Source organism: Salvia splendens, chromosome 3 (assembly GCF_004379255.2).
Source record: "Salvia splendens isolate huo1 chromosome 3, SspV2, whole genome shotgun sequence".
Classification (NCBI taxonomy): Eukaryota; Viridiplantae; Streptophyta; class Magnoliopsida; order Lamiales; family Lamiaceae; genus Salvia; species Salvia splendens.
In genome coordinates, this window is record NC_056034.1 from 31,148,029 (window position 1) to 31,219,421 (window position 71,393).

At 41.1% G+C, this 71,393-nt stretch overlaps 5 protein-coding genes and 1 long non-coding RNA gene across 7 annotated transcripts; 2 read left to right on the top strand and 4 right to left on the bottom strand.

Annotated features, from left to right (window-relative positions):
* Positions 1-2,263: 2,263 nt before the first annotated feature.
* On the top strand, positions 2,264-5,342 carry LOC121795658 (receptor-like protein kinase FERONIA). Its single transcript, XM_042194207.1, has 2 exons — positions 2,264-5,259; positions 5,290-5,342. The coding sequence occupies exon 1, from the start codon at positions 2,558-2,560 to the stop codon at positions 5,159-5,161; it is 2,604 nt and encodes an 867-aa protein (XP_042050141.1). The 5' UTR covers positions 2,264-2,557; the 3' UTR covers positions 5,162-5,259; positions 5,290-5,342.
* Positions 5,343-6,807: 1,465 nt separating this feature from the next.
* On the bottom strand, positions 6,808-8,650 carry LOC121797336 (thioredoxin H9-like). Of its 2 annotated transcripts, none has more exons than XM_042196093.1 (5): positions 8,431-8,650; positions 8,305-8,341; positions 8,108-8,230; positions 7,212-7,334; positions 6,808-7,129 (listed from the first exon to the last, which is right to left on the bottom strand). In XM_042196093.1, exons 2-5 carry the CDS (start codon positions 8,323-8,325, stop codon positions 6,974-6,976), a joined length of 423 nt encoding a protein of 140 aa, XP_042052027.1. In that variant the 5' UTR covers positions 8,326-8,341; positions 8,431-8,650; the 3' UTR covers positions 6,808-6,973. The 2 variants fall into 2 exon arrangements, with proteins under 2 accessions (XP_042052027.1, XP_042052026.1); XM_042196092.1 differs by having other exon boundaries at positions 8,305-8,362.
* An 11,214-nt stretch (positions 8,651-19,864) lies between these two features.
* LOC121793750 lies at positions 19,865-21,251 on the top strand. The gene is made up of 2 exons (XR_006049159.1): positions 19,865-20,784; positions 21,015-21,251. It is a non-coding gene; the product is annotated as an uncharacterized LOC121793750 (long non-coding RNA).
* A 6,446-nt stretch (positions 21,252-27,697) lies between these two features.
* On the bottom strand, positions 27,698-30,059 carry LOC121793379 (probable inactive receptor kinase At5g58300). Its single transcript, XM_042191379.1, has 2 exons — positions 28,437-30,059; positions 27,698-28,367 (listed from the first exon to the last, which is right to left on the bottom strand). The coding sequence occupies exons 1-2, from the start codon at positions 29,788-29,790 to the stop codon at positions 27,769-27,771; spliced, it is 1,953 nt and encodes a 650-aa protein (XP_042047313.1). The 5' UTR covers positions 29,791-30,059; the 3' UTR covers positions 27,698-27,768.
* Positions 30,060-31,840: 1,781 nt separating this feature from the next.
* Positions 31,841-34,613, bottom strand: LOC121797337 (proteoglycan 4-like). Its single transcript, XM_042196094.1, has 5 exons — positions 34,262-34,613; positions 34,060-34,165; positions 33,556-33,679; positions 32,447-33,340; positions 31,841-32,373 (listed from the first exon to the last, which is right to left on the bottom strand). The coding sequence occupies exons 1-5, from the start codon at positions 34,566-34,568 to the stop codon at positions 32,026-32,028; spliced, it is 1,779 nt and encodes a 592-aa protein (XP_042052028.1). The 5' UTR covers positions 34,569-34,613; the 3' UTR covers positions 31,841-32,025.
* Positions 34,614-37,598: 2,985 nt separating this feature from the next.
* LOC121797338 (26S proteasome regulatory subunit 6B homolog) lies at positions 37,599-42,255 on the bottom strand. The gene is made up of 6 exons (XM_042196095.1): positions 41,680-42,255; positions 39,320-39,550; positions 39,046-39,204; positions 38,467-38,619; positions 38,235-38,318; positions 37,599-37,934 (listed from the first exon to the last, which is right to left on the bottom strand). The coding sequence occupies exons 1-6, from the start codon at positions 42,163-42,165 to the stop codon at positions 37,800-37,802; spliced, it is 1,248 nt and encodes a 415-aa protein (XP_042052029.1). The 5' UTR covers positions 42,166-42,255; the 3' UTR covers positions 37,599-37,799.
* Between the last annotated feature and the right edge of the window lie 29,138 nt (positions 42,256-71,393).

A 71,393-nucleotide genomic window follows, 5' to 3' on the forward strand; every position in this document is an offset into this window, starting at 1 on the left:
AACCCTAACAAGATGCGCCACCGAAAATGGTCTCCGGATTGGTTCGTGCCAATCTACGGATCATCGGAGATAGACAAAAACGCTTTGAATAATTGATTCATCTCCCCCGGAGTGTACGGGGTGCGGACACCACGAGTAGGAGTAGGAGGAGTTTGAGAGCCGCCGCTCCCTCCCGCTCTAGGTACGGGTGGTTCGGGAGCCCACCCGTATTGCTCCTCGGGGGCATCTTGGTCGTCCACCGGGTAAGGCCGATAGCCACCCGGAGCTTGCGAACTTTGGGTTTGAGGAGGGGCAGAATATTCCGTTTCCGGACTAGGAAATGGTTGCGAGCCGAACCATTCGTGGTTCCAACTGCGGGAGTCGGAGGGGTGATCGCCGGAGCCGAACCATTCGAGCAACTTTCGGTGCCTCATATTTCGACCAACAATTCGAATAGCATATATTGAAAAATTAATGACGCTTTACATTTGCATTTCAAATTTTAATTTTTTTAAAAATTTTACAACGCAAGTAATTGCGTCTTTAATTTTGTGTCTTCAAAAATATATTTCTTGTAGTGTAATTAATTGTCAATTATAATGTTATTTTTATCAATTTTCCGAGCACGGTATATGTGCTCGGCAAATTTCGACCACCACAAATGTGCTCGCCATATAGTGCTTGGCAAATTCCGACCACCTCTAGCGTGCTCGCATTTAAAAAAACTTTTGTACTTAGTAATATTTTCAATCATGACTAGCATTATATATTTTAATAATTAATTGTGTAAAATTGAGAATTTATAAAATTTTACGTTAGCTTTATTTGGACCATATAAAATAGTGCTAGTAACTGACTAATGAATTGCAAATTATAATGTCATTTTTCTCAATTGTCCAAGAACATATAAAATTTTACGTTAGCTTTATTCCGAGGACTAGTATGGTGCTCGCCTGTATTGGTGAAAAATATTCACAAGGCCGAGCACTTTCGTTGCACCATAGGTCCCTAAGTTAATTGCCAAGCCGAGCACGTTGACCGTGCTCGTAATTGCTCGCAGCTAAGCCACTAGTTTTTGACATTGTCGAGCACCATTTGATGTGCTCGGTATTTTGGCGAGCACAAGTGAAGGTGCTCGATATTTCCCGAGCACATTTTTCTGTGCTCGGTCTTTTTGGTCGGGAAACAGTGATTTTTTTGTACTGAGTAGCTCTCGGACTAGCGACTAGTCCGCGAGCTAGCCGCAACTTATTGTGGATGCTCTTATTAACATCATTTATTGTGGATACTCTTATTAACATCATTTATTGATACGATCGGAAATAGGAAGTCTAACCAAGCGCAATACATGTTTGCTTAAATTAGTTCAAGAGTGGTGGGACCCGCACAACAAACCTATGTGGGCCCCTTTGCACAGCTCACTCTTACCTGAATTCTTACCTGAATTCCATACTAAACCAAAATAGATTTCATTTATTATACATTTATATCTTTTACATTTGGTCTACTTTTTTTTATTAAAAGACAAAAAAATGGTGTCACAAGTCGAAAACCGCGTATGCATTATATTATCGACGCGTTCGTATCTGTTCAATTTATATTTACTATTTTTAAATAGTTTTTCTTGAATTCAATTCACTTGAACATGATTATAAAATGTACTCAGCGAACTACTGTACAAAATTAAAATTTGACAATAAAATTCCATCAATTTTAGGATGCTTTCCAGTAATAACACGACTCCAAAACAATAAATACTACTCCCTCCGTTCCGCGATAGTTGAGTCATTTCATTTTCAACACTCGTTTTAAAAAAAATGATAATAAATATTTAAAGTAGAGATATAGTAAAGTAAGTGATAGAATAAGGTAGCTAAGAGTCTTATCTACGTTATTCTATCTATTATTTTACTTTTTCTCCGCTTTAACTATTTATTATAATTTTTCTAAAATGAGTATACAAAATGAAATGACTCAACTATCGCGGAACGGAGGGAGTACCACATCTATTCACGAAAAATATGGCACATTTACTATTTTTAGTTGTCCATGAAATATAAGGCACATTCAAAAAATGAAAGTTTTCAACAACTTTTTTTTTTAATTTTTTTCTCTGACTTATTTTTCGTGGACGGATTGAATATCAATTTGAGTAGATAAATATTTAAAATCAAATAAAATACATACACGTTATATTTAATGAGAATCCAGATACTAAACTCGCAGCTAGATCGATAGAGACGGGTAGCACACACATAAATTTAAATGTTTAGATTACCAAATCTATAATACAGAATTACATAAATTTCCTGTGAAGCATTCAATTTTCAAAATAAAGATTATTGTCTAAACATTGTCTTAATCTAATCCCAATATAAATCATTCTTCTTCCTTTCTCTCCAGCTTTTTGTGATCATATTTTCGTCTCCACATTCAACTGCACCACCTGCAATCTGATTTACTTTTTGAGCTGTTTATAGAGGTGCTGTTGTGATTGAAATAGAAATTAGGGATATTGATGTAGCTCAATTTGATTGTTCCAGAAAATTTGGTGGCTAGGGTTTTCCATCTATCATCTATGAAGAACAGCAATAAGCTTGTGCTGTTGTGGGCTCTGTGTTTCGTAATTGATGTAGTTTCCGCAGCTGATTACTCAGCGACGGATAAGATCTTCTTGAACTGCGGAGGGCCTCCTGATTCCTCTGACACCGATGGCCGGAAATGGACGTCGGATATTGGGTCGAAGTTTGCCCTTTCGAGCACCAAGTCTTCGACTGCACCCGCATCTGTGCAGAAACCGTCAGTACCGGAGGTTCCTTACATGACTGCTCGGATTTTTCAATCCGAGTTCACCTACAGTTTCCCGGTGGAGTCCGGTCGCAAGTTCCTGCGCTTGCATTTCTATCCTGCGTCGTATAATGGTCTAAATGCTTCAGATGCTGTCTTCTCGGTAACTTCTGGAGAATTTACCTTGATAAGGAACTTTAGTGCTGCTCTGACCACGGAGGCGCTGAACTATGACTATTTGATGAAGGAGTTCTCCGTGAATGTCCCGGATCAAGTGTTGAATGTTACATTCACCCCATCCCCGAATGCATCCAACTCGTATGCATTCATCAATGGGATTGAGGTCGTTTCACATCCGGATATTTACACCACGGATGGGACTGAACCTGTCGTTGGTCAGTCCACTGGCTTCATTATCGACCACAGCACAGCGCTGGAGAATGTATATCGGCTGAATGTAGGCGGAAATGACATTTCCTCATCTGGTGATACTGGTCTGTTCAGATCATGGCGTGATGATTCAGTTTATATATTTGGTGCTGCGAATGGGGTTACAGAGGTTCCTGATAACACGACGATTGCATACCCTCCCGGGAGCCCAACCTACATTGCCCCTCTTGATGTATACAGCACCCTGAGATCAATGGGTCCAAATGCAACCATCAACCAGAATTACAACCTAACTTGGCTCTTTGATATCGATTCCGGCTTCTCTTACCTAGTTAGGCTCCATTTCTGCGAAGTTACAGATGTCATAACAAAGCCAAATCAAAGAATGTTCAGTATCTACCTCAATAATCAGACTGCAGAGGAGCAGGCAGATGTGATTGTTTGGGCAGGTGGTAAAGGAATCCCTGTACACAAGGACTATATTGTCTTTGTCCCTAATGGGCCTCCCCGCCAGGATCTTCGGCTTGCATTGCATCCTTACACTCCACTGAAGCCTCAGTACTACGATGCCATCTTGAATGGAGTTGAAATATTTAAGGTAAATGATTCAACTGGTAATCTTGCTGGTGTCAATCCACTACCTCTTCCACAGATACCAGATGAGTTATTGGATAACAATTCCTCTGGAGGTAAAGATAACAAAGGTATTATTGGAGGAGTGGTTGGTGGAGGAATTGCCGCACTTCTTGTTCTTGGCCTGATTTTATGTGTGGTTGTCCAACGCCAGAGGCAGAAGAAGGATTCTAGCACTAGTGATGGCTGGCTTCCATTGTCCTTGTATGGGAATTATGCCAAGACAAACACCACAGGCAGTTATGCCTCCTCCCTGCCATCGAATCTTTGCCGCCACTTTTCAGTTGCTGAGATCAAGTCTGCTACTAACAACTTTGACGAGGCTCTTCTTCTTGGAGTAGGAGGGTTTGGAAAGGTTTATCGTGGGGAGATTGATAGTGGCACGAAGGTGGCAATTAAGCGTGGGAACCCGCTCTCCGAACAAGGTATTCATGAATTCCAAACTGAGATCGAAATGCTCTCAAAGCTTCGCCACCGTCACCTGGTTTCACTCATTGGGTATTGTGAAGAGAACTGTGAAATGATCCTTGTATATGATTACATGGCACATGGAACTCTCCGTGAGCATCTATACAAGACTCAGAAGCCCCCCTTGCCGTGGAAACAGAGGCTTGAGATTTGCATAGGTGCTGCTCGTGGCTTGCACTATTTGCACACTGGCGCCAAGCATACAATCATTCACCGTGATGTCAAGACAACTAACATCCTCTTGGATGAGAAATGGGTGGCTAAGGTGTCTGACTTCGGTCTGTCAAAAACTGGCCTATCGCTGAACCATACTCATGTCAGTACCGTGGTTAAGGGAAGCTTCGGCTATCTGGATCCTGAGTACTTCAGGCGCCAACAACTGACCGAAAAATCTGATGTTTACTCTTATGGAGTCGTTCTGTTTGAGATCATATGCGCTCGGCCAGCTCTAAACCCTGCACTCCCGAAAGAACAAGTCAGCTTGGCCGAGTGGGCTCAGCATTGCTACAAGAAAGGCATCATCGACCAGATAATGGATCCCTACCTAAAGGGAAAGATAGCTCCAGAATGCTTCAAGAAATTTGGTGAGACAGCAGTCAAGTGTGTGTCGGACGTTGGAACAGACCGGCCATCCATGGGGGATGTCCTGTGGAACCTTGAATTAGCGCTGCAGCTGCAGGTGAGTGCAGAGGAAAGCGGGAAGGGTCTTGGTGAGATAGATGTTGAGTCATACGACGTGAAGAAGGACCCTGATTCATCCTCGGGTTCTGATGGAAACATCACCGATTCAAAGAGCAGTGGATTGTCAGTGAGCATTGGTGGCCGAAGCCTTGCTAGTGAAGACTCGGATGGCCTAACTCCGAGTGCTGTATTTTCTCAGATAATGAATCCGAAAGGGAGGTGATGATATGAGCAATGAATTGTTTACTCCTATCAACTTCGGGAAGAGGTTTTCTTCATTTGTAATTTTTTTGGCTTGTATTATTATTTTCTTTTACAAAAAAAACATTACTACTCTTGTTTAAGCTCTAATCATTTTACTGCCGTATCCATACTGAAAGTAAACCGTGACTTGTTCCTTTGTATATTTGGCTAAGATAAAGATTGAAATTTTGGGATCTTGGGACTCACTATCCCCGTCTTTTTCACAATAACCGTGCTCTTAGCTAAGAGTACGGTTGTGGGCCCGTCCTATTTTTATTCATTTTTTATTTCGTGTTCTTAGCTAAGGCACAACACCTTTAATCGTGCTCTTAGTAAGGCATGTTTTTTCGCTATTCATGGGTCTCACTATTCTATTATTCAATTTAAATACTTCAATTACTAAAAACATTTTCGTAATATTTTAATACATTAAAAATACCTAAAATACTATTACAAATTCCTAAAAAATAAAAATAAAGTAAATAATAAAAATCCTACAAATTTAAAAGGGATATTGACATCTAATATCATGAAATTTTCAAAAAGTTGGGTTTTTCCCATGAACTTTAAAATTGACAAATAATATCACGAACTTTACCCCGGGTTTATTTTTTCCCATGAATGAAAAAATTCATGTTATTTTAATAGACCGAAGAACAATTTTGGAGGGTGTGCTTCAAGAAAAACTATCTTCAAAGATTGAAAAACTTGAAGCTCTCGAAATTGTTGTCGAGAAATTACAAAAAAAATCCGTATCATAATATTATTTGTAGGAATTATTTCACTGTTGGAAAAAAACAAACCTGGGGTAAAGTTCGTGACATTATTTGCCAATTTTAAAGTTCATGGGAAAAGCCCAACTTTTTGAAAGTTTCATGATATTGGATGCTAATATCCCAATTTAAAATTGTATAATTAAAATCCTAAAATTAAAAAAACTTACTACTCGTGGCTGAATTTTGCCCAAAGGTGTATGACTAGATCTTGTTGTAGTTGGATCTGGGCTTTGGTGTGTAGCGCATTATTATTCTTTGTCTATCCTCTCGCGCGGTTTGCAGTATTGTTGATAATAAGATTGTTCTTCTTGCTCCGCTTCCGCAATTCAATAGGTCTAGATCATTTGGATCCATTTGGTGAATTGTATGAAGAAATATGAGAGAAGTGGAGATAGTTTGATGTAAAAAATGGGTGATGAATGAGGCTATTTATAGATGATTTGGATGAATTGGGGATAAAAAAAAGTGGAATTTTTTTCAGATTTTTTACGAATTAAAAAAAATATTTTAACAAATTAAAATAACATCCAAACACGCTCTGGGCAATCGGGCGTCACAACCCACACATAGCGCGCCATGTGTCTTGCGTGTGTCCCGCCCACCCAACGAGCGGAGCTCTTGGCAGAGAGCACGTCTGTGCCGACAGCACTAGCAAAACCGTGAGCAGGCACGCTGCCTGCCGATGGCATGAACGTGCCTTTCTACAAGGCACCCGTTGGGAATGCTCTTAGACCTATTACACCGAGACGCGACCAAATTGTTTAAACCAATTACAAATGGGGGCATTTACAATTGTAGCCAAAGCATAAAAGCATACATCTAGACTATTTAGATCGAATAAATATTAGACTTTTTAGGAAAAAATACACTCTTATATCTTTTAATAACGTATCACACACATACATGCACAAAACATTGCCACTCTTGGATTTACAAATTTATACGTCCTTAATCAGAAGGAAAAGAGAAGATCTGCCGATTTCTTGAGCTTGATGGAATGATCCGAGCCAAAGAAACTATGTTTGACATGGTGGGGCGACTGAATCTAGTACGGCAATCAACTTCTTCTCTAGTTCTGGCTTATTTGCGCCCACAAGTTTGTCGATTTGTTGACCGTCTTTAAGGAAGAAGAAGGTCGGAGTTGCCTTTATATCCCATGATGTGCTAAATTCCTGAAGCAAACAACAACAAAACTCATGGATCAGAGCTATTGTATAACTTGTCATTTTTGGTCATGTAAGAGCATAAACTTACCGTAAGTTCATCTACATCGACTGTGAGGCACATAACCGAGGGGTGTTTCTTAGACAGCTCAACATAGAAAGGTGCAATTACTCTACAAGGGCCACACCATACAGCACTAAAATTGGCTACTACCTGTCGTATGATTAAACCTTGTTACGAATGCAAAACACTGAAAATGCTCCAACCTTTCCATCACAGCACATTGATTGAACTTGAAGTCAATAATGGTTAAACCACAGATACTAAAACTAATCACATTTACATGCCTCTGTTTTCCCACATTAGAAAGCAGAGGTTGAAGGGAAGGACATTACAGTCATCCCCATGTACAAATCTTTAGCCACACAGGAGTTACACAAGGGATTAAAAAACATGACAAAGAAAGTACTCCCTCCGTCAAGATGTCCACTTTCTATATTTGGAAATAAATCTCTCCCTCCTTCCTCCTCGTTAAAATATTCAACTATCTTTTTATCCCAACTTACTCCACCTAACAACTCCTAAAATCCCGTGCTATTTCACTGATAACTCCCTTACACAACACCATTAGCTAACTGTATCCTTATCCTCCTTTCTCTAACCCAAACATGCCGCTATGAGGAAGATAAGATAGAAGTTGAATACAACAAAAAGTGTACTATAGCAATCAATGATAAGATCAAGCCAAAAAAAAGAAAAAAAGAAAAATTAAGGGATGAAGTTGTTTAGAGAATAAAAGTTCAATGTATGGAGTGAAGCCTTTTACTTCAAAACAATTGAAAGATAAAGTACTAAATCTTCCAATAATGAAATGTATGTAGATATAAATCGATTATGTTAATTGAGACTTGAAAGATTCACAAAGGGCAGTCTAATTTAGGAAAAAATAATGAAAACAGATTGGGAAGCAAGAAGCAGTTACTGACAAGCTTTCCATCTCTCTTTGCTTCATCAAGCTTTTGTTCCCAAGTTTCCTTGGTTGTGATGAGATGCACATTTCCACCAGTAAAATCAACTTTGTGATCAGACTCATCCATATCATTATGCGCCTACATGATTTGTTGAACTTATGATCAAGATTACATTTTTAAATATATGAAAAATTAGCAAGAATAGTGCATACCTTAGTAAAGCAATTCCCCATAATTGGAAGTTGTAATCTAACAAAGAAATTGGTGTAACTAAAACAAAGAGGTTGTTGGTTAAGAATCAGCGCAATTGAAAAGTGAGGAGATGAAGAATCGTAAACCTTGACTGGGTAGAGAGGGAAGAAAAAGAAGATTCCAGTTCCGACGGCGCCACCGATGTGGAATTAGACAGAGATTGAGAGACAAATCACCCTAATCCCTAATCCCCAATCGCTGTCTAATTCCTGTTCCTCTTTTCTGATTAGCACCTTTTTGCTAGGCTGGACCCAAATGTATAAGGAATTATTGAATGGCGTAGTACTCACACCTGAAATGACACGAGAATTAATGGGCAAGGGCAAGGATAAGGAGAGTTATAGTTAAAATAATAGTATGTGGAATCACATTATCTTTTTGTTTATTGAATTATAATGATGAGCTAGTATAATTTGTAAATAAATTAATGAATATGAGTAATGAGTTGATGACAACTTTTTATAAATGGAAATATTCATATTTTTATAGGATAAATAAAAATAGAAAGTATACATATTTTATGAGACCGGGGAGTATTAGATTTAGATGCGCCTTCACCAATTACATGGAATATTTACCATTAGATTATGAATTATTTACCATTGGATTAAGATTGGGCTTTCCAATTACATGAACTATTTACCATTGAGACTTCACTGATTACATCAATTATTTACCCTTGAAATTAACTCCACACTACAACCCTTTCTTTCTGTTTTTTACTATCTTTTTCCTCCCCAACTCTTAACACTAGTGGAATCGACGACAATTTCTCCCCCTTTACAGCTCATTATTCTACGTGTAGCAATAAAATCCCCCAAATTCATTTCTGATACTCCCTCAGTCCTATAAAAAATATGTACTATTTCTTTTTTAGTCTGTCTCACAAGAATATATTTTCTAATTTTAAAAAGTCGTTTCCCTCTAATAAGGTGAGACTCATTCTCCACTAATAATACTTTAATTACTTTTTCTATTTACCTCTATCTTACTTTACTAATTTTATATTAAACCCTGTGCCGAACCGAAAGTGCATATTCTTTGGGGACAGAGGAAGTATAAAGAAACGTTGCGTTAATGACTAACATTTACATTTATTATATGTGTTCTACTAAATCGGAAACATTTACTTTTTTAGTATAAGAATTTATATTATTTTATGAATTAAATAAATACAGGATAAAGTAAATGTAAGAAAAATATAGAGATGGTGTTTTTTCATTTTAGAAAATATGTCATTATTAATAGGACAATCCAAATAAGAATACATGTCACTTTTAATGGGACGAAGGAAGTAGTACTATATTCATCCATGAAAAATAGTCTTATTTTAATTTTTTGGACCGACCCACCAAAAATTGTTCTTCTCTAATTATAATACTCCTTCCGCCCTAATAATTCGTCACCGTTTGACCTGACACAAGTTTTAAGAAATATAATAGAAAGTGGGTTGAAAAAGTTAGTGGCATGTGAGTCCTACTTTTATATATTGGTTTTATAATAAAATGTGAGTGTGAATGAGTTAGTGGAATGTGAGGTCCACTGCCAAAAATGATAAAAGTGAAAGGTGATAAATTTTTAGGGACGGACCAAAATGGAAATAAGTGACAAATTTTTAGGAACGAAGCGGGTAAGTTTTTCTCTTTAATGTGGTAGTCTAAGTTTTCACTAACTATACTTAGAACAATTTTTTTTCTCATCTCTTAATTTATCAATTTTTATATATTTATTAAATATGTGTCGTTCACTGTATAGACTATTCTTTTTGGACGGATGTAATATATTTGTATTTGATATAGATGGATGCTTGTGTTAATATTTTTGGTGATGTTGTATACTTTAAAACGAGCAACAAATAGGTTCAATATTGATATATCGACCAACATAATTTATATTTTCTTTGTTTACGTTGACACAAAAGTATTTAACAAAAGTACTGGAGTAATGTATAAAGTATTGACAAAACGTTCAAGTTATATTGATATAGTTAAGATACATTGATAGTATTATATTTGCACGCTTTTGAAGTCTTCATCTATAAAACACTCAAGGACTTTTTCTAGTAATATGGGGTATAATACAAAAACAATTTCAATATCAATATCAATGCACATCATAGTATTTATTGATATGACATGTAGCATCAACACAATTACAACATCAATATCCACAAAAAAAAATATCTATATGTCATATGAATAATATTGATACATTTAAAAAATAACATCAACACAATTCAAGAACAATATAAATAGAACATACATATATAATGTCTGCAATCCAATTAGGATGAATTGCGCTGATTTCAGTTTCAGGCATTATATTTGTATATTATCAAAATCATATATTGATTTGAATGTATGCAATAATCATAGACCGATGTTGTCACCCAAACATCCAAAATAGCATACATGTCACGATTAATATCAATATAGTATTCCACTAATATTAACACATTTACGTAAACCATATCATCACGATTAATATCAATATAGTATTCCACTAATATTAACACATTTACGTAAACCATATCAATACAATTCAAGTTGGTAAACCAACGACACACCATTTCATAATCAAATACCAATATTTCGACTTATTCTAGCAATTAAATGAACATACAATTTCTAAACCAATTTCATCTTGAAAACTCAGAACAAAACAAACAAAAATCGAGTAAAATAAAAAAAATCGCAACATGTTTTTTACTTATACTGCATTCGCACAAACAACATGTTGGCAATTGAAACTAAAAGAATATAATACTAACTATCTCACATCGGTGTACAAAGAAAATTGAAATCACTATATATATATAAGTTTGATGGACCTCTCTTCCTATCACTAACTGGCTTTAGGATGGAATCCATTGATTTCTTTCAAAGTATCAAAGCGGGTCGCTGACTGTTGGTCAAATTTAACTGATCCAACAGTATATTTGGGCTAAAACCGAAAAAAATGACTACCCAACAGTATATCTGGACTTAAAAATTTGGGCCAGTGGCCAATTGATTGGAAAAAAATTGGGCTAGTAGTCTAGTCTGTAACGCCCCACTTTCGGAACCCTAATTTGCGAAGCATAAAATTTTTGCATTTAATGCTTTTAATGCCGTGAAGTATGTGAATTAAATGATGAGTGAATTAATTGCACGTTTTCTGTGTGACCTAATTGCATTTTGGAATTTAGATTTGATTTGATTAGTCAAATCCGTTGAGCATATGACGTGGCTGTTGAATAGTCAAAGATGTGGAACATATGACGTGGCCATTGAAAGGTCAAAGTGTTGAGAATATGTGGTGGAAGTGAAAATGGTTGAAATTGTGACGTGGCTGTGTGAATAATCTATGCGGGGTGAAATATATTGTGGCGAATTATTTCTTAAGGGATGAGTGAGATTAAATAGGAGCATCAATATTCATTTGGCATTTTCGACCCCTATGCTTGTTCTAAGGGAGATTTCAAAAATCTACTATTTATGGGAGAAGGAAATTATTTTATTATATTATTTGATCCCTTATTTATTCCCTTCCATGAATAAATACAAATATCCTAGCAATCTTATCATATCTAAGGAGATCTTGCCATATCCTATTTAAACTAGGATTTGAATTTAATTCCTTGTGGGAGAGGAATAAAAATCGTCTACTTCCCTATTTTAATGGTGGAAATTATTATTTTATTCTGCTCCATATTATTTTATTCTACTCCGTGAAATACCAAATTAAATCATAGGCTAATTAAATAGCCTTGATTTTGAATTCCTCCTTATTCTTCTCCCATAATTCACGCCATTCTCCCTCTCTTTCTCTAACTCCACATTATTCATTTAATTAATTATGGAGAATCAAATCTTGGAAATTATCTCTATAAATAAGGGAGGAAAACCCTAACCCTAGCCACTAACTACACGCCACTCTCCACTCTCCCACTCCCTCTCAATTTTTCTTCTATCTTTCTCCAAGAATTCTTCATCTTTTTGAGAAGAATTTAAGTTGAAGCCTCGAGAATTGTTGAAGAATCAAGATTTTACTTTGTTTCTACCGATCGTTTCGATCAAGAAAGGTATAATTGAATTTCTTTTCCTCATCCTCTCCATTGAAACCTTGATTTTGATTCCTTCATGCATATAATGAGTGTAGAGATCGTAGATCTAAGATTTAATCGGGTGGGATTGATGGTTGCATGAGAAAAAGATATGTATATGCGTTTATGGTTGCTTATGAATGAACTTATGGATGATTTGTGGTGAATGCTATGTGAATATACGAGAACATGATGGTGAGATCTTTTTGAAGCATGATTATGTGTTGGAAGCATGAATATATGTGTTTGGATGAATATTTGATAAACCCTAACTCGAAATTTGGAAGCATGACAACTGTGGTGTTCGGACAGTAGATTCCGACGTGTGTTTGACTGACCAAACGATCTTATTTTGGTGCAAAATTTTAACTGAGTATACTTCAAGGTGTCTTCTGTGTTGTGTGTAAATTTCAGTCTTTTTGGACGAAAGATGAAGTTTTAATGAATTTTTGAAGTCGACTGTGCAGTTCTACCAGTATTTGTATTCTCGTCCAGTGAGTTTCGTTTTTGATTTGACTGACCTAAAGATTTGATTTTGATGTGAAATTTTAAATGGATTATCTTTGATGTGTCTACTGTATTGTGGTAAAGTTTCAGCCCCAACAGAGGTCGGATGAATTTGTAATGATTTTTATAAAATCACTGCGCTATTCTGCCAGATTTCTATCATACAAAAATAATCTATGTTGTTAAGTTTTGAATGATATACATGATGCATATGTGTTAAGGAACCCATTCTATGATGAAGTGATGTGTTGTTCGTTGATGTAAGCTATGGTGTGTTTCCTTATGTTGATGAACGTTTGGGATGGGTAAATTAAAGAGACGATGGAAGGAACGTTAGGGCATGCATGATAATTTTTATGATGAAAGGCTGATTTTATGTGGTGTTGACAAGGGTTGTCGTGAGTACGTGAGCACAGGAACGAGGGTTGCTTTGAGTTGTGTATTGTGTTATCTAAACAAGCGAGGTGGGCTTTCTTTTAAATAAGGACGATGTCCTAAATGTTTTATCGATGGGAATAAAACTGTGTTTATCATGCCTTGTTTGATTTTAACGTGTCTATCCTATATGGCTTTATGCCATTATTATTTAAATCGAATTTGGGTCCTCGTAGGGCCGCAAACCCTACTTGGACTAGTGTACACCTATGGTAGATCGTGTGCTAGCGTACGGGCTGGCCGGTCTAGTGACTTGGTTTGTGGCCACATTCCAAGTCATGTATTGGCAGATATGGTAAACATCTATGGAAAAATGACTGATCAGTCGACTTTTGAACGATGAAATATTTTGGAGTACGTTGAACCCGTATTATTTTGGAGTTTAATGTTGACACTATTTTGAGTTCCGTTTTAGAATCTAAATACATGATACGTTTTGGAGTACGTTGAACCCGTATTATTTTGAATACCAATGATAATAATTATTTTCTCCTTTTGGTCTATCTGTCATAGCGTCACCCTTTTCTCTTGATTTATTGTTTATTTATTTCCTTGGTCAAACCCCTTTTTATAAAACCCTAGCCCCTTTTATTTGATTGCATTTAAGTCCTATTAGGTCACGATCGCCGCATTTAATTACCCTAGAAGGGCGGTCGTGACAGTTTGGTATCAGAGCCTCAGTTCTTTCCGCTCTAGACCCAAGAGCCTTGTTGAGTCAAAGTTTATTCATGTGTAAATTTACTAATTGATAACCGTCGAAGGCTCAACACCTCGACTCGTCTCCGCCCAACCACGAAGAATGAGGTAACAAGCGATTCGATAAGTTTGATCTGAACCTGTGAAATGGTGGAAAGTGTGATGGGGATATTCCTCTGGTGGAAATTGAAATTATTTCGATCGGAATCGAAGATAATATGACGTCTTTGAAAATGTTGTTTGGAAGTGTGGGATGATGAAAATACATGGATATAAAATTGCTTAATACGACTATGCCAAAAATGATGAATACTGTTGTGCACACCCCGATAAGGAAAATCGGCGAATATGTGATTGGGCTTCTATGAGTTTGGATAGATGAAATTCTAAATGATTGAAAATTACATGAATTGTGAAACGTGAAGTATGAGAGTGATTACTTGATTATACTATGAAACAACACATGTGAGAAATAAGTAAATACTATGGCTTTTGGAAAATGTTGTGAAGATATGAACCGGGAGACACTATGAGATTATACAATTGCTTTTGTTTAACAGTGAGGCATGATGGAGTTGAATGTGCTGGATATTGAAGTATGATTGTCAACTTGTATTGGTTGATGTTGAGATTTGCTATTACGTCCACGAAACTGTAAAATTTACTTGAAGAAAATACATGTTGCTTCCAGGAACGATAAAATTTTATGCCTAGGCGTTTCATGACTATGAAACTGTGAAATGCAAAGAATGATACGCGTGTAGTTGCGAGTTGTGATTGTGATACAGATGAGCATGAACTGCATGATTTTTGAAATGCGATTCCATAGATGATTGATTGACTGAGTGTTGCTATTCACATATATTAATGTACGATGTTTGTTATGCCATGGAACACCAAATGATTTATACGAATAAATGTGTTGATTGTGCAATATATGGATGACGTTTATGTGGTGAAAATTTATGACCGATGAAGTATGAGGTATTGTGGAGAACCACTATTAAAGTGAAATGTGGAACTTTTGAACTTCGTTGCGAACGTAGGAGCCATATGAAGCTTGAGTTAAGTAATGATCAAATATACGTTGAAGTACGAGACTTCAAGCTATACTTGAAATTATATAGTGCCTATGAGGTAGGCCAGACTGAACGTGCTAGAACTTAGTTATAAGTTGACAACTGCAATATCACTTTCCTGAGTGATAAAACCAACGAAAGTATATATTTCGAACTTGGTGTATCCTCACAATGGCGAGATCATACCTAAGATCTAATAAAACTATGCAGTCTTGCATACCATGCCAAAGTGGCGATGCGACACAAGTACAACGACGTTTACGATACTTTAAAACCACGTGTGCAATGGCAATGCATTTCGAAAACTACGTGGCATGGCAAGAAGACTTTGAAGATGCGACCATCAAAATTAGTTATTAATTTCGACGATACGATGAATCTCAACTTGGAATCCACGATTTCATAGAACGATGTTACCATGTTCAGGCTCGCGAAAATGTGCGAGGGAGTGCGACCCTCGTAGCTAGAATGAACGTTTTACTTTTAACAGTACTTACTTGGATTCTAAGTTTCTTTCGGGACGTTTTGAATAAACGTGAGCCCTTGTTTATTTAAACACCTTGGTTGACTCCCAAATTACAAGTAATGTCCATTATTTTTTTTCCCTATATCGAGTCATGACTCACTTGTCTCGAAAGTTTGTGTTTGCCTTTGTAACGTTGGATTGCTTGATTGAGTAGTCTCCTTTGATTCATCATTCATAAGGACAATATTTTGACCTTATGAACTTCCGTCATTGAACTTCATTCCTAAGGTTGTTTGCAGTTATGACCTTCAGTATAATCACACCTCCAGACATGTTTTCTTCAAAGGATGGAATATTATTCTTAGAACTAATGGTTCACCTCTTTATTTTGTAACCATGTATGTGACAAGTTCTTTCTTTCAGAAGTGAAATTCTTTTTAGCTCGGTTTCACTACATATATTGTTTCATACTCAATGATTTTTCTTTCTGCAACACCAAGTTAAGGTTATCCTGTTCTCTTCTTCCTTAACGAGTTGATCGTGTTAAATTTCTGAAAAGTTCCATTCACTTTGAGTTATCTTTAACAAACCCGCGAACCCATTGATATGATTTCATCTTTTCCAATAACCTGATGTTGTTGAACCATCATTTGTACTACTTCATGACATTTGTCCATGTTTCTAAATCCTTTCGCGACTGATTATTTTAGGCCTTGACGTGTTTGAACGATATCCTTCATTGCTGTCCGGAATTTTACAAAGTGTGATCTAGCAGTCGGCTATGGAATTTGAGAATTTTTGCAGTTTCATCCTGTTTCCATGACCTATCTCATGTTCTTCCAAGCTCTCATCAGAAGTAAATTCTCAAAGCTCTATGGGTTTTATTTGATACCTCTAAACCATTTAATTATCAGAATGGATGGGTTGAGTCCAATGAAACTCAATCATTGCATTGTTGTTCTTGTTTCCTTGATTAATTTTGGAGCCTTCCCGACTAAAGACATCCTTAGCAATGTTGCAACAATTTGAAATCTGTTCATATCCAAGTAAGACTGTTGGGTCAAATTTCGAATCCTTGATACTAGACGGTAGGGAAATGCAGTAGTCGACTCGGATATACACAAGGAATAAGTCTCTATAGTCAGACATGCTCAAAAATGACACACCAGTCCAGGGAGAAAAGGAAGTGGGATGATTCTCGGACTCCATACGACGGAAAACGGTACCAGTCGAGTCAGCATCGATCTCAACACGGAGGAGGACAGCATACTTCTAGTCAGAGATGAGACTACCGATCCAGGGCACCACAGTGCAACGTGTGCTCTAAGTATCACTTCGGAGAATGTCGGCATCAAAACGTTACCAAGTGTTACAAATGCAGAGGGAATGGTCACTTCTCTAGGGAGTGTCCGAGCAAGAAGGGAGGATCGGGATCGAGGCAGAACAATCAAGGATCCCGTCAGCAATCAAGGGCACCGCAAAGTGAATCGAGGGGAAATCGCGACCAGCTGTCACGACAACAACAACCCACTCAAGACTTCCGTCTCCAGCTAGAACGTACGCGTTGGAACAAAAACAACCGAAGATGGAGCAAGGCGATCGAGAAAAAGGAAACCTGACAGGTATGGGCGAAATTTTCGACACTCCTGTCGTTGTGTTGTTTGATACGGGCGCATCGCATTCATTCGTATCTGATTTGGGTGTGAATACATTGAGCTTGCCTGTTAGCAAATCTGAACATAAGATGGTAGTGTCTTCACCAGTGGGTGGGACAATAGAAATCGTTATGGGAAACCTTAAGTTAGTCGCTCACGATCCGCAAGTTATGGCTAGATATCGACGTAATTTTAGGGATGGATTGGTTGACCGTGAATTTTGCGACGATTCGTTGTAAGGAGAGACAAATATCTCTACAAGCTCTGGGGAAAGAAACCCATCGTGTACGATGGAATCTCGATGAACCGGCGAACCGCTATAATCTCTGCACTTCAAGCTACCGCAATGATGAAGAAAGGGCGTCTTGCATATCTCGTTTATCTCCACGGAGAGGAGATGGAGGAAAGGAAAGTGGAAGACGTCACTGTTGTGTGAGAATTTCCAGACATTTTTTTCCCAAAGCGTTACCTGGACCGCCGCCAGATCAACAAGTGGAGTTTACAATCGACCTCGAACCAGGAGCCGCACCTGTGTCTAAGGCACCGTATCGAATGACGCCTAAAGAGCTGGAGAAACTCAAGATACAACTTCAAGAGCTCATGGACCTAGGATTCGTTAAGCCTAGTGTCTCACAGTGGGGCACACCAGTGCTTTTCGTCAAGAAAAAGGACGGGTCGATGAGAATATGTATCGACTGTAGAGAGTTGAACAAATTGACTCTCAAGAATGAGTATCCACTGCCGAGGATAGATGACCGGTTTGACCAACTCCGAGGAGCCGGCGTGTTTTCAAAGATGGACTTAAGGTCCGGATATCACCAACTGAGAGTTCGAAGGGAGGACATATCGAAGACCGCATTTGGTACAAGATATGGTCACTATGAGTTCGTTGTGACGTCGTTCGGTCTAACGAATGCACCTGCGGTATTCATGGACTTGATGAACCGGGTATTCCATCCGTACTTGGATAAATTCGTTTTGGTCTTCATAGATGTTGTCCTGGTCTAGTCGAAGAACGGGAAGGAGCACGAGGAGCATCTATGAATCGCTTTGGAGACATTGAGGACCGAGAAGCTATACGCCAAATTTAGCAAGTGTGAATTTTGGCTGAAAGAAGTAAACTTTCTTGGACACATTGTATCGGCATAAGGAACCCAAGTGGATCCTGCCAAAGTTGAGGCAAGTTTTCAACTCTTGAAGGAGAAATTGACCACCGCGCCTGTCACGACCTCACTTCCTAAGGATAGAAAGCACGGTGGATCGCGACTAACGGGGGAATTAAGAAGCGAGGAAGAAGGGGGAAAACAATCAAGGGGGTACGATATGTAGATCAAAAGACGAAACTTCATTATCAAATCATAGTCTCAGATCACGAAGCAACATAGTTTGAATAAAAATAATCCAACGGAATAAAGAAAACATCAGAGTTCTAAAACTTGACGTAGCGGAAGCATTTGAGAGTTAACTACTACTCCCTCTGTTCCATAGTAGTGGAGTCATTTTGCCATTTTGGTACATTCCATAGTAGTAGAGCCATTTCCCTTTTTAGTAAAAGTTAACACATTTCTTCTCTCTTACTTTACTCTCTCTTACTTTATTCTCTCTTCATCTCTCTACTTTCTTAATCTCCGTGCCGAAAAGAAATGCCCCCACTACTATGGAATGGAGGGAGTACTATGTATGAAGACACAATAGCAACCGGAACATTTATTGAATACTGTCTTTGTCCAAATGCTCAACATCCTCCGTCTCCCGTCCACGCTCAACCTGCACATAGGGAAAATATATGCAGGGGCTGAGTACTTGATGCACTCAGTGAACTCATGCCCAAAATACATTTTTAACAATTAAGTAATGTCACGCCATCGTTGAGTGAAACTCGGGTTTTACTTTAAAAAAATATCGAGAAACACTAAAATCATTTTCATCGAAAACATAGCTGATCAGCCCATTATCATCATCATCCCCCATCATGTACTATATCTGAACCATCATGTGAAACGAGAATGTGGCCACAAACTCGATCACTGGACCGGCCGACCCAAGGGACTGCTCACGATCCCCATCAGTGCACTAGTCTGAGTAGGGACTCACTCCCTAGTCAGAACCGAATTCGTTAACCATCAAAGTCTAGTAGGACATTATCCTAGTAGACAATCAGATAAGCGATTCAAAACAAAAAATACGACATGACATAGCATTTAAACCACCCTTATCTCACCATATACATATCATTGCAAATAAAAGAGTTTAAGTAATAGAGCCTACCTCAAAAGCTTAGATTTTCCTTAAATAGCTTCTCGTTCCGACTTTAGCTTGCGTGCGAACCTCCTTTTTGGAAAATACATAAGTTCACATCAAATCTTGGTAACGAAGATATTTAGAATGCATGCACTCTAATTAACGTCTTTTATTTCGTTTTCTCGGTTTTCGTGCATTTTCAATTATTCGGCGGCCGCCCAAGGCGTCGCGTGCGACGCCGGTCGGCCGCTTACGCCCATTCTTTCCTCCGTTGGCTCCTCACATTTTTCTCCAAAATTTTGAAATAAATTTCTTAAAATTTATTTAATCGCATAATTAAATTATCGCAACTATTTCTCTTCGAAATTATTTTATTTCAGACTTGGGATAAATCGTTCATCCTTCTAATTATTCCGGAAATTAATGAAATAATTTCCCACAATTAAATTATCGTCCCAAGGATTTATTAAAAGGCCCAAACCTTAATTATTTCCCCACTTTAAACTCCTAAGCCCTAAAGCAATATAGATGGAGCCCAAAGCTTATATTTTATCCCACTTAATATTCTGGCCCAACAAAAAAAACTGGCCCAAATCCAACACAAAACAACAATTTCCCTTACTCCCTCCATCTCGGTCAACTCCCTCTCTCTCTCTCAAAATTCTAATTCCTTTCTTCTTTTCTTCGTTTCCCCCAATTCGCTCCACGCCTCGCCGACGGTCGCTGCTGTGCAGTCGCCGTCGTTCGGCGCCGGGAGATGCTGCTGCTCCGTCGGTGGTCGTCACTCACTGCAGTCGCCGCTGCACTCGCCTCTGTCCAGCTGCTACTGTTCGGCCCGTCGCTGCCACCGACATAGCAGCTGCTCGTTGGGCAACTCAGTAGCTTCAGTTGCTACGCCGTCGTCGAGTCACAGAAATTCTTCGTCATCAGTCGTTGGATCGCGGTCGAGAGTAACCCGCTGCGCAGCCCCCTACTGTCGTCACTTGGCGCCGCAGCAGCTGCTGCGTCGCCGCTCGGCAGCCCCAAATTTTCCACGAAGTTAAGTTCTTTTCAAGATTCGAAGCTTAAATTCGAGTTGTAAATTATGGTTTTGATTTTCGGCAGTTTGGGTTGGTGTCGTGAATTGCATATTGTGCTACATATGCAAATGATAGGAGTTGAACGAAGGATGGGATGGAGTTTACCTTTGGTTGTTAAACGGTGAAATCGATGGAATTGAATGAGACGGGTGGAGAACTTCCTTCCTTACTGTCACAAAAACTCCTTGAGTTTGATAGGTATAAAATGGTAAAATGAGAAATAGATGGATCGATATTTATCTTGAATTGGTTGTGATTGAAACAAAAGGTAGCAATTTCTTCTACTTCTCACTCTCACTCTCACTCTCACTCTCACTCTCACTCTCTCGGCTCTCTCGGTTCTCTCTGGATTTGTTGAAGTGAATAGGGAAGGAGAGTAGATAATTTAACAAGGTTATTCTATTAATTGGGTGACCTTTGATTTGCAGGTTTGAATGTAGAAGATGGAGGGTGGAAGGTCACTTGAAAATGGAGAGTCTCCATGGAGTGGAGAAGTTGGCGTAGGGGAAGAGAGAAAAGGGTTTTGGGCTTGTACAAAATTTTCTAAGAATAAATTGGGCCAACATATTATTTGTGGAGTTTGGCTCAAGTTGGGAAAATATAAGAGAAAATTTGGATGGCCCAACACTCTTAAACATTAATAAGAACATTTGGACTTTGATTTATTTTTACTTGGGTCGGCCCAAGTTCTTATATTTAATTTTGTTCGTTTTCTTTCATTTAGACAAACTATTATTTGTCTCGTAGTAACTTGGTGTTATTCCAAGTACTATAAAAAGTACGGGCGTTACATCGCCAGTGTTAGCTGTGCCGGAGCCTGGAGTGAACTATGTAGTCTGCACCGACGATTCGAAGGTGGGACCAGGATGCGTGTTGATGCAGAACAACAAAGTGATCGCCAGCGTAACGACAATTGAGACCGCACGAGTTAACTACCCAACCCACAACTTGGAGCTAGCAGCAGTAGTGCATGCCCTAAAGATTCGGAGGCACCATCTCTACGGAGTTCGATGTGAAATCTCTACGGAGCCTGAAATATTTCTTCGAGTAGAAAGATTTGAACATGCGACAACGAAGATGGCTCGAATTAGTAAAGGACTACGATTGCGGCATCAACTACCACCCTGGCAAAGCAAATGTAGTGACAGATGTTTTGATCCGAAGGAACCATTCGCAACTAGCTGCTTTTCTGACGGAAGAGGAAAGTCTAATACGAGAGTTTAGTAAAATACAATTGGAAGTGGTAAGGGCACCTGAAACAGTGGAAGGCCGAATTGCCACCTTAGTGGTTGAACCTAATCTAAGAACGAGAATCGTTGCAACACAACAGATGGATACGAAACTTGAAGAAATTCGAATTGAAGTGAGAACTGGAAAATCTGGAAGTTTTAGTGAGGAGTCCGACAATGCCCTCACTTTTGAAGGGAGACTGTGCGTACCAAACAACGTGGAACTCAAGAACGAGATCATGAGTGAAGCTCATGAGACTCCATACACCGCTCACCCGGGAAGCACGAAGATGTATCAAGACTTGAAAAAAACCTTTTGGTGGAATGGCATGAAGAGAGACATAGCGGCATTTGTGGACCGTTGCTTACTCTACATCAACGACCGTACGGAAAGTTGCAACCACTAGAAATTCCCGAATGGAAATGGGAGCACATCGCCATGGATTTTGTGACGGCATTGCCAAAGACGCAAAAAGGGAATACTGCCATATGGGTAATTATAGACCGACTCACCAAGTGTGCGCATTTCATACCGATTCCCGTAACGCATGGATCGAGCAAGCTAGCTCAGATCTACATAAAGGAAATAGTGCGACTGCATGGAGTCCCAGTGACGATCACGTCTGACCGTGACCCGAAGTTCACTTCAAGATTTTGGACTAGCCTACAACATGAACTAGGAACTCGATTGAATTTCAACACAGCGTTTCACCCGCAGACAGATGGGCAGTCCAAAAGAACGATCCAAACTCTCGAGGATATGTTGAGAGTTGTGGTGCTCGACCGAGGAGGAAGTTGGGAGTCCGCACAACCACTGATTGAGTTCGCCTACAACAACAGTTTCCAGGTAACAATAAACATGGCGACGTATGAAGCCTTGTATGGGAAAAAGTGTAGATCCCCGCTCTACTGGGACAAAGTCGGGGAGAAAAGGATACTTGGACCCGATGCAGTTGAAGAGATGGTTGGAATTGTCCGGTAAATTTGTGAAAGGATAAAAAAAGCTCAAGACAGACAGAAGTCATACGCGAATGCCCGACGAACCGACTTACAATTTCAAACCGACGACAAAGTATCCCCGTCGAAAGGGATAACGCATTTTGGTGTCAAGGAAAAATTAAAACCGCGATTTATTGGGCCTTATGAAATCCTTGAAGGAGTGGGTCCTGTTGCATACCGTTTGGCGCTACCCCCAAGCCTCAGAAATGTGCACAACGTCTTTCATGTGTCGCAGTTACGGAAATACGTGTTCGACCCAAAGCACGTGATCCGCTACGAAGAAGTTGGTTGAATTCCGACTTGAGCTACGAGGAGAGACCCCAAATGGTCCTGGACATAAAGGTTCAGAATTTGAGAAATAAATCGATAGCTAGCGTAAAAGTGTTGTGGAGAAACCACGGGTACGAAGAAGCCACGTGGGAACTTGAGGACAAGATGATGGAATTGTACCCGGAACACTTCTCATGAAGGTACCGAATTTCGGGACGAAATTTCTTTTAAGAGTCGTAGGATGTAACGCCCCACTTTCGGAACCCTAATTTGCGAAGCATAAAATTTTTGCATTTAATGCTTTTAATGCCGTGAAGTGTGTGAATTAAATGATGAGTGAATTAATTGCATGTTTTCTGTGTGACCTAATTGCGTTTTGGAATTTAGATTTGATCTAATTAGTCAAATCCGTTGAGCATATGACGTGGCTGTTGAATAGTCAAAGATGTAGAACATATGACGTGGCCATTGAAAGGTCAATCTGTTGAGAATATGTGGAGGAAGTGAAAATGGTTGAAATTGTGATGTGGCTGTGCGAATAATCTATGCGGGGTGAAATATATTGTGGCGAATTATTTCTTAAGGGATGAGTGAGATTAAATAGGAGCATCAGTATTCATTTGACATTTTGGACCCCTATGCTTGTTCCAAGGGAGATTTCAAAAATCTCCTTTTTATGGGAGAAAGAAATTATTTTATTATATTATTTAATCCCTTATTTATTCCCTTCCATTAATAAATACAAATATCCTAGCAATCTTACCATATCTAAGGAGATCTTGTCATATCCTATTTAAATTAAGATTTGAATTTAATTCCTTGTGGGAGAGGAATAAAAATCGCCTACTTCCCTATTTTAATGGTGGAAATTATTATTTTATTCTGCTCCGTATTATTTTATTCTACTCCGTGAAATACCAAATTAAATCATAGGCTAATTAAATAGCCTTGATTGTGAATTCCTCCTTATTCTTCTCCCATAATTCATGCAATTCTCCCTCTATTTCTCTAACTCCACATTATTCATTTAATTAATTATGGAGAATCAAATCTTGGAAATTATCTCTATAAATAAGGGAGGAAAACCCTAACCCTAGCCACTAACTACACGCCACTCTCCACTCTCCCACTCCCTCTCAATTTTTCTTCTATCTTTCTCCAAGAATTCTTCATCTTTTTGAGAAGAATTTAAGTTGAAGCCTCGAGAATTGTTGAAGAATCAAGATTTTACTTTGTTTCTACCCATCGTTTCATCTAGAAAGGTATAATTGAATTTCTTTTCCTCGTCCTCTCCATTGAAACCTTGATTTTGATTCCTTCATGCATATAATGAGTGTAGAGATCGTAGATCTAAGATTTAATCGGGTGGGATTGATGGTTGCATGAGAAAAAGATATGTATATGCGTTTATGGTTGTTTATGAATGAACTTATGGATGATTTGTGGTGAATGCTATGTGAATATACGAGAACATGATGGTGAGATCTTTTTGAAGCATGATTATGTGTTGGAAGCATGAATATATGTGTTTGGATGAATATTTGATAAACCCTAACTCGAAATTTGGAAGCATGACAACTGTGGTGTTCGGACAGTAGATTCCGACGTGTGTTTGACTGACCAAACTATCTTATTTTGGTGCAAAGTTTTAACTGAGTAAACTTCAAGGTGTCTTCTGTGTTGTGTGTAAATTTCAGTGTTTTTGGACGAAAGATGAAGTTTTAATGAATTTTTGAAGTCCACTGCGCAGTTCTGCCAGTATTTGTATTCTCGTCCAGTGAGTTTCGTTTTTGATTTGACCGACCTAAAGATGTGATTTTGATGTGAAATTTTAACTGGATTATCTTTGATGTGTATACTGTATTGTGGTAAAGTTTCAGCCCCAATGGAGGTTGGATGAATTTGTAATGATTTTTATAAAATGACTGCGCTATTCTGCCAGATTTCTATCATACAAAAATAATCTATGTTGTTAAGTTTTGAATGATATACATGATACATATGTATTAAGGAACCCATTCTATGATGAAGTGATGTGTTGTTCGTTGATGTAAGCTATGGTGTGTTTCCTTGTGTTGATGAACGTTTGGGATGGGTAAATTAAAGAGACGATGGAAGGAACGTTAGGGCATGCATGATAATTTTTATGATGAAAGGCTGATTGTATTGTGGTGTTGACAAGGGTTGTCGTACGTACGTGAGCACAGGAACGAGGGTTGCTTTGAGTTGTGTATTGTGTTATCTAAACAAGCGAGGTGAGCTTTCTTTTAAATAAGGACGATGTCCTAAATGTTTTATTGATGGGAATGAAATTGTGTTTATCATGCCTTGTTTGATTTTAACGTGCCTATCTGATATGGGTTTATGCCATTATTATTTAAATCGAATTCGGGTCCTCGTAGGGCCGCAAACCCTACTTGGACTAGTGTACACCTATGGTAGATCGTGTGCTAGCGTACGAGCTGGCCGGTCTAGTGACTTGGTTTGTGGCCACATTCCAAGTCATGTATTGGTAGATTTGGTAAACGTCTATGGGAAAATGACTGATCAGTCGACTTTTGAACGATGAAATATTTTGGTACCTCGGGCCTTTCTAAAAATAAAAACCCCGATGGATACTTGAAAAAGGCATGATAAATAATATTTTGATAAACTGTTTTCGGCATGAGTCCACTGAGTATTTTATAGTACTCAGCCCTGCATATATTTTCCCTATGTGCAGGTTGAGCGGCGACGAGAGTATGGTGGTGTTGAGCAAGTTAATTGAAGAATGAATTGTTTATCTTTGATCTGTGAGTGTCGTTGTGTCTTCATACATAACTTCACTCTTCTCTTGGATGCTTCCGCTGAAACCTGTTTTACTTATTGTTTAATGTTGACACTATTTTGAGTTCCGTTCCGTTTTGGAGTACGTTGAACCCGTATTATTTTGAATACCAATGATAATAATTGTTTTCTCCTTTTGGTCTATCTGTCAAAGCGTCACCCTTTTCTCTTGATTTATTGTTCATTTATTTCCTTGGTCAAACCCCTTTTTATAAAACCCTAGCCCCTTTTATTTGATTGCATTTAAGTCCTGTTATGTCACGATCGTCGCATTTAATTACCCTAGAAGGGCGGTCGTGACATAGTCGATCAGAAAAAAGTCAAATCACTCCAAGGTTCACCTTGAAGGGTTTGAGGGAGGGTGTTGGCAATTGAAACTAAAAGAATATAATACAACTATCCCACATCGGTGTACAAAACCTTGAACATAAAGAGCAAAATTAAACGACTGGTGGGATTTCTAAAATTCTCACAGGTGAATACTCAACAAATAATTCAATACAACGAGTAGAATTTTGGGCCTCGTTGAACATAAACATCACACTTTCATCAGTGTAAATCTCGCATAAACATTATTCATCGGTGTAAATCTCAGTACATATATAACTCATAACGGAAGCAAAGACTTGATATTGTCTCTATGATATTTCAATAGCATGTTGATTCATATCTATTCTGATCGTAACACATATCATTGCAACTAATTCAGAATATGAAATGAACGAATTCAATACGATGGAACCTCTAGCACGAGGGGGATCATAACTAATACCCAATTGAGGAAGTTGAATTATTCTACCACTCCAATACAAACTCACACAAATGCTTGCATGATTTTTGCATCAAAAAATAAAGGGACAATTGAGGACAATTTTTTTCTATAAACCCTAATTTAGTAAATTAGGGACAATTTTATTATAAACCCTAATATTATGAAGTAAACATGAATAAGAGATGAATGTTGCAAGATTGAAGAAAACTTACCGGAACCGAAATCGCCTTGGAATCGCCGGGGAATCGCAAGCTGATTCTTCCTTCTTTTCACGCAAAAATGGGCAATTTGCTTCTGGACTACGAGTTTTGTTTAAGATAGAGATGTATGGGCTCATGTGTCGTTACAGAAACGCATGAGGCTCATGCGCCGTCGGCTAAAATGCATGACCCTCATGCATTTCATTAAAAGACGATGCATGAGGGACATGTGTCGCTCACAAACTGGGAATCTAAAAAAATGCAACACTTATGGAATTCCATTGCCATCCTAGAACAAAAATAGAAAAAATCCCATCTTTGCATAACAAGGTAATTGAGTTTTTTCACTGAAATTAGATTTCTTTAATACTGTAGATGCATTCCGTTTCAAAAACTTCTTTTATTTAGACAATCAATCAACTACGAAGCGTAGTAGTATTAGTATGTGTTCGTGTTTGCTTATAGTTATACAAGCTAGATTAAAGCAGTTAAGCAGAGACTGGTGAAAGTTGGAAAAGGAAAAAAGATGCATTGATCCAGAAAGAGGTAATCTTGTACCATTATGCAATCTAGGGATTTTGGTAATTTCTTTAATTTTATTGTTTTCTCCATCTCTGTCATCATGTGTTATTTTTATAGTTCTATACTTTTTACAGTGCAGTTGTGAACAGAAAATTCAACAATTACAAAGGGAAATGAATTGTCAATTGCAGAAAGATGTAAATGTTGCATTGTTAGAGTTTTAAAATTTACTACTAATGCCATCTTCTTTTCTACTTGTAGATTAACAATATAGATTGATATAGAAACCAAAATGTGAAAGGATGGCTGTTGTGTTGTTGCATTAATTGAATGACTACATGAGTGAGCAAATAAGCAAGAATGGTTACAACATGGGACTATTGCTGGACGACGGCTGGTTCCCGGAATCCGATAGCTCCTCGATCATCCTGACCACTTCATGCATAGCAGGTCTCATCTCCGGCACCTTTGCTACACAGGCCATTGCAATCTCAAGCATCTGCATCATTTCCTCTTCAACACTCTGATATCTGACCAGTTCACTGTCGAAAACCTCAGCCGTCCATTCCTCTCTCACGACGGATTGGACCCACCGTGGCAGATCCGTGACATCCTCTTGCCCTGGTGTCAGAATGGGTGACTTGCCTGTGAGCAATTCAAGAAGCAGGACACCGAAGCTGTAGACATCGCATTTCTGAGTATATCTCGTTGTCTCGATGAGCTCTGGCGCTCGGTAACCAGCACCTCTGGATGGAGTGGCAGGGACTCCCATCAGAGGAGTGAGCCCAAAATCTGCAACACAAGCATTTGTGTCTAGGCTGAGAAGGATATTGGAAGACTTGATGTTTCCATGAGTGAGTCTGTTTCCACTAGCTGAATGAATATGTGCTATCCCTTTGGATGCTCCTAAGCAAATCTTGACTCTACTTTCCCAATCAAGAATCCTTCCATTTTCTCTGTTGCCTGCAAAGATAACACCATTGTGTCAAATTGAGCTTATATTAAGTGTTTGTTGCAACATTATGCACGTACCATGGAGTCGTGTGTAGAGGCTGCCAGCGGGTACATGGTCGTATACTAGGAGCTTCTCGTCTTTGGAATGGTAGTAAGCACGGAGGGGAACAACGTTGGGGTGAGGGTGCAGCTTGCCAATGGCCTTCATCTGTTGCTCGAACTCTCTCTTCCCGGAGATCACTTCTCTGAGGCGCTTGACCACCACCGTTGTTCCTTCTTCCAAGACTGCGGTGTAGGTTGTGCCGTATATTCCTTTTCCCAGCACCTCGGCTGAGGCTCGCAGCAAGTCCTCAAGATTGAAGCTGTAGGAGCTGCCTTGAAAGAATATCAATTGGTTCTTCTCTGCCTCTTGCACTCCACTCCCAAACTCTTCCTTAGGCGTCTCGCCTCTCCTCCCTACAACCGCGTTTCCTTTGCCTCCTCCTGCTGCTGCTCGTCTCCGCTTCAAACAGAAAACTAACAATGCCGAGGCTACAACTGCTGCCACCGCGGCTCCACCTACTCCCAGAGCAACTATACTTGACGTGCCTAAACTTTTGCTCGACTTTTGTGTTTGAGGAAGTGTTGGTGAGAATGGGGACTGTGAAGAAGGAGGCGGCGGGGAGAGATCTCGAGATGGTGGAGACAAAGGTGGAGACGAAGGCGAAGGCGAAGGCGAAGGAGAAGGAGGTGATGCTACATGGCATGTCTGCAGTGGCTTCCCACACAACATAGAGTTGCCAGTGAATGAAGAAGCAGGGAATCTCTGGAGGTGAGATGGGACAGAGCCATTGAGGTTGTTATTGCTGAAATTCAATTGCACAAGGTCAGGAAGGTTGAGATCAGGGATGAAGCCAGAAAGAGAGTTGTTTTGGAGGAATAAAGCAGTGAGATGTGTGAGATTCTGGAGTGTTTGAGGGATGTTGCCTGTCAATGAGTTGAAGGATAAATCAATGACATTGAGGAGAGGAGACTGAAAGGAAGGAATGGCGCCGGAGAATCTGTTGTGTTGGAGATTGACATAGCGTAGGGAATCGAGAGAGAGGAGGTCGGATGGAAGGGTGCCATTGAGGTAGTTTGATCTGAGGCTGAGAGTGGTGAGGGCGTCCAACCTTGCCAAGGTGTTGTCCGGGAGAGGGCCGAGGAGGCCGTAGGCGGGTAGGCGGAGGGCCACGACCCGAGCAGGACCACGCGAAGAGCAGGTGACTCCGGCCCACGAGGTGCAAATCAAGGAAGAGTTTATCCAGTTGAGTCTCCTGGCATGAGGCATGGCGGACGCGAAATCAAGAAGGGCGTCGCGGTCTGAGTTGAGGTCAGCCGTCACAGTAATCGCCATGTAGAACAAGATGAAGAAGAAGCAACATGTAGAGAATGAGGAATGAAGGTTCATCATCGTTGATTGGAAATTAACTTACATTTGGTTTCTTTCTTGAACAAGATATGAATTATAGGAAGCAATCAAACTCAACTACATAACCACTTTTTGAAGCTTTAAAGGTGTTATGAAATGGGAAGAGAATTCCTCTCTAACACAACGGCATTATTATTATTATTATTCTACTTTTGTAGATTCCCTTCCTTTTTCTTGTAGGCGTTGATAAAGAAGAAGATAGATGAAAGTTGGGGAGAATTTTTGAATGTTGGGTTGTGTTTGTGTAGAGATGTTTTGTTGAAGTTTTAATTGGTCAAACCCCCTATTTTGTGTTTATTGTTGGGCATTATTGTGGGATTAACCTAATAATAAGATGCAACTACTTCTCAACTAATATACTACTGTCCCTCAAAATGATTATCAATTTATTTGGTTAAGTAGTTCAACATTATTATACTAATTAAATACTCTTAGTAGATGTAGTATTAGCCACTCCACCGCAAACTACTACTACTTGCAGATGGGGGGTTGGCCCATTAAAGAAGATAATTCAAAGTATGGATGTTGATTTAATTAATAAAAACATATATAGATGCAAAAAGAAAGATGATCAATCATTAAGCAACATATAAAAAATGACCATTTGTTAATTAAGATATTTTTAAAAAATATTTTATGGCGTTGACTAAAGTATGGACAGTTGAGGTTTGGTGTAACTGAGATTGTACAAATATAAGAGTAGATTTTAGTGAATACAAAATTAGTGTAGAAAATAGAGGAATTAATTATTTTACTTACTCAAACCCCGCCTGACCAAAAAATATAAATAGGAAATGGGAGTAGGTAATTTTCAGTAATTTGTAATTAAACAATAGTATTTTCTTGATACAAAATAAATTTTAGGTTTGTGACTCGATTACTTTATTGTAGGACATGCTTTCTTATTTTATAAGGGTCTCTTATATCATTTATCAGATGTGCATGGTAGTTAAATTGTGATTAAAAAATTGCGGTTTGATAATGATAGTAACCAACAAGATACACCTTATTTTTATAGTTTGGTTGATAAAACTAATATAGGTGTATGATTGTATTAATAATTTTGTAGATAAGATTTATGCTCTTGCTGGTCTGGTGGAATCTGCTAGTTTTTCGTGACAAGGGGTTTTCGAGGCATTTGATGCTCACTAATATAATTATTTGGTAATGAATAATTGAAGGGTTAATAGAGTAATTGATTCTTTATTAATTAAAAATTAACTAGGCTGAATTAGTTTTTACAGAAGGGAAATGATTTAGATTTTCCAAGGAATCAAGAATGATGATCGGAATACCGCAAGAGAAGGGAAAGGGATGGCCGGATACATGATATTCGACACCACAAATTCAACATACCATAAACCATCATTGGCTAGTTTTGATGAAATGAAAGAGAATAAACGAAGTAAGTATAACATGATATAATTTCAAGTGAGTTGGTGCTTGGCTGGGCCAGGGTTTCGCTTCAAACAAACTTGATCCTACGTCGATTCTATCATTTAAAACAACGGAAATTGCAACCCGGTTCAAGTAAGTAGTCCGGCCCAAGTCCGCTCCATGTTCAACCGGCCAGATCTTTGGCTTGCCCAGTTGACACCTTTGTCTAAATGACTAAATCCAAAGGCTAAACAAGTGTTAGGAGGAAATGTACTCTTAATTAATAAATAACAATTATAATATGCACTCTAATGCCTTATTTATTGAGATTTTAATGTCTGTCAGTAAGGTTAACATGCAAATAACAAGATTCAATGTACAACATGAATTAAAAAAATCATGAAATTGAAACCCACTCCGGTTTAATAGTACTCCCTCCGTCCCATCACACTTTCTTTTTTAGTTTATCCTACAAAAGATGTCACATTTCTTATTTTGAAAAAAGTTTTCTCTCACGTCAATTATAAAATTATATTTTCTCTTATCACTTAACACACAAAACAAAGTGTACCATCTTCTTTGAGACGGAGGGAGTACGTACTAATATTCAACCACCACCATTTCGAGTTGAATTAAGCCAGCCAAAGGTAGAGAGTATAGAGATAACCAAGAAAATGTATAACAAAAAAAAAAAAACTTATGAATCCCTTCAAATGGGGAGATGACCACAATATAGCTCGTACAACAATGCCTTAGCAGCTATGCGCCTCATTCACATTCTTTTGTATCCAAATATTCCATGAAAAAATAGAAGAAAAAAATAACAATAAAATCACGAGGCTATAAAGGATTAAATGGTTCTGGCAGAAGTTCAAACCCATTATCGAAGATGGATCCTTGGTCAGACTTATCATCAATACTATGTAGCCAATTTGTGTTCTTCAGATCTTCTTTTAGAAGAATCATGTCGTACCGGGAACTTTCGTAAATATCATTATTGCTCAATTTTGCACAAGGCTGAGACTTGTCTTCCTCACTGCCACTCTCGGAAAATCGGCTGCTGTTATCTGCCACGGACAGGCTTCCGTTGCTGGATGCTGTACCTGGGTGTACTTTCTGGTTGCTGGATCTAATGCTTTGAGGGAAAAGATTCGATCCTCGAAACCCATTGTTGCCATTCCGTATGTCCTGCCACATATAGAACAGGGGAATTTAATCACCAGACTTTAGAAAATCAAATATTGTCAAGGAAGATGCGTACCATATGCCGTATGGCCATGTCAAGAGATTTTTTTGAGATTGTACGGCCAAATCCTGTGCTATCTGTTGATGTCTTTGCAGGCCTCCGAGACGACAACTCTCTCCTTGAGTCAACAACATCATTCAATGGAACATTGGTAAGTGTTCGGCTTCTTCCAGTGGGTTCTGCAACTCTTCCCCTGCTTACCACTGGAGATGACTGTCGCCTAGTGACGCTAGCATTGTTTGTGATAGGCTCCGTATTCCCTTTTCCAGTGAGAGCGACACCAGGTCTGGACCTCCCAGCTGATATTGGTCTATCTGGTAAACTAGTTCTAAGGTTAGGTGGTGTATCATGTGGAAAATGATGGAGTACGATTGGTTGTGATGGAGCACGAACTCGTGGTCCAGGGGAGCTTGGTCGTGAAACTGGAGTTGCAGTTTTCCCATTTGTGAGACTACGCCCACCAGGGGTTGATGGTCCAGATTGAGAATATGATGGCGCAGAATTTCGACGGGTGGGCGTTGATGGCCTTGATGTAGTTCGAGGAGCAGGAGAATTCAAGTTTGCCGAAATTTGAGGCCTGGAAGTAGGAGTAGATGGTCTTGAATTTTGGGTTGCTCTTGGTTTATCAATCGAAGAGGTACTGCGTGTAGGGCGGGGTTTAGAAGGAGTAGATGATCTCGACACTGTTGGACGCGCAGAAGGAGTAGAAGGCCTTGTAATTGAGGAGGAGCGGTTGGTAGGAGTAGACGGTCTGATATAAGATGAAACGGAAGCAGAACTTGTGTTGAGAATGGATGTTTGTTTATTGGAATAGGTGCTATACTGCGAACTAGATATAGAAGGTCTGGTCACCGAACTGCTTCGAGTTGGTTTTGCCACATGATTACTCTCTGAATGAGACACTGATAACTGGAAACAAAAAAACTTGGTTGTAGTCGCAACAATAAAAAAGGACGTAGATACCCTAACATATGATTAGCTTGGCTCACTCAACAAACCAAAGTAAATGAGACAAAAATAGCAAGTCAAGTTCAGCAAAAATAACAAAGATCGAACTAAAAATTAATCAACACAGTAAATATAGCTTGTGTGACATAGCAAGGTAGACTTGGAGAGTGGCATACCCGAGAAGCTTTGGATGTGGAGACTGACCGGACCAATGGACCACTTCTTGGAGCCATAAGACAGGCCTGTGATTCTTTTCCATCAAAAGCAGGGACCAACGGAGTTCCCGGAGGAGTGAGAAGCCTATTAGATGAGGGAAGTGAGGATTAATAGGTAGGAGTGATTGAACAAGACACAGCCTCCTACATCTACAAATAAATCCTTCAACATACAAAAATTTAAATCTAACATGAATCGGATTATTTTGAGATTCAGACTTGAATGGCCTTGTATCACGTAATAAAGTCTATTATCAAGTTCAGATTCAATTTTCATAAAAAGTAGTACCTTAAATAAGGTTTGATGGAGTTGTTTAGAGTGATTATCAAGTTATGTGATGAGATGTATTGTGTATCCTAGGGCTTGATCCGTAAAAAGAGTGATAGAAATGGAAATTGATTGGGAAATAATAAGGTAGATCTGATTCGGAAAATGAAAGTAATAGTAATTGAAAAGAGAGTTACCAATCATAATCGTGCTTGCCTCCATCAGCGGATGACAACAAATCATCCAATCCAGTCCTCCCCGGTTTGGCGGATCCAAGCGAAAGCCTCCCCAGTTTGAGCGAGACTAAACACAAAACACAAAACACAAAAATGAGCGCGAGATCAAAGCAGGAGTTGGTTTCTACTGAAGTTAATGTAGAGATATAGATAAATAGCATACCGTGAGGGTCGTCGGAAGGGGCGAGGGAGAGGCTGCGGCGGCTTTTGGAGAAGAGATCTAGATTGTCGTCGGTGGAATTGGGGAGTCCATTGATGCTGTGGCCACGGCGGTGGTTGCGGGTGGATTCTCTCAAGGTCCGATTCATGGAGTGGACTAGAGAGAGAGAGAGAGAGTCACGGAAGTGAAGACTTGATTTGAGAGCAGTAATTATGGGGAAACGACGTCGTAGAATGATTGATGAACAAAGGAATGGAAGAGGAAGGTGGTAGTGGTGAGTCAGACAGAATTGAAGAGGAGGCAACCGCATGTTCGATTTTCTGTCTCTTATTTTTATTATTTATAATAACTGGCTTCATTCATTCGTATAAATACATTTTTTAAGATGGGCATCTACTATGAGATGTTGCACTCTCATTATTTATACCTGCTGCAATTGACCATCATTATCAAATGCAAAATTCTGGAGTTGGTTAAATCCATAAATGAGGTGTAAATTTATAGGGCACTGCCTTGGATCTCACAATTTCAACTTGCTTAATCATTATCTGCCATTAAACATCACCATAATTGGACGTACTTATTTAAATCTATAATAATCAGGATTTTTTTATATGTAGAAATTAGATTTATTTATTTTTTCTTTTGAGAAAAAGAAAAAGAAGTTAAACTTTTCCCACGAGATGCAGCGGAGTAGCAATTGGCGAATCATAAATGCGGGTGGGTTTTGGCGGTAAATGATGATTATGGTTTGCTTAGGTAGAGAATAGTTGAATCCATCGTCAATTTAATATTATTTCCTTCATTCACCGTTTACAATTTTAGTTCGCATGAGTTTGGCGTGAGTTTTAAGAAAAATTTTTTGTTTGTGAAGAATTGTGAAAGAAAAGAATTAGTAGAATATAAATTTTAATTTTAATATTTCATTCATCTCATTAAATATGCAACATTTGTTTTTCAGCACGAAATTTTATGTAGTCTTGTTTTGTTAGTTAATGAAGAAAAAGTAAAGTAAAAGAGAAGAAAAAGTAAAGTAAAAGAGAAGAAAAAGTAGAGAGGGTATTATTTCCATTTTTATAAACATTTCATTTTTAATGAGACAAACCAAAAAGAAAAACGTTTTATTTCTAGTGGGACAGATGAAGTATTAGTTTTATAATAGATTTTAAGTGAAAAAGAGTTAGTGGAACAAAGAATCCACATACCAAAAGTGAAATAAAGTATATGATTCCTCAAATTATGGACATCTCAAAATGGCAAAATAAGAGCATCCACAACCGTGCCCTTGCCAGCGGCACGGTTGTTAGCCCGACCCCACTTTTTCTGTCTGCTCTCTGGCAAGAGCACAACACTCACAGCTGTGCTCTTCCGCAAGGACGAGCACAATTAATTTAAAATTCAATTACACAAAAACATTTCCATAATACTAAAATTCATTAAAAAACCACAATAAATATTACAAATTATAAATAAAATAAAAAAGACATAATTAAAATCCTAAAAATTAAAAATTACATAATTAAAATCATAAAAATTAAAAATTACATAATTAAAAAACTAAAAATTAAAAATTACATAATTAAACTCATAAAAATTAAAAATTACATGATTATTGGCTAATATTACCCGAGGAAGACTACACATCCGGCGGCACCAACCCCAATTGTTTTTTGAGACCCAATATCATGTTCTCGTGCGTTTGAAGTTGCGTGGGGGTCATAGTTGACCTATCGGCCATATTGAGTTGGGCCAAAATGGCCCACAACGAGTTGTTCGGGGGTGGAGGTGGAACATAGGGTGCGGGTTCGGGGGCGGGGGCAGATGGAGTCGCGGCGCGACGGCGTTCGGCCGCCGCCTTCTTCCTTCCTTGCGGTCGGCGTCGGGAACCGCTTGGTCCGGCGTCGGGGCTACCCAAGTTAGCTTCGGCGAGTTGGCTAGCCACTTCTTCGCCGGCATCGGATAGGGATGCCGACCGTGACCGTTTGGAGGAGCCGCTAGAGGAGGATGTTACGCCTCTCAGATACTTCGGGTACGTCCTCGTTTCCTGCCAAACATTTAGGTACTTGAACGACTTACCGTTCATGGATTGGTAGGTGCTCAGCGCCGCAGTGATGATGTCGACCTCGCTCCGGCCGCTCCCGGCATTCCGCGACTCCTGGAGGAAATAGCCATTGAACTTGCCAATTTCGTCGTTGGCTCGGCCGATGCAGTTGCGCATCGTGGGAGCTCGAACGGTTGTGAACCGAACCATTCGGGGTTCCAACCGTGGGAGCCCGTAGGGTTATCGTCTTGGCCAGACATAGTGATGTTGTAGGGTATGAGGGAATGAAGATGAAAATGGATATGAGAGATTGAAGATGAAAATGAATATGAGAGAATGAAGATGAGAATTGTGTAGTTTGATGTGAATTTTTGGGAGTGAAATTGAGGGTATTTATAGATGAAAGTGTGTATTTTTGGGGTAAAAAAATGAAAAAAAAATCAAAAAGTGGAAAAAAACGGTTATAAACGGATATATTTTTTTTGGAAAGTGAATTTATTTTTTATTTTTTATCGGTTTTTTAATTAAAAACCGATTTTTTAATTAAAAAAAATAAAAAATTTAAACACAACGGCTATGCCGTTGACGAATCCCAGCGCGCCACGTCAGCTGCTCGCTGGCACGGCGCGGACGGCCGTGGCGACGGACGCCACCGTTGTGGATGCTCTAATTTTTCAAATCATGGATAGAGGTAGTATACTAAGTATTTTGTCCATCCATGAAATGTTGGCCAATTTTACTATTTCAATCCGCCCGTGAAATATTATCCATTTTTTTTTTCTATTTTTGATAAATAAAGTCCATTTTCCACTTACACTCACAGTCTATTACAAAACTAATCTATAAATATGGAACACACATTCCACTAGCTTTTTCCACTAATTTTTTTTACATTTTTTAAAACTCGCACCGAGTCAAATATGGACAACATTTCACAAGGACGAAGGGGGTATCAAAATAAAATAAAAGCAAAGAAAAAATGGCCACACACACTCCCATCCCTGCATAGCTATTCGCTCATATACCCGTACCCCATATCTATTTAATTATCTTGGAAACAAAATAACATCACATTCAACCACCCTCTCTATCTCTTCTTTAAACCACGCCCCCACATTATATGCACGTGAGAGTGAGCTGCAATAACCATTTGTACGCATCCAATACAAAATGTACAAATACAGCGACTTGGACTTGTCACATAATCATAATCAAACACACAGCACTTTCTTTCACATGGGAAGGGAGCCCACACACAGAATCTGCACACCAATTGCATTTTCCCCTCCAATCCAATTCTTCCTTTCAACTAAAGATAACTTCTCTTCATTAGCTGCATTGCAAAATTCTCACACAAAACCTAACCATTTCATCTACCAACCATTAATATCTATTCAATTAAATTAACACAACCAAGTGTTCAACTCATAAATTTAACACCATACATAGATGATCTCACTGTTATACAATAACTACTAACAACATGAAAACCAACTGCAATTACTTGTAAAACTCAAAATCAGTGTCTGGCTTCTTCACATTGCTTCTGTATCCTTTCTCAAAATCCTTAGGAAGTATCACGTACCGGTTTTTCCTCACAGCATGCAGACCCGCCTCCTGGCATATAGCCGCAATCTGCACACAACACCACCATATTCCAATTTCTCTAAGACATTAATCATTTTCAACCACCAACATCAGCGTGCTCTCTTTCTCACTATATATACCACATAGCTATTTCACCATCTACTCATCAGCAATTCAAAGCGTTTTCTGTAGATATTTTACTCAACACAGCAAAGGGGCAAACGCTCATGCAAGTGGACTTTCATAAAACTCAAATTAAAGCAAGGGGATAAGACAATAAGTTGTAAAAACTACAGGAGGATACTACTTATGTATGGAACAGAAATTTATGGAATCGACAAGACAAACCTCAGCAGCACTTATTTTATCAGGCCGAGAGACATAGTCTTCCAAGTCAACTTCATCACTTAAGTTCATCTTGGCAGTACAAACCTGCTCGGATACAACCCAAAATAAATGGAACAAACCAAGTAAAATCATTATGAAACATTCAGGGAGAGAAGATGTTCTTTCCATATAAAAACATAATAACTCAGGTGAAAAATGAAGTACTGCTGATATAATATTTTCAAATACTAACCTGGAAAACAAGTCTCTTCTGACGCCTATCAGGCAAAGGAAATTCAATTTTACGATCAAGTCTACCAGGACGGAGAAGTGCGGGGTCCAAAGTGTCCGCACGATTAGTAGCCATGATGACCTTTACATTCACAGTTTGATCGAAGCCATCCATCTACCAGAGCAAGTAACAATGCACATAGATTAAGAAAATTGAGGAATCAAAACACTACCACGACTATTACAACCAATAATGATAACAATAGCTAAAAGTGCAACACACCCTTGAGCCATACGCACAAAGCAAAAGGCACATGACGTGCATATAAAAATAATAGTAATGCAAGTATAATATCCGAAGTTCACATTACAAGACATCATTAACATATTATGTTCGTACAAAGGCAACTTTGTACTTTGTAGACACCTAAACTTCAAAATATTTATAGTCAAAATCTTAAATGCATCCGGAGTCGAAATATGGAACTCAAAGTTCTAAGACTAACTAGCTTCACGACTCATATCCAACTTTGAATTAAAAGTGCTATAGTTTCTTCACCCACCATGATTCATCAAAAAAGACTAGCTCAAATTTAGATACCTGATTTAGAAGCTCCATCAGAATCCTCTGAACCTCTCTATCAGCTCCAGTTTGAGCATCAAAACGTGCTGTTGCAATGGCATCTACCTCATCTATAAAGATAATTGCAGGTGCATTCTCCTTGGCAAGACGAAATACATCGCGGACCATTCTAGGACCCTAAATTTTCAGAAATGAACATTGTCATATTAGTTAATAGTTAAATACATATATCAATTGTCAGGATCACACTGAACCCAAGCTGTAAGCAAGTGCCAAGAATTCTTCAATGTACCTCTCCAAGATATTTTTGAACAAACTCTGAACCCACCACTCTAATGAAAGCTGCAGTTGTGTGGTTGGCTACAGCTTTTGCAAGCATGGTCTTTCCTGTACCAGGTGGACCATAAAGTAACACACCGCGAGGAGGATCAATACCAATCTGCTTGTACAGTTCATGGTGCGTGAGAGGTAACTCAACAGCTTCACGAATCTCTTGCTTTTGAATATCACATCCACCAATATCCTGATTATGCAATGAACAGAAAAAAGTCAATTGAGAATATTGTTAAAACTTCAAAGCTAGCATAGAAAAGGCAAACAATAATTATAAATAGTGTCAAGTATCTTACAGCTATCAAACATTAATATAAGACTTCTAGCACTCATTACACTCATCAATTTCATTGAGCGAAATAGGATCAATTGAATCTGTAAGGTTGTACCACTCATGCAATTTTTGGTCATATTTCCGATCTACTTGGACCCACTTTGATACCATAATAGAAATGAGCCACTCAACCCCTTAAAAGCCTCTAAGGGGGAGGGTTATCCACACTTAAATAGATGAGATAGGATCATCATCACCAATTCGATGTGGTCAGATTTAGAGATTTAACATTGCTCAGTCCGAGAATCTTATAAGGTTAGGTTGGGAAGTAGGTTCTATTCTTGCTCATTTAATCTTATTATAATCAATATGGACAAATAGTGTGGTGAAAATAATGTCAATCTTCTAACAACATATTCAAGCGCAAGTATTTAAGAGTTGTTGGGAATCTGACTAATCCGATTGATGAATAATAGAGGAGGCTTACAAAATGCTCTACTGATGATGCCAGTAGTTATCTTGTGAAATCCTAAGGTATCCAGTTCAGTGTTGTTAGGGTCGCAGGTCGGTCCGGGGCGATGAGGCTGGACCCCGGGTCGCGGGGAGAGGGACCCACGAATCGGGGCGCAAAATTATTTATTATTTATATATTAGTAATAATAATGATTAAAGATAATTCACTATAATATAAATACTTATATTTACATAACAGGAAAAAAATATTTTTAAAGTTCAATTTTGACATTGGATAGAAAAGAATTATTGGAGGAATTATAATCAATTTACTTATTATAATATTTAATTAATGGATTTTATAATAGAGTCATTTTGGAAAAATATGAAAGATTGGAAGAAATAATAAATTATTATTTTATTTCTCTTCATTTAAATAAACATAATTATTATTTTAAATCTCTTCATTTAATTCATAAAGCAAATTATCAAATAAACATATAATTATTATTTTATTTCTCTTCATTTAATTCATAAAACAAAATTAGGTAAAATGAAAAGCTCCATAAATAGAGATTGTGATGTTCTAAAGATTACTAAATTAGCTTTATATAAACCTAATTAAATTATAAATATAAAGAATTAATAAAATATGTTACTTATACAAATAATAACAATAGAAATAACCAATAATTGATGGAGTACTATAATTATATATTCGAACACGTTTTAGGATTTTCGATAAAAAAGAGAAAGATTGCACATGAATCAAATTTTCTGAGCTAATCTTAAAAATACAATGAAAGAGAAAAATAGTCAAAAAGTAATTTCGTTTCCCAATGTAAACTGATCAAATTGACCCTCTATCTATCTCTCTCCCTATATCCTGTCTCGTCTCCCCTCCCTCTTCTTTTTTCTGTGTAAAAGCAAAATATCTGCAGCCTACCGGCGAACCAGGGCGGACGGCAACAGGTAAGCCCCCGCTCCGGCGGGGGCTTGGCCTACGCTAGTTCCGTCTCTCGCTCTAGTCGCCCCGACCGCCCAGAGCGCACCCCGACGGCACCCTACGTATCTCGCTCGGCTCACCCATGTTGGGGCGAAGCCGGCCTCGATCATGGCAACCCGCGCCCTGAGCGCGCCCCGGGCGCATTTTTGGCAACACTGATCCAGTTAAAAGTAAATAGACACTAATGATCTAATTACACCTAGACGGCAGCTGAAAGCCTCAATAGGAGACCTTGAATTATAGAACCTGAACCAAAGGGTATATATTCCGATATCTGCAAAGCAGTGTATATGGACCGGGGAAATTGGGACTGATCTTTTTCAAGTCTGAGAAACCATTTATCTACTGTGGCAAAGGCGACCACATCTATGAATTTGAAGGGTAGAAAGCTTTCCCGTTTTCCCACGTTGTGAAAGGGTTTCCCTGCCCTAATTGTAAAATGCTCAAAACTATAACAATTCTACCAATTTAGAGAATTAATCAAACAGAACAGATTCATCAAGTAGAACGAGAAATCTCAGAATTAATCAGCTCAATTTGCATATTAAACTCAACACGAAAACCAACAGAATAAGAAGAGACTGACAGTGTAGGTGACATCGGGCTTCTCGGATTGGCTGAGCAGGGAGATGCTGGAGTCAGCTTCCGGGGGCAGCACATCAACCAAGGCGTTGGAATGACGGTGCAGCGCCACGGAGGCGGAGGGTTTGAGTAGCTCTCGGTTGATAGTGCTCAGGATCCTGACGTAGTAATTCGAGCCAGTGGTAGAGCCGACGATGCCGTTGTTCTGGTCAACCATTTCCATGAATTGGCCAATTACCAACGGCACAGACTGAATCCGCTTCACCTCCTCCTGCGCCCTCAGAAGCTCCCGCTTTAGGTTCTTCAATTCATCCTTGACGTATTCCTCCTGAATATCGATGAATTCGATCTGGCGCTGCAAGGATTTAAGCCGTCCGTACAAATCTTCCTCATCGACGGTGGGAATATCAGATTTGACGGCAGGATGAGACGGCGGCGGTTCGGAGATGGCCGCAGGCTTAGGATCGAGCACCATTGCGGACGCTGCCATTGTTGTTTTAGATCTTGGTTTCCGATTAGGGTTATGTTTTTTCTCAGATCAAATTCCTTTTGCTACTTTTTCTACCGTTGCTGACTTACTGCGGAGGAAATCAATCGGTGAAGGAGTTTGCCCGATTTGGGCTTTATATCTGGGCCTCCGTCTTTTGTAAATATCAAATTGTGGGCTTGGTTAAAAGTTTTCAGTCAATAGTTATGAAATCAACAATGGAGGCCCTAAAACAAATTATTTTAGTTGTTTGAGAATGTTCTTAATAGACATGTTTGTTTATCAGAAATGTTATATTGTTGGTAATTATGATTTTTCGGATTATGACTATGAGAAATATGATTCCTTATAGATTACTTACACCTATTTAGAAATATCAAGGAAATTGTTTGGATTTTGAACTTTAAGTGTTAATTAGTTAATGTCAATTAACTACTTGTCATAAAAAATAAATGAAATAACTATTCGTTATACTCCCTCTGTCCGCGAATAGGAGTCCCGATTCACTTTTACCATAAATGGTAATAGGGTCACACCTTCCACTAACTCATTCCACTCACATTTCATTTAAAACTAATATATATTAGTGGGACCCCTATTCCACTGACTTCTTTTCACTCATTTTTCTTAACATTTCTTAAAAGCCGTGCAGTCAAGAAATGAGACTCCTAATGGCGGACCGAGGGAGTAGCAATAGTTGAAATAAGATTTTTTTATTAATAAATAATGATAAAATTTATAATTTTAATATTACATAAAAAATTACTAAGTTATTAATAAGAACATAATTATAATTACTACTATATTTTATTAAATTTTTATAATTCATAATTTTGATAATTATATTAATATTTTCTAAAGAAGTTATTGCTAAATAACATAATAATAACAATAAGTATGATTCATAATTTTAAAGTTACTTATACCAAAATAATGTAATAAAGATAATATTAATATATTTTTCTTTTATATTATCATTTATAATAAAAAATAATAACATCAAACTTATCTTAATAAGTTATTATTAATAATATAATAATAAATTATGTAATGATAAAGTGTATTACTCATACTATTACAATTATACTTATTTTATTATTTAAGTGTAATTCATAATATGAAAAATAACATTAAAATTTTCTTAATTCATTATTAATTTATAACATTGTAAAAAAATAATATTAATATGTATATATTTTTTTATTATTAATATTAATATTAATATATATATATATTTATATAGAACAATTTTATTGATATTAATGTAAGCTATTATAATATATGTATACATATTTCAGCCAGCTTCATTAATTTACCCATGAAGGTATCATTCGAAACTTCTACATAAATAAGTTAAATTTTTGTCATCGGATATTGCACCCATGTTTCTAAAGTGGTGATTATTAGAAATGATCCATTCACCCCTTAAAAGGCCTTATAAGAGGGAAGGTTATCCATATTTATATAGATGGACTAGAATCATCACCAAGTCGATGTAGGACAAGATTTAGGATTTTTAAAACGCCCCCTCACATATGGGCTGAAATGACACATCGGACTTCCATCGCATGAGTAAGCGAGAGAAGAGATAAAAAGATAAAATCCATCATCGACTTGGGCATACTCTGATACCATATTAGAAATTAGCCACACACCCCTTAAAAGGCCTCATAAGAGGAGAGGGCTATCCACTCTTCTATAAATGAGATATGATCATCCCGAGTCTAAGAAAAAGAAGGATTTAACCTAACCAGAAACTGGATTGTACAGTCAGTTTGTTGATGCTCATGCCATCTTGCAGCACTTCCACAGTTACAACGAACACAAGTGCGCCATGAGATGGGCTGAGAATTTTTGAATTCGTCCCATATGATCCGAAGATTTGTGAAATAGCTAGTGACATCAGAGATACCTTGAGAGAGGGACAAAAGCTATTGCCTTAACTGATACTCCCTCCGTCCCACTTTAGCAGTCCCGGTTACTTTTGTGCACTCGTTTTGTAAAAATGATAATAAATAGTTAAAGTGGAGAAATAGTAAAGTAAGTGAGAGAATAATGTAGAGACGATCACGAGACTGCTAAGCGGGACGGAGGGAATATACACTAGTAGAGTCACTAGTAGAGAAACGATCCTTCATATATGTCCAAATTGCAGCACTACCACAGTTACAACGAGCACAAGTGCACTGAAGTTCCTGTTGGGCCTGCCTCTCGACTCTAATGTCGAATGACTAGACTTAGGAGTAAGCAAGTGTGCACATTTGAGAATTAATGAAAGGCTCGGTCCAGACACAACGATCCTTAAATCCACTGGATCACTGGGTCCAGGAACTCAAGAGAACTACATTGTTTTTGTCGTTGGACACACTCGACTCCCCTTCAAAAATAAATCCCTCAACCCGAATACTATGAATTAGTATAGGGAAGTGGGGTCGATCCCACAGAGATGGATTCGCATGGTAGTGCTAAGAGACTATGGAAACAAACGGCTGCTGCCACGCAAAGGGGTTGAGATTTTAACTACCACTAGATCTAGGCAAGAAATGTAAACGCTAGACCTAGGACACAGAAAACTTACTAGAATCAGACATCAAATCCGAAAGACACAATCACTTCCTTGACTGAGTAAATAACTAACTGATTGAGACTAGGCAGAAAGAATAAAACAGCGGGGAACATGATTCCAAATATAGCAAGTACGGTAAAAAGCTGCAGATAACAGATCAGCTCCAGCTAGCTTCGCATGCAAAGTTCCTAACAGATTCAGAAACGCAAATGCAGAAAACAGAGCATACTCTCAGATTCGATCAGAATATAGAAATTGAGATGCCGGAAACTTGCTACGAATCGGAAATAAACCAGATCTACGTAAACTAGGCGGAATGAAATGAAAACACGTAAGCTAGGCATGAAATTTAAACACTCCTGCTCAGAATCACGTCGGACGCTTAATCCACTCCGGATCCAAGCAATCCAAACTCAACAATCAACTAAATCAACTCCATAACTCCGATTCTAACAGATCTGCTCCGATCACCGCCAAATTCAATCAATCAAGAACAATCTGCAAACAAATCACAAACTCCAGCAAAACCCAACCTCCGATTCATCCAAAAACAGAACCATTCTTCAGATCCAAACGAAAAATATCAGCAAATAATCAGAAACCAACTGCAAAAAAATAAACAACTCCGACAATCCAACTCGAAATCAAGCGAACTCAACCAGCAAACCAGAAATGAACACAATAGACATAAGCGAAAGTAAAAATCCGGAATAAAACATGAAATATTGGTTAACAAAAGAAAACCGAGCTTCGAACAGCGAAGCTCGGCGGAATCAGTGTAAATAGCAGTGGAAATGTAAATTGTTTCTTCGCCCTTGAACTAGGACGGTGTTACAACCCTCGAACCACTCTTGGAAAGCTAAAACGTGAACCCCAGCCAAGTGCTAACTGGAATCTCTCGCGAATTTGGAGTCAGGTATGTGGAAAGGTGAATCGAGCAAGGGGCTGTTAGTGAGGCCTCCACCCGAGAAGGTCCCTCCAGCCTGCATGCTTCTCCCTTTTATAGATGCGGACATAGCCTTCTAGAGTTTTCGTAGAAATCCCTATTCTACCCTTCAACTCCGAGGCTTCCTCCGTCTAGCAATTTTCTTCCAATTGTTCACCCTTTCGCCAGTTTCCTAGGACCATGCAAGCGTCCTCTTCTTTTCCTGGATCTGGCGAAAAACTTCGCATACCTGACTTAATTCAATGCGTTAGACCCAGTAATTTCATGAAATGAACCCCTAGACCGATGCATGAAATTAGCCTTGTCAAACTGCTCACACTTAAACCATGCTTGTCCTCAAGTATGAAAGACAAGAAAATAGGAATAAGGCGAATTTCAATGCATGGTTACCAAGTAAAACTTTAAAAAAATGAAAACAAAACAAACTCCTAGACCTAAGCAACTACGGACTTAGAAAAGAAAATAACACAAAGAACAGAAACACAACAAAACAAACAAGCATGAACTAGTTTCGAATTTTTAAGCTACTATCCCCACAAGTTTAAGTTCAATCTGATCGATTACAGTCTTCAAATCTTCCCCCTTCCTTCGTCTGCCTAAACGGTCTGTCAGTTAGTCAAGTGATAGCCCATTGTTTCATGTTAGCTCTAAAAGTGTTTAGGCTTATAACTCTCTTTATAGTAGGGCTGTACAGCTAGGTTATCTAAGGCGTTTTCCATCGTCCTAACTTCATTCAGATCGCATTCGGCTTATTAAGGAAGAAAGTGTCAAAGTTGATCTGCTTTCTCTCTTCAATCACTCTTACTAAGGGGATCTTGCCTTATTATCTAGCTAGCTCATGCGAAGCACACATCCTAAGACACAAAAACGATACTTACTCCCCCCCCTCCCGCTTCACTCAAGCTTGTCCCCAAGCCATCGTAGTGAAGGGAGGAAAAGGGAAGTACTAACAGCAGACTGATAAAGCAAACAACAACAAACACAAATACAGAGTAAAACTTCTCACACTTAGACCGAGCATCGGGCTAAGTGGGAGAAGGCGCAACAAACAAACTAAGGCATGCAAAAAAAACAAAACACCCCCTTCTCACACTTAGACCAAAAGTTGGGCTAAGTGTAAGAAAGGCAACACATATGTACAATTACAGAGCATGCTGGCATATAAGAACACAAACAAAACGGAAAAGAAAATAAAATAAAAAAAAAACAAGGGTTACTTGGCTCCGTGGGGGGTTCAATTCGGGGTCTGGCCCCCGCGAGGGCCAGACTTTGGTGGCGCTGTCTGGTGGGTCACCTTAGCTTTCTTTCTGGCTGGCAACTCCGGCTTCTCTTGTCGTTCTTCTGTCGGGCGGGGTACGGCTGTCTTCAATATCACGGGCCGAGAGGGAGATGGAGTAGTCTGGGGCCTCGGGGCATGCGGTGGCTTCTGCGCATTCAGACTTCCTTGACCTGGCGTTGTAGAATCGCCGCTAGGCTTCGGAAGTTCCTTCGGTGTCTCTGGGAACCTTGCTCTAAGCCACTTTGTCATTGCCATCATCAACTCAACACCTTCCGTCATCTTTTCAGTACATCTGGTCGATGTCGCCACAAGATCAGACATGCGCCCCTTGAGGGTCACCATTTCCTCCCTAACCTTCCGAACTTCTACTCTTATTTCTTCCATCTCCGTTCGTACTCCGGCGACTTCCTTCCTCACTTTCTCAGCTTCACTACTATCTTTCCCTTTACCCCGCAGGGACACAATTTCATTCCGAACCATCTTCATTTCTGACCTCATCCAACCAACCTCCTTTCGCACTTCCTCTACTTCTATCCTGGCTCCTGCTTCCAAACCAGTAGTATTCTTCACTTCCATCACATCGGATTCCTGTTTCACCTGAGTCTCTGACTGCCCAACCTCGTAAAAGCATACTTCCCTTCTGCGTGCGATCAGCAACCCTTTATTGAAAAAATAATCCATGTTAAAAACCTCAGGGGGCGAACACGTCTTTACCTCTCGGCATGCCTTATGGATCTTCATGATCACATTCCTCTGCAGATAAGCTCCGAGCAAGTGGCACGTGTATAGGTGCCGGGAAGGATTTGCAGTCACTTGATGGCAGGCTTGGGCTATCCAGTAGCCCAAGTGAACTCTTACCCCCGTAGCCATGCACCATGTGAAGTACAGATCGGCGGTAGTCAGAGCGTTGTTGGCTGTGCCCATTAAATTGTAACTAATAAAAGTCTGGGCAATCCTCAGGACCCTATTTTTGATGTGGTGTGCCTTCGAAAAGCTTGTTTTAAACTGACCCACCCTCGGGTGAGTCAAGAACTCCCATGCGCTTTGCGCTTTGAATCCCGGCGTCATTTTCGGGGGACCAATCATCCTCTCGCTCCACAAGCCTTCATCGTCCTCCGTTCGCGTCTGCAAACCCATCCGCAAGGTCCATTCCCGGATGCTCATCGTATGTTCCTCACTGAAAAGTCTGAAATAAATGGAGTCGGCATCCAAATCGGTAGTGGACTTAAATCGGAAGGTGGAAAAGAATTCTCGGGCCAGGTCAATCGGAACCTTGGTAGTACTGTGCTTGAGCAACCAATCGAAGCCTATTGCGTCGATATAAGTCCGGAATTCATCGTTGCAAGCAATCGTTTTGAGCTCCGATGAGCTATACATCTTTCCGGACTTAGCGACCTTCCCCTCAGTACTCTTCTCCTTATAAATGGCCGTGCGCTTTGGGTCGTCAAACGTCCTCATTTCATCTAGCAAGCTGTTTGTTATCCACAATTCGGTTGGCTCAAAGTTGAATTCCTCTTCTTGTTCCTCTTCCGAGTTGCTGGACTCAGAAGGGGTCTCGGTTTCTGCGGCATATGGCACCTTAGCTGCCGGCAGAAGTGTGGATTCAGTAGAGTTCCCTCTCGCCTTCTTGGTCGAGGAAGGAGCAATTTGTTTCCCCTTCATTTTCTTCTCAGCCGCTTGGCGACGTTTCTCCTCATCACTCTCCCCCCTGCCAGGTCTGGGAGAGTTCACCTGTTCAGAAGCTGCGGTCTCTGGACCCAGCAATTCTTCCTCCGTCGGCTCCACAGTTTCATCAATCTCATCAATGAGGCTCCGGCGAGCCCGCCTCCTAGCATCTCTGGGGTTGACCGGCGAGTCGGTCTCCTCTCGGATCTCGGTCAGATCCACAATCAACTTCACCCCGGCGTCAGTGGGTTCCTGGCTAATTTCAGAATCGAGGGCTTCTCCCTCATTGGACAACAATGGGGTTGCCCCCGAGATGTAAACAGGGGTCTCTACCCCCTCAAATCCTTCTCCGACGTGGGCCTCAACACCCACCGGTTTCTCAGGGGTATCCCCCTCCACATCTTGTTCAGAATTTAAGGCCTCGTCGCCCCCAACTTCACCAACTATAGGGGCTTCCCCCCCATAGATTCTTCCAAAACAGAGGTTTCCCCCTCAGTTGCAGAGTCTAATCTTGGTTCGCACATAGCCAACAATTCCGACCCTGTGACCAAATCTGAGTCGTCTTCACGATTCCCTGCGGTGGTTGGTTTCGGGCTAGGGGTCGTGGATTCTTGAATGTCCTCCGGTTGTGTGGTGGTCTCCGGAGCAACTGTCTCCTCTGGTATGGCAGTGGGTTCCGGAATGGGGATGGCTTCTTGAACGGTTTCAGGTTCGGCGACGGGTTCTGAGATGGTCTCCAGTTGTGGTACACTAGAAGACGGAGCAGCTTGTACGGATTTACCCATTGCGGTTGCAAACATGGCGAATGCCTCCATCGCCTTCTCCGCACCCCCAAATTTCTGGAATAGCTCGGCCATAAACGCCGCCGCCCCAGAGTCGGCGGACCCTGAGGTGCTTCCGGTTCCTTGTTTGTTTTCCATGGATGTTGTTTTGGGGAATTTTTGTAAAGAATTTGGGGCGGAATTAGCAAATTAGGGTTAGAGAGAGTAAAAGGGGAGAGGAAATTGGGGATTTTTGTGTTTGTGAATATTGGAGAGAGAATAGGTAACGAGAAATAAAAAGGCAAAACGATTTTAGTGTAGGCATGAGAGAGGACGTTTTGGCAGGCGGTTGCAGGTGATGACGCTTGCGACCGTACGCCTCCCCATAAAGTGCCTTTTGAAATCCGAACCGGTGCCAACTCCCTCCAAAATTTTTACTCCACAACTCCTTACCCTTGTGAATTCCTTCTGCAAAATCACACTTAGAGAAAAACATTAAACTAAAAATTGAAACGCCAGACTCCCCGGGTCTAGGGTATGACAGTATCAAAAACATTCTTTCAGGAGTCTGGTATTTCGAAAATATTTTTGGAAGTGATAAGGCTAATTTCATGCATCGGTCTAGGGGTTCATTTCATGAAATTACTGGGTCTAACGCATTGAATTAAGTCAGGTATGTGAAGTTTTTCACCAGATCAAGGAAAAGAAGAGGACGCTTGCATGGTCCTAGGAAACTGGCGAAAGGGTGAACAATTGGAAGAAAATTGCTAGACGGAGGAAGCCTCGGAGTTGAAGGGTAGAATAGGGATTTCTACGAAAACTCTAGAAGGCTATGTCCGCATCTATAAAAGGGAGAAGCATGCAGGCTGGAGGGACCTTCTCGGGTGGAAGCCTCACTAACAGCCCCTTGCTCGATTCACCTTTCCACACACTTGACTCCAAGTTCGCGAGAGATTCCAGTTAGCACTTGGCTGGGGTTCACGTTTTAGCTTTCCAAGAGTGGTTCGAGGGTTGTAACACCGTCCTAGTTCAAGGGCGAAGAAACAATTTACATTTCCGCTGCTATTTACACTGATTCCGCCGAGCTTCGCTGTTCGAAGCTCGGTTTTCTTTTGTTAACCAATATTTCATGTTTTATTCCGGATTTTTACTTTCGCTTATGTCTATTGTGTTCATTTCTGGTTTGCTGGTTGAGTTCGCTTGATTTCGAGTTGGATTGTCGGAGTTTATTTTTTTGCAGTTGGTTTCTGATTATTTGCTGATATTTTTCGTTTGGATCTGAAGAATGGTTCTGTTTTTGGATGAATCGGAGGTTGGGTTTTGCTGGAGTTTGTGATTTGTTTGCCGATTGTTCTTGATTGATTGAATTTGGCGGTGATCGGAGCAGATCTGTTAGAATCGGAGTTATGGAGTTGATTTAGTTGATTGTTGAGTTTGGATTGCTTGGATCCGGAGTGGATTAAGCGTCCGACGTGATTCTGAGCAGGAGTGTTTAAATTTCATGCCTAGCTTACGTGTTTTCATTTCATTCCGCCTAGTTTACGTAGATCTGGTTTATTTCCGATTCGTAGCAAGTTTCCGGCATCTCAATTTCTATATTCTGATCGAATCTGGGAGTATGCTCTGTTTTCTGCATTTGCGTTTCTGAATCTGTTAGGAACTTTGCATGCGAAGCTAGCTGGAGCTGATCTGTTATCTGCAGCTTTTCACCGTACTTGCTATATTTGGAATCATGTTCCCCGCTGTTTTATTCTTTCTGCCTAGTCTCAATCAGTTAGTTATTTACTCAGTCAAGGAAGTGATTGGGTCTTTCGGATTTGATGTCTGATTCTAGTAAGTTTTCTGTGTCCTAGGTCTAGCGTTTACATTTCTTGCCTAGATCTAGTGGTAGTTAAAATCTCAACCCCTTTGCGTGGCAGCAGCCGTTTGTTTCCATAGTCTCTTAGCACTACCCTGCGAATCCATCTCTGTGGGATCGACCCCACTTCCCTATACTAATTCATAGTATTCGGGTTGAGGGATTTATTTTGAAGGGGAGTCGAGTGTGTCCAACGACAAAAACACTGTAGTTCTCTTGAGTTCCTGGACCCAGTGATCCAGTGGATTTAAGGAGCGTTGTATCTGGACCGAGCCTTGCATTAATTCTCAAATGTGCACACTTTCTTACTCCTGAGTCTAGTCATTCGACATTAGAGTCGAGAGGCAGGCCCAACAGGAACTTCAAATGGTGCCGTTGCCGGGGATGGATGGCGTGCTTAGTGTTAGTGTTCAGAGTCTGTGGTGTAAATAGTTTTGATTTGTTTTCTTTCTCTTTTGTTTGCAGTTTATGAGCAGAGGCTCAAGGTCTACCTACTGGAGCAACTCATCTGGGTGGAAACACGGTCAGTTTGATTGGCAAGTTAAGGATACAGTCTCTACTGTGACCACCAGATCAGGGTTCACCACGGGAGGCCCGTTTCCGAGTAAATTTACTAGCGACGAATCTTGGACTTCATCAGGACGCGAAGATCCAGAAACACCACCCGAATCAGAAACAGAGTCAGAAACAGGGGAAGAAGAGGAAGTAGTCATGGCGCAGGTGGTAGACCCAGATCCAGAAATCGGCTCTCTCACTGCCCATTTAGATGGAGAACCAGCTCAAGCTATAGTGATGAATCCACGCCAGAGGACTATCGAGATCAAGACAAACGTACTCGGCATCTTGCCGACGTTCTCTGGGCGTAGAAATGAGTGTCCGTATGAGTTCTTAAATGAATTCAGTAAGTTATGTGGTATTCAGAAGAGGCCGAATGATGCAACAGAGGAGGATTATCGCCTACGAGCGATTCCGTTTACCTTGAAGGGGGAAGCTAATACGTGGCTATTGAGGTTGCCTCCGGATTCTATCCGCACGTGGAGGGACTTCAAGTTAGAATTCTTAGATTATTTCTTCCCATCCAACAAGACGAATGCACTTAAGAAAGAAATACTAGAGTGTAAGCAAGATTACGATGAATCGTTGAGTCAGTATTGGTCGAGATTTAAGGGGTTGTTGGATGCATGCCCGAATCACCGAATGATAGAGGCAGAGACCTACTCTCTGTTTTACGAAGGAGCAACTCCCGAGTCAAAGGACTTAATGAACTCCTCGAGTGGGGGAAATTTCACAAGAAAAAGGGGAAGTGAGGCAAGAGAGATCCTAGGGAAGTTGATTGACGCTAAGAAGGCGTACGATAACCCTAGGAATGCAGTGAAAAGAGGATCGGTGCATGCTGTGAGAGAACAAGAAGATGACAAAGTCGAAGCAAGGATTGATAGGCTCGAGAAGGCTCTTTTGAACGCGATTGAAAAGACGATTCCACTGGCTTCACAAGGGAAGGAGAAATCTCCTGGTCCAGAAGATAATCAAATGCAACAATATTACGGGACCCAGGAAGGAGATTATCAGGCCCAGGTCAATGCAATGGGAAGTTGGAATCCCGATGGGAGCTGGAATCCAGGGAGACAGTGAGATACGCCTTGGAGAAACCATCCAAATTTCAGATGGACTGACAATGAACAGAATCAGTTGGCACCACAACAAAGTCAGCAGTTTGCACCTCAGCCCGAAAGACAAGGTAACTGGTCAGGAAGGAATCAAGAAGGGCAGGGCAACTGGATCAATCGTAACCAAGGAGACCACCCAAACTGGGGAAACAGAAATCAGAGCAATCAGGGGAACTCTTATGTACCACCACACCAAAGGAATTTTCAGAACAATTACCAGGGCCAAGGAAATCAATACAATAACTCTTCAGGCGTTCAAGGAAACGCTCGTCAGAATCAAGTGAGTGGACCAACTCTGAGTATAGGGCCAGGGCCCAGTCAGCCCCCGAAACCACCAAAAAGTATCGATGATATGGTGCACGACCTCGTCAGTTCTCAGCAACATATGCAAAACAACCTGCAATCGAACAATGACGTAGTGCACAAGCTTCAAGGCGCTCAGCAAGAACAGAAAGCAGCCATGGATATGCTGGCTAAGCAATTGTCCCAAATAGCCACTTCTTTGAGTGACATGCGGGGAAACGAAGGAAAAATTTCGGCCTCAGTAAGGCCACCTGATAGAGCTAATATAAGTCAGATTACCTTGAGGTCCGGGAAAGGATATGAGGGACCGGTGGTGAGAACAAAGGAGGGGACAGATCCTAAGGAAGGCAAGAAGAAAGAGGATACAACTCCCAAACCCAGACACTTGGAGGGAGGAAGTCCCTTGGTCAAGGATGATCTTGAGGAAAAAGATTTGGAGAAACAATTGCCTAGACCGACCGAACCATTCTTCCTCGACCCAGAGCCGGAGTTGGAAGATGAGGTAGTGGGAAAAGAAACTGGAGAGTTATCAGCTGAAAGTTCTACCGGAGCAGGGAAGCGACTGAAACCTTTTCCAAGTCGGGGTGAAGCCAAGAAACAGAAGGAAGAACCGGTAGACTTCATGGACATTTTTGGGAAGTTGGAAATCAATCTGCCATTTTTACAGGCCCTGAAGATGCCAGTCTTTAGCAAGTTCATCAAGGAATTTATAGCTGGGAAGGCTAGGCCCAGTGGGAAAATTCTGATAGGCGAGAATGTCTCCGCAGTAATTCAGAAGAGGAAGATGCCTTCAAAATGCAATGACCCAGGTATGTTCACCTTACCCATCTCTATTGGTGACGTGAAAATCGAGCATGCTATGTGTGATTTAGGTGCGTCGATAAACGTGTTACCACTTTCCATATACAAGAAGTTACTTGGGGTAGGCATGGTAGATACGAAAGTTGTGATTCAATTGGCGGATAGGTCATGCATCTGTCCTGAAGGGGTGCTTGAGAATGTGATAGTCAGGGTACATGACTTCTTGTACCCTGCTGATTTCCATGTGATTAAGATGAGTGATAATGAGTCTGCTGAGTCGGGCGGAGTACTTTTAGGGAGACCTTTCCTACGTACCGCTAAAACTATCATTGATGTTTTTGATGGAACAATTTGCCTTGATTATAATGGGGAGAAATATACATTCAGCATAGATGAGGCAATGAAGAAACCTCTTGACGTTGAAAACCTGCATGCTATAGATGTTATTAACTCTTTGGTCCAGGAATACCTTGAGACGGAATTAATGCAGGAACAGATTGAGAACTCCGAGATGAGTCATGCCATTGATAGAGAGGTAGCCAGTTGGTGTCAAGCAATGAACACAAGTGAGTTATCTGATGAGGAGTTAGCTGAAGCAATTCTGGAATTCTGTGCAAATCCGGAACTAGTTAGGTCAAGAAAGACACCGTATGTGGCGAGTGTGAAAGGTTCTGTTGGGTCGAGTAAGGGAATGACTATGGAAGAAATAGAGAAAAATCCCTTGCCCCAGGACAAAGATGTTCCCAAGAAAGAGCTGAAAACACCCCACCAGGCCTAAAGTATGCTTATATAGAGGAGAACGAAACTTTCCCTGTTATTATCAACAGCAGCTTGACCGAAGGACAAGAAGAGGAACTGCTGAAGGTAATCCGAAGAAACAAGAAGGCTATTGGGTGGACACTCTCTGACTTGGTAGGAATTAGTCCAGATTTGTGCATGCATCACATCCGTTTGGAGGAAGGAGCAAAAGCCTGCAGAGATCCTCAACGCAAATTGAATCCTAACATGAGGGAGGAAGTATTGAAACTACTCTCCCTAGGAATCATTTATTCCATACCAGACAGTGAATGGGTGAGTCCAGTCCATATGGTACCCAAGAAGTCAGGAATACAGGTGGTCAAGAACGACAAGAATGAATTGGTGCCCACCAGACTAGTCACTGGGTGGAGGATGTGCATCGATTATAGGAAGTTAAATGAAGCGACCAAGAAAGACCATTTCCCTCTACCTTTCATTGACCAGATGCTGGAAAGGCTGGCGGGCAAGCAATATTTCTGTTTCCTAGACGGGTATAGTGGGTATTTTCTAATCTATGTGGATCCCGAGGATCAAGAGAAGACAACTTTCACGTGTCCCTTCGGCACGTATGCTTACAGGAGGATGCCGTTTGGCCTGTGCAATGCGCCAGACACTTTTCAGCGGTGTATGATGAGTATCTTCTCGGATCTTTTGGAGGACTGCATCGAGATTTTTATGGACGACTTCACTGTGTACGGGAATTCATTTGACTCATGTTTGGGTAGTTTGGATAGAGTATTGAGAAGGTGCCAGGAAAAACATTTGGTTTTGAACTTCGAGAAATGCCACTTTGTGGTCCCTGAGGGAATTGTCCTAGGGCACGTAGTCTTGGAAAAAGGTATACAGGTAGACCAGGCAAAGATTGAGGTGATATCAAAACTGCCTTACCCGACGAACTAGAAGGAGGTAAGAGGATTCCTAGGGCACGCAGGATTTTATAGAAGATTCATAAAGGATTTTGCGAAGATTGCTCAGCCACTCACTCATTTGCTGCACAATGATGTTGAGTTTGTTTTCAATGAGGAGTGCATAAAGGCTTTTCAACTACTGAAAGATAGACTAGTATCGGCTCCCATTATCCGAGCACCCGATTGGAGTTTGCCATTCGAAATAATGTGCGACGCGAGTGACTATACAGTAGGGGCGGTGCTAGGTCAAAGAGTTGACGGAAAAAGTTACGTGATTTTCTATGCATCAAAAACGCTCAACCAGGCCCAGAAAAACTATGACACCACGGAGAAGGAAATGTTGGCAGTCGTGTACTCTTTTGAAAAATTCCGACCATATTTGCTTGGGTCGAGGGTGATAGTCTTCACTGATCACGCTGCAATAAAGTACTTGCTGGTGAAGAAAGAATCCAAGCCGAGATTAATCCGTTGGGTGTTGCTTTTGCAAGAATTCGATTGGGAAGTTAGAGATAAAAAGGGAACTGAAAATAAAGTAGCCGATCATCTGAGCAGGATATTTCAAGGGGAGACCGAGGAAGCAATACCGGACGCATTCCCTGAGGAACATTTGTAATACGTGAAAAAAATTCCTCGACCTATCAGCTGGGAGGAGGTTATGGAGTTAACAGGTCCAGGGGATGCCGAAAAAGGGAAATTCCATGAAAACGCTGAGCCATGGTTCGCAGACCTGGCGAATTACTTAGTCACTGGAGAAGTGCCCAGTTCGCAAGTAATCTCCCGGCCCAAAAGATGAAATTGAAGAGCGAGGCAAAGTACTATTTCTGGGTTGACCCGTATTTGTGGCGAATGGGAGCCGACCAAGTAATCCGGAGGTGTATCCCGGAGTGGGAACAGAGGGATGTGCTGAATCATTGCCATGCCCTAGCTTGTGGAGGTCACTTTGGACCTAGGAAGACCGCAAGGAAGGTGTTAGACAGTGGTTTTTACTGGCCTACATTGCATAGGGATGCGTTCGAGTTTTGTCAGAATTGTGAGAGGTGTCAACAGACCGGGGGAATATCCAGGAGGGATGAGATGCCGCAAGTTCCAGTGATTGTGTGTGAGATCTTCGATGTTTGGGGGATGGACTTCATGGGTCCATTTCCATCTTCATACGGGAACACTTACATACTTGTGGCAGTGGATTATGTGTCAAAGTGGATAGAGGCAAAAGCAACCACCTCGTGTGAAGCTAAGGAGGTAGCAAAGTTTCTTAGAGCTAACATTTTCAACAGGTACGGAGTGCCCAGAGCTATAATATCTGACAATGGGACGCACTTCCGCAACCGGACTATTGAAGCTCTGATGAGAAAATATGGTGTCCACCACAGACTGTCTACACCTTATCATCCTCAATCCAACGGCCAGGCGGAAATATCCAACAGAGAAATAAAGGCGATACTGGAAAAGACGGTTAATCCGTCCAGGAAAGACTGGAGTAAGAGGCTTGGAGACGCACTATGGGCTTACCGGACGGCATACAAGACGCCTATTGGGATGTCACCATATAGGCTTGTGTTCGGCAAAATGTGTCACTTGCCCGTGGGAGTAGAACATCGAGCATATTGGGCGGTCAAGGAGATAAACATGAGACCCGAATCCTGCGAGGAAGAGAGGAAATTGCAGCTGCAGGAGTTGGAGGAGCTAAGGCTGGAGTCATATGAATCGGCGATGTGGTACAAAGAGAAAACGAGACTCTGGCATGACAAGAACCTCCGGGTCAAGGAATTGCAAGTCGGGCAGAAGGTTCTTCTATTCCAATCCCGGCTCAAGCTAATGCCTGGTAAGTTAAAGTCCAAATGGATTGGGCCATACACTGTTGTGAGTCTGCGTGCAAATGGAGCTGTAGAAATCCAGGGAATTTCTTCAAACTCTACTCCTTTCCTTGTCAACGGTCATAGGGTAAAGGTATTTAGGGATAGCTCGGAGATGTGTGTAGTGGATGAAATGCCACTACGCGCACTCCATGATATCGCCTAATAGATCTGGGAAGTGAGTGTTCTTAGAAATTTCCTAGGTCCAGCATCCAAGAAGTTTTAGCATGACCTGACCTAGGGAATCTTGAGAACACTTGAACATAAATTGTAAATATTCAATCGCCTTCTTTAAATCAAGAAAAACCCAAACAAATCAGAAAAAAAATAATCTTCCAAAAATATTTTCGAAATACCAGACTCCTGAAGGAATGTTTTTGATACTGTCATACCCTAGACCCGAGGAGTCTGGCGTTTCAATTTTTAGTTTAATGTTTTTCTCTAAGTGTGATTTTGCAGAAGGAATTCACAAGGGTAAGGAGTTGTGGAGTAAAAATTTTGGAGGGAGTTGGCACCGGTTCGGATTTCAAAAGGCACTTTATGGGGAGGCGTACGGTCGCAAGCGTCATCACCTGCAACCGCCTGCCAAAACGTCTTCTCTCATGCCTACACTAAAATCGTTTTGCCTTTTTATTTCTCGTTACCTATTCTCTCTCCAATATTCACAAACACAAAAATCCCCAATTTCCTCTCCCCTTTTACTCTCTCTAACCCTAATTTGCTAATTCCGCCCCAAATTCTTAACAAAAATTCCCCAAAACAACATCCATGGAAAACAAACAAGGAACCGGAAGCACCTCAGGGTCCGCCGACTCTGGGGCGGCGGCGTTTATGGCCGAGCTATTCCAGAAATTTGGGGGTGCGGAGAAGGCGATGGAGGCATTCGCCATGTTTGCAACCGCAATGGGTAAATCCGTACAAGCTGCTCCGTCTTCTAGTGTACCACAACCGGAGACCATCTCAGAACCCGTCGCCGAACCTGAAACCGTTCAAGAAGCCATCGCCATTCCGGAACCCACTGCCGTACCAGAGGAGACAGTTGCTCCGGAGACCACCACACAACCGGAGGACATTCAAGAATCCACGACCCCTAGCCCGGAACCAACCACCGCAGGGAATCGTGAAGACGACTCAGATTTGGTCACAGGGTTGGAATTGTTGGCTATGTGCGAACCAAGATTAGACTCTGCAACTGAGGGGGAAACCCCTGTTTTGGAAGAATCTGTGGGGGGGGAAGCCCCTATAGTTGGTGAAGGTGGGGGCGACGAGGCCCTAAATTCTGAACAAGATGTGGAGGAGGATACCCCTGAGAAACCGGTGGGTGCTGAGGCCCACGTCGGAGAAGGATTTGAGGGGGTAGAGACCCCTGTTTACATCTCGGGGGCAACCCCATTGTTGTCCAAGGAGGGAGAAGCCCTCGATTCTGAAATTAGCCAGGAACCCGCTGACGCCGGGGTGAAGTTGATTGTGGATCTGACCGAGATCCCAGAGGAGACCGACTCGCCGGTCAACCCCAGAGATGCTAGGAGGCGGGCTCGCCGGAGCCTCATTGATGAGATTGATGAAACTGTGGAGCCGACGGAGGAAGAATTGCTGGGTCCAGAGACCGCAGCTTCTGAACAGGTGAACTCTCCCAGACCTGGCAGGGGGGAGAGTGATGAGGAGAAACGTCGCCAAGCGGCTGAGAAGAAAAGGAAGGGGAAACAAATTGCTCCTTCCTCGACCAAGAAGGCGAGAGGGAACTCTACTGAATCCACACTTCCACCGGCAGCTAAGGTGCCATATGCCGCAGAAACCGAGAGCCCTTCTGAGTCCAGCAACTCGGAAGATGAACAAGAAGAGGAATTCAACTTTGAGCCAACCGAAGTGTGGATAACAAACAGCTTGCTAGATGAAATGAGGACGTTTGACGACCCAAAGCGCACGGCCATTTATAAGGAGAAGAGTACTGAGGGGAAGGTCGCTAAGTCCGGAAAGATGTATAGCTCATCGGAGCTCAAAACGATTGCTTGCAACGATGAATTTCGGACTTATATCGACGCAATAGGCTTCGATTGGTTGCTCAAGCACAGTACTACCGAGGTTCCGATTGACCTGGCCCGAGAATTCTTTTCCACCTTCCGATTTAAGTCCACTACCGATTTGGATGTCGACTCCATTCATTTCAGACTTTTCAGTGAGGAACATACGATGAGCATCCGGGAATGGACCTTGCGGATGGGTTTGCAGACGCGAACGGAGGACGATGAAGGCCTGTGGAGCGAGAGGATGATTGGTCCCCCGAAAATGACGCCGGGATTCAAAGCGCAAAGCGCATGGGAGTTCTTGACTCACCCGAGGGTGGGTCAGTTTAAAACAAGCTTTTCGAAGGCACACCACATCGAAAATAGGGTCCTGAGGTTTGCCCAGACTTTTATTAGTTACAATTTAATGGGCACAGCCAACAACGCTCTGACTATCGCCGATCTGTACTTCACATGGTGCATGGCTACGGGGGTAAGAGTTCACTTGGGCTACTGGATAGCCCAAGCCTGCCATCAAGTGACTGCAAATCCTTCCCGGCACCTATACACGTGCCACTTGCTTGGAGCTTATCTGCAGAGGAATGTGATCATGAAGATCCATAAGGCATGCCGAGAGGTAAAGACGTGTTCGCCCCCTGAGGTTTTTAACATGGATTATTTTTTCAATAAAGGGTTGCTGATCGCACGCGGAAGGGAAGTATGCTTTTACGAGGTTGGGCAGTCAGAGACTCAGGTGAAACAGGAATCCGATGTGATGGAAGTGAAGAATACTACTGGTTTGGAAGCAGGAGCCAGGATAGAAGTAGAGGAAGTGCGAAAGGAGGTTGGTTGGATGAGGTCAGAAATGAAGATGGTTCGGAATGAAATTGTGTCCCTGCGGGGTAAAGGGAAAGATAGTAGTGAAGCTGAGAAAGTGAGGAAGGAAGTCGCCGGAGTACGAACGGAGATGGAAGAAATAAGAGTAGAAGTTCGGAAGGTTAGGGAGGAAATGGTGACCCTCAAGGGGCGCATGTCTGATCTTGTGGCGACATCGACCAGATGTACTGAAAAGATGACGGAAGGTGTTGAGTTGATGATGGCAATGACAAAGTGGCTTAGAGCAAGGTTCCCAGAGACACCGAAGGAACTTCCGAAGCCTAGCGGCGATTCTACAACGCCAGGTCAAGGAAGTCTGATTGCGCAGAAGCCACCGCATGCCCCGAGGCCCCAGACTACTCCATCTCCCTCTCGGCCCGTGATATTGAAGACAGCCGTATCCCGCCCGACAGAAGAACGACAAGAGAAGCCGGAGTTGCCAGCCAGAAAGAAAGCTAAGGTGACCCACCAGACAGCGCCATCAAAGTCTGGCCCTCGCGGGGGCCAGACCCCGAATTGAACCCCCCACGGAGCCAAGTAACCCTTGTTTTTTTTTTTTTTTCTTTTCCGTTTTGTTTGTGTTCTTATATGCCAGCATGCTCTGTAATTGTACATATGTGTTGCCTTTCTTACACTTAGCCCAACTTTTGGTCTAAGTGTGAGAAGGGGGTGTTTTGTTTTTTTTGCATGCCTTAGTTTGTTTGTTGCGCCTTCTCCCACTTAGCCCGATGCTCGGTCTAAGTGTGAGAAGTTTTGCTCTGTATTTGTGTTTGTTGTTGTTTGCTTTATCAGTCTGCTGTTAGTACTTCCCTTTTCCCCCCTTCACTACGATGGCTTGGGGACAAGCTTGAGTGAAGCGGGAGGGGGGGAGTAAGTATCGTTTTTGTGTCTTAGGATGTGTGCTTCGCATGAGCTAGCTAGATAATAAGGCAAGATCCCCTTAGTAAGAGTGATTGAAGAGAGAAAGCAGATCAACTTTGACACTTTCTTCCTTAATAAGCCAAATGCGATCTGAATGAAGTTAGGACGATGGAAAACGCCTTAGATAACCTAACTGTACAGCCCTACTATAAAGAGAGTTATAAGCCTAAACACTTTTAGAGCTAACATGAAACAATGGGCTATCACTTGATGCTTAGGGAGTAGAGTATGAAGGAGAAAAAAAATGGGTTAAGGAGGAATAAGCTGGACGAAGTCCAGGGAAAAAAATATAGGAGGAATAAGTTGGACGAAGTCCAGGGGAAAGGGGTCGTAATACAGAAAAATGAGGAAGAGAAAAAAAAAGAAGAAGAAAAAAAAATGTCAAAAAAAAAAAAAAATCGTAGCCTGGCCCTTGGAAATTCATAGGAAAGGAGGAAGAATAGGGAGAAAACTCTCATAACCCGACGCATCAGTGGTATAACTCTAACTTCCTGACAGATGGGAAATCAATAGGCTATCTTGACTAACTGACAGACCGTTTAGGCAGACGAAGGAAGGGGGAAGATTTGAAGACTGTAATCGATCAGATTGAACTTAAACTTGTGGGGATAGTAGCTTAAAAATTCGAAACTAGTTCATGCTTGTTTGTTTTGTTGTGTTTCTGTTTTTTGTGTTATTTTCTTTTCTAAGTCCGTAGTTGCTTAGGTCTAGGAGTTTGTTTTGTTTTCTTTTTTTTTATAAAAGTTTTACTTGGTAACCATGCATTGAAATTCACCTTATTCCTATTTTCTTGTCTTTCATACTTGAGGACAAGCATGGTTTAAGTGTTAGCAGTTTGATAAGGCTAATTTCATGCATCGGTCTAGGGGTTCATTTCATGAAATTACTGGGTCTAACGCATTGAATTAAGTCAGGTATGTGAAGTTTTTCGCCAGATCCAGGAAAAGAAGAGGACGCTTGCATGGTCCTAGGAAACTGGCGAAAGGGTGAACAATTGGAAGAAAATTGCTAGACGGAGGAAGCCTCGGAGTTGAAGGGTAGAATAGGGATTTCTACGAAAACTCTAGAAGGCTATGTCCGCATCTATAAAAGGGAGAAGCATGCAGGCTGGAGGGACCTTCTCGGGTGGAGGCCTCACTAACAGCCCCTTGCTCGATTCACCTTTCCACACACTTGACTCCAAATTCGCGAGAGATTCCAGTTAGCACTTGGCTGGGGTTCACGTTTTAGCTTTCCAAGAGTGTTTCGAGGGTTGTAACACCGTCCTAGTTCAAGGGCGAAGAAACAATTTATATTTCCGTTGCTATTTACACTGATTCCGCCGAGCTTCGCTGTTCGAAGCTCGGTTTTCTTTTGTTAACCAATATTTCCTGTTTTATTCCGAATTTTTACTTTCGCTTATGTCTATTGTGTTCATTTCTGGTTTGCTGGTTGAGTTCGCTTGATTTCGAGTTGGATTGTCGGAGTTGTTTATTTTTTTGCAGTTGGTTTCTGATTATTTGCTGATATTTTTCGTTTGGATCTGAAGAATGGTTCTGTTTTTGGATGAATCGGAGGTTGGGTTTTGCTGGAGTTTGTGATTTGTTTGCAGATTGTTCTTGATTGATTGAATTTGGTGGTGATCGGAGCAGATCTGTTAGAATCGGAGTTATGGAGTTGATTTAGTTGATTGTTGAGTTTGGATTGCTTGGATCCGGAGTGGATTAAGCGTCCGACGTGATTCTGAGCAGGAGTGTTTAAATTTCATGCCTAGCTTACGTGTTTTCATCTCATTCCGCCTAGTTTACGTAGATCTGGTTTATTTCCGATTCGTAGCAAGTTTCCGGCATCTCAATTTCTATATTCTGATCGAATCTGGGAGTATGCTCTGTTTTCTGCATTTGCGTTTCTGAATCTGTTAGGAACTTTGCATGCGAAGCTAGCTGGAGCTGATCTGTTATCTGCAGCTTTTTACCGTACTTGCTATATTTGGAATCATGTTCCCCGCTGTTTTATTCTTTCTGCCTAGTCTCAATCAGTTAGTTATTTACTCAGTCAAGGAAGTGATTGTGTCTTTCGGATTTGATGTCTGATTCTAGTAAGTTTTCTGTGTCCTAGGTCTAGCGTTTACATTTCTTGCCTAGATCTAGTGGTAGTTAAAATCTCAACCCCTTTGCGTGGCAGCAGCCGTTTGTTTCCATAGTCTCTTAGCACTACCCTGCGAATCCATCTCTGTGGGATCGACCCCACTTCCCTATACTAATTCATAGTATTCGGGTTGAGGGATTTATTTTTGAAGGGGAGTCGAGTGTGTCCAACGACAAAAACACTGTAGTTCTCTTGAGTTCCTGGACCCAGTGATCCAGTGGATTTAAGGAGCGTTGTGTCTGGACCGAGCCTTGCATTAATTCTCAAATGTGCACACTTGCTTACTCCTGAGTCTAGTCATTCGACATTAGAGTCGAGAGGCAGGCCCAACAGGAACTTCAAATGGCGCCGTTGCCGGGGATGGATGGCGTGCTTAGTGTTAGTGTTAAGAGTCTGTGGTGTAAATAGTTTTGATTTGTTTTCTTTCTCTTTTGTTTGCAGTTTATGAGCAGAGGCTCAAGGTCTACCTACTGGAGCAACTCATCTGGGTGGAAACACGGTCAGTTTGATTGGCAAGTACTTTATTGCAGCGTGATCAGTGAAGACTATCACCCTCGACCCAAGCAAATATGGTCGGAATTTTTCAAAAGAGTACACGACTGCCAACATTTCCTTCTCCGTGGTGTCATAGTTTTTCTGGGCCTGGTTGAGCATTTTTTATGCATAGAAAATTACGTAACTTTTTCCGTCAACTCTTTGACCTAGCACCGCCCCTACTGCATAGTCACTCGCGTCGCACATTATTTTGAATGGCAAACTCCAATCGGGTGCTCGGATAATGGGAGCCGATACTAGTCTATCTTTCAGTAGTTGAAAAGCCTTTATGCACTCCTCATTGAAAACAAACTCAACATCATTGTGCAGCAAATGAGTGAGTGGCTGTGCAATCTTCGCAAAATCCTTTATGAATCTTCTATAAAATCCTGCGTGCCCTAGGAATCCTCTTACCTCCTTCTGGTTCGTCGGGTAAGGCAGTTTTGATATCACCTCAATCTTTGTCTGGTCTACCTGTATACCTTTTTCCGAGACTACGTGCCCTAGGACAATTCCCTCAGGGACCATAAAGTGGCATTTCTCGAAGTTCAAAACCAAATGTTTTTCCTGGCACCTTCTCAATACTCTATCCAAACTAGCCAAACATGAGTCAAATGAATTCCCGTACACAGTGAAGTCGTCCATAAAAATCTCGATGCAGTCCTCCAAAAGATCCGAGAAGATACTCATCATACACCGCTGAAAAGTGCCTGGCGCATTGCACAGGCCAAACGGCATCCTCCTGTAAGCATACGTGCCGAAAGGACACGTGAAAGTTGTCTTCTCCTGGTCCTCGGGATCCACATAGATTTGAAAATACCCACTATACCCGTCTAGGAAACAGAAATATTGCTTGCCCGCCAGCCTTTCCAGCATCTGGTCAATGAAAGGTAGAGGGAAATGGTCTTTCTTGGTCGCTTCATTTAACTTCCTATAATCGATGCACATCCTCCACCCAGTGACTAGTCTGGTGGGCACCAATTCATTCTTGTCGTTCTTGACCACCTGTATTCCTGACTTCTTGGGTACCATATGGACTGGACTCACCCATTCACTGTCTGGTATGGAATAAATGATTCCTAGGGAGAGTAGTTTCAATACTTCCTTCAGCACTTCCTCCCTCATGTTAGGATTCAATTTGCGTTGAGGATCTCTGCAGGCTTTTGCTCCTTCCTCCAAACGGATGTGATGCATGCACAAATCTGGACTAATTCCTACCAGGTCAGAGAGTGTCCACCCAATAGCCTTCTTGTTTCTTCGGATTACCTTCAGCAGTTCCTCTTCTTGTCCTTCGGTCAAGCTGCTGTTGATAATAACAGGGAAAGTTTCGTTCTCCTCTATATAAGCATACTTTAGGCCTGGTGGAAGTGTTTTCAGCTCTTTCTTGGGAACATCTTTTTCCTGGGGCAAGGGATTTTTCTCTGTTTCTTCCGTAGTCATTCCCTTCCTCGACCCAGCAGAACCTTCCACACTCGCCACATACGGTGTCTTTCCTGACCTAACTAGTTCCGGATTTGCACAGAATTCCAGAATTGCTTCAGCTAACTCCTCATCAGATAACTCACTTGTGTTCGTTGCTTGACACCAACTGGCTACCTCTCTATCAATGGCATGACTCATCTCGGAGTTCTCAATCTGTTCCTTCATTAATTCCGTCTCAAGGTATTCCTGGACCAAAGGGTTAATAACATCTATAGCATGCAGGTTTTCAACGTCAAGAGGTTTCTTCATTGCCTCATCTATACTGAATGTATATTTCTCCCCATTATAATCAAGGCAAATGGTTCCATCAAAAACATCAATGATAGTTTTAGCGGTACGTAGGAACGGTCTCCCTAAAAGTACTCCGCCCGACTCAGCAGACTCATTATCACTCATCTTAATCACATGGAAATCAGCAGGGTACAAGAAGTCATGTACCCTGACTATCACATTCTCAAGCACCCCTTCAGGACAGATGCATGACCTATCCGCCAATTGAATCACAACTTTCGTATCTACCATGCCTACCCCAAGTAACTTCTTGTATATGGAAAGTGGTAACACGTTTATCGACGCACCTAAATCACACATAGCATGCTCGATTTTCACGTCACCAATAGAGATGGGTAAGGTGAACATACCTGGGTCATTGCATTTTGAAGGCATCTTCCTCTTCTAAATTACTGCGGAGACATTCTCGCCTATCAGAATTTTCCCACTGGGCCTAGCCTTCCCAGCTATAAATTCCTTGATGAACTTGCTAAAGACTGGCATCTTCAGGGCCTGTAAAAATGGCAGATTGATTTCCAACTTCCCAAAAATGTCCATGAAGTCTACCGGTTCTTCCTTCTGTTTCTTGGCTTCCCCCCGACTTGGAAAAGGTTTCAGTCGCTTCCCTGCTCCGGTAGAACTTTCAGCTGATAACTCTCCAGTTTCTTTTCCCACTACCTCATCTTCCAACTCCGGCTCTGGGTCGAGGAAGAATGGTTCGGTCGGTCTAGGCAATTGTTTCTCCAAATCTTTTTCCTCAAGATCATCCTTGACCAAGGGACTTCCTCCCTCCAAGTGTCTGGGTCTGGGAGTTGTATCCTCTTTCTTCTTGCCTTCCTTAGGATCTGTCCCCTCCTTTGTTCTCACCACCAGTCCCTCATATCCTTTCCCGGACCTCAAGGTAATCTGACTTATATTAGCTCTATCAGGTGGCCTTACTGAGGCCGGAATTTTTCCTTCGTTTCCCCGCATGTCACTCAAAGAAGTGGCTATTTGGGACAATTGCTTAGCCAGCATATCCATCGCTGCTTTCTGTTCTTGCTGAGCGTCTTGAAGCTTGTGCACTACGTCATTGTTCAATTGCAGGTTGTTTTGCATATGTTGCTGAGAACTGACGAGGTCGTGCACCATATCATCGATACTTTTTGGTGGTTTCGGGGGCTGACTGGGCCCTGGCCCTATACTCAGAGTTGGTCCACTCATTTGATTCTGACGAGCGTTTCCTTGACCGCCTGAAGAGTTATTGTATTGATTTCCTTGGCCCTGGTAATTGTTCTGAAAATTCCTTTGGTGTGGTGGTACATAAGAGTTCCCCTGATTGCTCTGATTTCTGTTTCCCCAGTTTGGGTGGTCTCCTTGGTTACGATTGATCCAGTTGCCCTGCCCTTCTTGATTCCTTCCTGACCAGTTACCTTGTCATTCGGGCTGAGGTGCAAACTATTGACTTTGTTGTGGTGCCAACTGATTCTGTTCATTGTCAGTCCATCTGAAATTTGGATGGTTTCTCCAAGGCGTATCTCTCTGTCTCCCTGGATTCTAGCTCCCATCGGGATTCCAACTTCCCATTGCATTGACCTGGGCCTGATAATCTCCTTCCTGGGTCCCGTAATATTGTTGCATTTGATTATCTCCTGGACCAGGAGATTTCTCCTTCCCTTGTGAAGCCAGTGGAATCGTCTTTTCAATCGCGTTCAAAAGAGCCTTCTCGAGCCTATCAATCCTTGCTTCGACTTTGTCATCTTCTTGTTCTCTCACAGCATGCACCGATCCTCTTTTCACTGCATTCCTAGGGTTATCGTACGCCTTCTTAGCGTCAATCAATTTCCCTAGGATCTCTCTTGCCTCACTTCCCCTTTTTCTTGTGAAATTTCCCCCACTCGAGGAGTTCATTAAGTCCTTTGACTCGGGAGTTGCTCCTTCGTAAAACAGAGAGTAGGTCTCTGCCTCTATCATTCGGTGATTCGGGCATGCATCCAACAACCCCTTAAATCTCGACCAATACTGACTCAACGATTCATCGTAATCTTGCTTACACTCTAGTATTTCTTTCTTAAGTGCATTCGTCTTGTTGGATGGGAAGAAATAATCTAAGAATTCTAACTTGAAGTCCCTCCACGTGCGGATAGAATCCGGAGGCAACCTCAATAGCCACGTATTAGCTTCCCCCTTCAAGGTAAACGGAATCGCTCGTAGGCGATAATCCTCCTCTGTTGCATCATTCGGCCTCTTCTGAATACCACATAACTTACTGAATTCATTTAAGAACTCATACGGACACTCATTTCTACGCCCAGAGAACGTCGGCAAGATGCCGAGTACGTTTGTCTTGATCTCGATAGTCCTCTGGCGTGGATTCATCACTATAGCTTGAGCTGGTTCTCTATCTAAATGGGCAGTGAGAGAGTCGATTTCTGGATCTGGGTCTACCACCTGCGCCATGACTACTTCCTCTTCTTCCCCTGTTTCTGACTCTGTTTCTGATTCGGGTTGTGATTCTGGATCTTCGCGTCCTGATGACGTCCAAGATTCGTCGCTAGTAAATTCACTCGGAAACGGGCCTCCCGTGGTGAACCCTGATCTGGTGGTCACAGTAGAGACTGTATCCTTAACTTGCCAATCAAACTGACCGTGTTTCCACCCAGATGAGTTGCTCCAGTAGGTAGACCTTGAGCCTCTGCTCATAAACTGCAAACAAAAGAGAAAGAAAACAAATCAAAACTATTTACACCACAGACTCTAAACACTAACACTAAGCACGCCATCCATCCCCGGCAACGGCGCCATTTGAAGTTCCTGTTGGGCCTGCCCCTCGACTCTAATGTCGAATGACTAGACTCAGGAGTAAGAAAGTGTGCACATTTGAGAATTAATGCAAGGCTCGGTCCAGACACAACTCTCCTTAAATCCACTGGATCACTGGGTCCAGGAACTCAAGAGAACTACAGTGTTTTTGTCGTTGGACACACTCGACTCCCCTTCAAAAATAAATCCCTCAACCCGAATACTATGAATTAGTATAGGGAAGTGGGGTCGATCCCACAGAGATGGATTCGCAGGGTAGTGCTAAGAGACTATGGAAACAAACGGCTGCTGCCACGCAAAGGGGTTGAGATTTTAACTACCACTAGATCTAGGCAAGAAATGTAAACGCTAGACCTAGGACACAGAAAACTTACTAGAATCAGACATCAAATCCGAAAGACACAATCACTTCCTTGACTGAGTAAATAACTAACTGATTGAGACTAGGCAGAAAGAATAAAACAGCGGGGAACATGATTCCAAATATAGCAAGTACGGTAAAAAGCTGCAGATAACAGATCAGCTCCAGCTAGCTTCGCATGCAAAGTTCCTAACAGATTCAGAAACGCAAATGCAGAAAACAGAGCATACTCCCAGATTCGATCAGAATATAGAAATTGAGATGCCGGAAACTTGCTACGAATCGGAAATAAACCAGATCTACGTAAACTAGGCGGAATGAAATGAAAACACGTAAGCTAGGCATGAAATTTAAACACTCCTGCTCAGAATCACGTCGGACGCTTAATCCACTCCGGATCCAAGCAATCCAAACTCAACAATCAACTAAATCAACTCCATAACTCCGATTCTAACAGATCTGCTCCGATCACCGCAAATTCAATCAATCTAGAACAATCTGCAAACAAATCACAAACTCTAGCAAAACCCAACCTCCGATTCATCCAAAAACAGAACCATTCTTCAGATCCAAACGAAAAATATCAGCAAATAATCAGAAACCAACTGAAAAAAAATAAACAACTCCGACAATCCAACTCCAAATCAAGCGAACTCAACCAGCAAACCAGAAATGAACACAATAGACATAAGCGAAAGTAAAAATCCGGAATAAAACAGGAAATATTGGTTAACAAAAGAAAACCGAGCTTTGAACAGCGAAGCTCGGCGGAATCAGTGTAAATAGCAACGGAAATGTAAATTGTTTCTTCGCCCTTGAACTAGGACGGTGTTACAACCCTCGAACCACTCTTGGAAAGCTAAAACGTGAACCCCAGTCAAGTGCTAACTGGAATCTCTCGCGAATTTGGAGTCAAGTGTGTGGAAAGGTGAATCGAGCAAGGGGCTGTTAGTGAGGCCTCCACCCGAGAAGGTCCCTCCAGCCTGCATGCTTCTCCCTTTTATAGATGCGGACATAGCCTTCTAGAGTTTTCGTAGAAATCCCTATTCTACCCTTCAACTCCGAGGCTTCCTCCGTCTAGCAATTTTCTTCCAATTGTTCACCCTTTCGCCAGTTTCCTAGGACCATGCAAGCGTCCTCTTCTTTTCCTGGATCTGGCGAAAAACTTCACATACCTGACTTAATTCAATGCGTTAGACCCAGTAATTTCATGAAATGAACCCCTAGACCGATGCATGAAATTAGAGATACCTTGAGATAGAGACATAAGTTGCTTCCTTAACTGATATAAACGAGCAGAGTGACCAGTGGAGAAATGATCCTTCAGATCTGTCAAAATTGAATAAGCATCATCAAGGTATATAATACTTGAACAAATCTGAGGAGGGATTGAGTTTCGCGGCCAAGAGATCACCATGCTATTGCATCGGATCCTAGGCTGACAGAGATGATAATCGCGAGTAGGAAACAAAATGGAGCCATCAACAAAAATGAGTTTGTTCTTGGCCAAAAGAGCCGTAATTCGAGCCATCAGGCTGTTGTGGAACAAGAATAGCACCTGGGCTATCACTGAGATGAAGATAATGGGGACTGGATATGTCCTCAACTGATGCAAGAGGAACACCGCTATGATTCCCACGACCATTCATATTGATGGAGAAAAATTAATAGAGTAAAGTAGAATTTCTTTACACTGATACAATACTAAGATTACAAAGGAGACTCCATGAATATAGAGATGAAGATCAAAGATAAACGGGAGAGAGAGATCTGCATATATTTCATGGTAATCGCAATACAAGGAAGATACACCTTATATACTAACTACGTAGGTGTAGGTACATTAGAAATACACACTAAAATTTCTCCTAACTAACATGGAATAACAGAAAGTAAGGATAACAAATGATAAAATGACAGCTGAACATATAGATCTCGAGCTATTGCATAAAAGCATGCTTATTCTAATAAGAGCCGTGAAAGTCGGAGTGCAGGTGACATTTGGAGTCGTGATTGTTGTAGCCGTGACAATCGAAGTGTTGGTGACAGTTGGAACCGTGATTGTCACGGCTTTGACTGTCAACTTGCCGAGTGTCACAATTCCAAATTCCATGTTTCTGATCACCATCACCACCGAACTTACGAGCTCCATGACTCGGAGCACTACACTATCTTCTGCACCACACACTGACTTGAATCCACCCCTAACTTAAACTCTCTCATTTCTCCCTGGTCTTCTACTCCTACTCATTCTCTTTCCTGAACTCACCCTCAGACCACAACACCTCCTTGATTTGCTACTCCTACTCTTTCTCCTTCCCGAGCCCACCATCAGACCACGTCACCTTCTCCCCCTTCACTTTCCCGATCTTCTACTCCTACCCATTCTTCTTCCCGAACCACCCTCATACCACGACACCTCCTCCCCCTCCACCTCCTCGATCAGCTAC

Bases quoted from the DNA above. Each gene is read 5' to 3' on its own strand.
- LOC121795658 (XM_042194207.1), top strand. From the start codon at position 2,558: ATGAAGAACAGCAATAAGCTTGTGCTGTTGTGGGCTCTGTGTTTCGTA.
- LOC121797336 (XM_042196093.1), bottom strand. From the start codon at position 8,325: ATGGGGAATTGCTTTACTAAG. The intron at 8,231-8,304 runs GTATGCACTATT...CAAATCATGTAG, and splicing joins TGGGGAATTGCTTTACTAAG to GCGCATAATGATATGGATGA. The intron at 7,130-7,211 runs GTAAGTTTATGC...TGTTTGCTTCAG, and splicing joins TCGATGTAGATGAACTTACG to GAATTTAGCACATCATGGGA.
- LOC121793379 (XM_042191379.1), bottom strand. From the start codon at position 29,790: ATGATGAACCTTCATTCCTCATTCTCTACATGTTGCTTCTTCTTCATC. The intron at 28,368-28,436 runs GTACGTGCATAA...TTATCTTTGCAG, and splicing joins CCTCTACACACGACTCCATG to GCAACAGAGAAAATGGAAGG.
- LOC121797337 (XM_042196094.1), bottom strand. From the start codon at position 34,568: ATGCGGTTGCCTCCTCTTCAATTCTGTCTGACTCACCACTACCACCTT. The intron at 33,680-34,059 runs GTAACTCTCTTT...CTCATCTAATAG, and splicing joins GGCAAGCACGATTATGATTG to GCTTCTCACTCCTCCGGGAA. The intron at 33,341-33,555 runs GTATGCCACTCT...TTTTGTTTCCAG, and splicing joins CCACATCCAAAGCTTCTCGG to TTATCAGTGTCTCATTCAGA.
- LOC121797338 (XM_042196095.1), bottom strand. From the start codon at position 42,165: ATGGCAGCGTCCGCAATGGTGCTCGATCCTAAGCCTGCGGCCATCTCC. The intron at 39,551-41,679 runs GTCAGTCTCTTC...TTGCATAATCAG, and splicing joins AGCCCGATGTCACCTACACT to GATATTGGTGGATGTGATAT. The intron at 39,205-39,319 runs GTACATTGAAGA...CTGAAAATTTAG, and splicing joins TTCAAAAATATCTTGGAGAG to GGTCCTAGAATGGTCCGCGA.